The 58,216-nt window shown below is 40.1% G+C and overlaps 2 protein-coding genes across 4 annotated transcripts; one reads left to right on the forward strand and one right to left on the reverse strand.

Annotated features, from left to right (window-relative positions):
* Positions 1-10,025: 10,025 nt before the first annotated feature.
* LOC140731810 (uncharacterized) lies at positions 10,026-11,329 on the reverse strand. The gene has a single exon (XM_073053639.1). It carries the CDS (start codon positions 11,325-11,327, stop codon positions 10,053-10,055), a length of 1,275 nt encoding a protein of 424 aa, XP_072909740.1. The 5' UTR covers positions 11,328-11,329; the 3' UTR covers positions 10,026-10,052.
* Positions 11,330-15,428: 4,099 nt separating this feature from the next.
* LOC140731811 (B-cell CLL/lymphoma 7 protein family member B-like) lies at positions 15,429-57,728 on the forward strand. Of its 3 annotated transcripts, XM_073053641.1 has the most exons (8): positions 15,429-15,614; positions 36,902-36,977; positions 37,333-37,362; positions 44,791-44,905; positions 50,240-50,410; positions 52,301-52,380; positions 53,890-54,015; positions 54,136-57,728. In XM_073053641.1, the coding sequence occupies exons 1-7, from the start codon at positions 15,523-15,525 to the stop codon at positions 53,986-53,988; spliced, it is 663 nt and encodes a 220-aa protein (XP_072909742.1). In that variant the 5' UTR covers positions 15,429-15,522; the 3' UTR covers positions 53,989-54,015; positions 54,136-57,728. The 3 variants fall into 3 exon arrangements, with proteins under 3 accessions (XP_072909742.1, XP_072909741.1, XP_072909744.1); XM_073053640.1 differs by having other exon boundaries at positions 53,890-57,728; XM_073053643.1 differs by having other exon boundaries at positions 52,322-52,380; positions 53,890-57,728.
* The last annotated feature ends 488 nt before the right edge of the window (positions 57,729-58,216 follow it).

The following is a 58,216-nucleotide window of genomic DNA, read 5'->3' on the forward strand; positions in this document are numbered from 1 at the left end:
ACCAGTTCTATGCACTTTGGCCAACGTGCATAGGATCCTCCCAGTCCATCATTTGAGTGCACCGGAACTTCTCAGCAAACCTCTATTGGGCAGCACTGCACCTGAAGCTGCCAAGCTGAAAGCTGGCAGCACATCAATTTGCATTAATAAAAGACAGGTTAACTTTTCAGGTTTCACATGTAATTCTGCCATTTTATATTATATGAAAGGTTTGCACTCTCAATGTAGGTATGTGCTGTCTGTAAGGTATAATGAATTAAATACACATCCTCATAGTTCAAAACGTTCTACTCTTAAAGAGATTTTTTTAAGCTTCTCAGAAATAAATCAGTCAAGTATAGTTTGAATAGTGGTGTTCACTTCTGTTCAATAGTGCTGAATGCAGTTGAGCTTGTAAGAACTTCTGGGAGATGCACCAAGAGCTGAGACCAAGGCACCAGGATTCACTCTGATGTACAGGGATAAGGAGGAGTGTCTACCAAAAGTAACCAAAGATTCCATAGTGAGGATGGAAGTAGGAGAAATAAGAGTTTCATTTGTGATTTGAGGATGATATGCTGTAGTCATGATAGTAGGTGTTGAGCAACTCCAAAACATTTGAGGAAGCAGCAAAAGTCATAGTTCAAAGGGATTCTATTAATGTAGACAGAAAGAGGGAAGGAATCTTGCAAACGGATTACATGGGCAAAAGAACTAGGTAAAGGAATTGATCATATAGTCCTCAAGCTGACACCGCTATTGAATAAGATCATGGTTGATTTGATCTTTAGCCTTTATTCCATTTTGTTCTTTGATCCCAACAAATCTCAATTGCCCTACATCAAAAATTCTTTCAATCTCAATCTTTAAAAAACTAAATGAGAGCAGAAATTTCATGTTCAGTTTTAAGAGTTTGAGTGTCTGTCCTGAGAATATACTCCCCATTTTTCTACTCCTTCATCAGGAGAAACATTGACTTTGTCAAGTCCCTTCAGCGCTTATGTTTCAATGAGATCAGCTCTCATTCTTTCCTAACAAGATAAGCCCCTTATCCCCAGGGCAAAGAATTAATATACACTTGTAAAGGCAGGGATAGAACAAGGAGTCAACACCACTTTACTGCTGGAAAATACCATCAAACATTTTTTGAGTATTTTGAATCAGTAACAAAATATCTTGATGTGGGCCATGCAGTCAATGTGATCTGAATGGACTTAACAAAAGCTTTTGAAAAAGTTCCAGATGGAAAGCTAGTCCAAAAGGTTTCGTACCTATGAGATCCAAAGCAAGTTGTCAAATTGGATCTAAAATCGTATTGATAATAAGAAATAGAAGGTGATGGTAGAGTGCTGCTTTTCTAATTGGAAGCCTGCAACCAGTGACGTATCACAGGAAATGGTATTGGGACTATATTATTTCCCACATGCTTGATGACTTGGATGTGAATCTAGGTGCGCCTAGTAAGTTTGCAAATACTACAAAAACATTAGCATCATTGATACTGACGAGTATAGCATTGGACTATATGATTAGCTGTTAAATTGTGTACAGCAAATGACAATGAAATCTAATCTTGATAATAGCAGGATGTTGGGAAGTGTAAGACTAAGATGTATATCACAAATGGTGATGTTATAGGAAGTCTTGAGGAACAGTGGGACCTTGGTGTAAAAGTCCATAGATCTCTGAAGGTGACAGCACACAGGTTAAAAGATGGTGAAGAAGGCAGGTAAAATGCACATTTTCATTAGCCAGGGCATTGAATTTAAAAGCCTGGAAGGCTTGAATACAACTTTGTAAACCATTGGTTAGGCCATGGCATGAGTACTGTGTGCAGTTCGAGTCATTACACTATAGTAAAGACATGAATGCATTGAAGAAGGTGCTGAGGAGATTCATCTCAGCAGATTGTTTGGGATGGAATATTTATGTTTAAAGAGGAATCTGGGGAGGCTGGAATTGTTTATGAGGAGGAGGATAAGGGGGAACTTGACAACAATATACAAAATTAAGAAGTGAGTAGATAGTAGGAAAGTGGAGACATAAAATACTGCAGATGCTGGAATCAGGAGCAAAGAAACAAACTGTTGGTAGAACTCAGCAGATCAGACATCATCTGTGAAGGGAAATGTTTCAAGTCAAGATCCTGAAAAATTGAGGGGAGAAAGAGGAGAAGGGAAAAGTATGAAACAAGAGCCAGCATGTGATAAGTGGATCCAAATGAGGAGGAAAGAGTGGGAGCAGTGACAGAAGCTGAGGGTTGTTAGGCAGAGGCACGAAAGGGACCACAAATGTTGGAATCTGATAGGAAGTGAAGGTTTTTGGAACCAAGTAAGGGAGGTGGGATGGGCCAATGGGAACAGTACAGGGTGGGGCCCAGTGGGACGGATATTTAGATGATGGGTAGATGGAGTGGGTGAAAGTGAAACAGGATAACAGGGAGCTGGGTAGATCAGGAGAGAGACTAGGGACAGAGGGGGAGCAGGTTACCAGACAATGGAGATTTCAATTTTCATGCCATCGAGTTGCAGAATATCAGGTGTTTTTTCCTCTTTCTATTGAGTCTTATCCTGCCAGTGGAGGATGCTGAAGACAGCTGATGTAGGAATGTGGAAGGGAATTAAGATGATCAGACAACAGAAGCATCAGAAAGCGATGGTGGATGGAGGGCATGTGCTCAATAAAGGGGTTGCCTCATTTGTGCTTGGTCTCACTGAGATAGTAAGGGCCATATCAGGGGCAGTGAATGCAAAAAAATATTGGAGGAGATGCACGTGATTCTCTGTCCCATATGGAAAGATTATAGAGTAGCAAACAATTCTTTGCAGCAAGAATTTCAAACATGAATTTCTAAACATTCATGTTTAGAAATGGACAGCATAGGTTTAAAGTGAAGACTAAGAGGGTTAGAGGGATTATAAGGACATCCCACCCTCCACCTCACCACCACATTAAAGGGTGGTTACAATCTGTAACAAACTGCCTGCCTGAGAAAATAATAAAGCCAGATATTCTTCTTCTTTTGAGGTTTAATGGAGGTTGGCAAATAGCTTCAAGGTGTTTTACCACCACCTTCTGAACTGGAGTGTGGCTCAAGATATCCGAGTCCTATATAGAAGTCAGATATTCTTTCTCAACATTTACAAAGTATTTCAATGAGCACAAATTTCTGAGAACTGTCACAGCAATTGACTTGTAAACAAATCTGGCATTCACTAGGAAGCAAGTAGTGGCTGGAATTTTACAGTCCACAATGATCTGTTGGTCTGTGGTGCTAATATCCCAAGGTCACATTTACATTTTGAGTATTGCAGAGGGAATATTCTGAATGGCTGGGGTTTCTGTATTTTAAATTCCCTGTGTTGGGTAGGGGATACTGTGATATGATATATCCTACCATGTGAAACAACCTGATCAACTTTGATCTCCCTCAGCTGTTGAAATCGCTGGAGATGTATTCTCATAATTTCAGAGCTGCTCTGTCACAGGTTGTCTGAGCAGACTGCCCACCATTGATAATGGCAAATTGCTACAAGTTTGCACTCTGCTGCAAGACTCCATGAAACAAGCAAATTTGAAATGCAGCCTAGAAAATGGAAGGTAACAAACACCAGCAAATTTACAAAAACCATTATCACATACATATTTGCAGAAATCCCAAACTTACACAATACCCTTGCACAGTCCTGTCCAATGTAAAAGATTTGTAAGGCTCTGAATTTGTAAAGAGAACTTTTTACATCCGTACGTAGCAAGCCTAACAAGTGAGGTCTTGGATTTTAGAGACTGAAACTGAGCTTGTGGAAGTAGAGTCAATGAAGGATCAAGGCTGATCAAGCAGTATGGCGCTTTTCTGTCTCCAAGGAGGTTCCATAAGGTTTTGAGCGATGTGTGCGGCCTGGAGACAGGGTGAGAGCCCATGATGGACTCCATTTCTCATTAATCTCACTGATTAAGGTATCGAGGAAGTCACGGAAATTATTGAGGCAAGTGAGTGTTTGGCGCTGTCTACCAGGCCCTCGTGCACTCCTGCCGGAGGAAGGAGTCTGTCTGTTTCAGTTTCTCTCTCCTTTTCATTTGCTGCTCATAAAGGAAGGTCCCTGCTTCTGAATGGTCTTTTTCTCCCTCTCATGCAATACTGCCAGAGTCCTGGGTCTTGGGCAAGGTTAAATCAACGTGGTTTGTGGATTGGACTCTGTAGTTCACGTTATGATGTTTCTGGTCATTCCTTTCTTGTTACTATTTTGTGTGATTTTGATCGGGGCGGACTGGCTGTGCAGCCTGAAGTTACTGAACTAACTGAACTGAATATGCCTGGACTGTTTGATGATTTGTGGCTTGGCGTTTATATTCTGTGTTTCTTGCTCATTTTGTTGCCATTTGCTCAATTTGGGGGGTTTTTCGTGTGCTGGGGGTTTGATTTTCTTCTTTGAACGGGTTCCCTAGTTTTATTTCTTTGTTTTGTGGCTGTCTGTGAGAAAACAAATCACAGAGTTGTATACTACATACATGTTTTGATAATAAATGTACTTTGAATCATGGAGTTAGTGATCATCCATAGAGCAGTTAAGGGAAAGGATAAAGTTAGAGCAATATTAAATGTAATAAATTGGAAATGCCTGATTTATTTGATTGAAGTATGATTTTATATTAATTCATTGGTCAGAGCAGTGAAAGATATTCAAGACAAAGACAGTGGGCATTCAGGGATATCTAAACCTAGATACCCCTGGATATTAAGAAATTTACAGCATGTGAGAAGTCAAAACTAGAAGCTTATGTTAGGCAGAATCAAAGGTGCTGATGAATCAGTATATAGGAGGGATATTGAAAGTCTGGCTGAGTGGTGCTACCCTCTTACTCAAGGTCAGCGAGATCAAGGCTATGATTATTGACTTCTGGAGATGGAAACTAGAGGTCCATGAGCCAGTCCTCACCAGGGATTAGAGGTGGAGAGAGTCAATAACTTTAAACTATTTGGTGTTATCATTTCAAAGGATCTGTCCTGGATCCAAAACACAAGTTTACATTATGAAGAAAGTATGGCATCACCTCTACTTTCTTTTAAGTTCGCAAAGATTCAGCATGTCATCTAAATCTTTGATAAATTTCTATAGACGTGTGGTGGAGAGTATATTAACTGGTTGCATCAAAACCTGGTATGGAAACACCAATGCCCTTGAACTGAAAATCCAACAAAAATACAGCCCAGTGCATCTTCGGTAAAGCCCCTCCCACCATTGAGAACATGTATACAGAGCATCGTCACAGGAAAGCAGCATCCATCACCAAGGACCCCCACCACCCAGGTTATGCACTCTTCTCACTGCTGCCATCAGGAAGGTGGTACGGGAGCCTCAGAACTTACACCTCCAGGAACCTCTCAACCATCAGGCTCCTGAACCAGAGGGCATAAACTACTCACTCAACTTCACTTGACCCACCACTGAGCTTTTCTGACAATGTATGGACTAACTTTCAATGACTCTTCACCTCATGTTCTCAATAGTTATTGCTTATTTATATATTATTTTTTGTATTTGCACATTGGTTGTTGTCTGTTGTTGGGTGTAGTGTTTTATTGTGTTTCTTGTATTTACAGTGATTATCCATAATCGCAGGGTTGTATAAGGTGACATCTATGTACTTTGATGTTCTCTGTGGATTGTCACCTTGTCGTGGTGGAGCTTTGTGGTCCTGAGATCCCGAGAGCGATAGTGTTTGGAGCTATACCACCCATGGTGGTAAGGTCGAGGGTGAGGTCCCTGACAAAGAACAATCCAACCAAGACCTCAACGGTGGAACAGGCGGATGAAGTTACTTCAAACTCAAGGGCTGTGAAGGCAGATGAAGGCTGCAACAAATCCATCAGCTCCAATCGTCATGGTTTCCATGCCATTGGAATCAGTTGGTTGATTCGTGAAGTATCGTGTGCTTCTTGGAGTGCAACATCAAGTACACGTTAAACAAATACACGCACAGGTGTCTTCACTCTGTGGGCTACATCTTCAAGTAATCAACGGAACAAAGACCATCATCCTCGACCTTGAGGGATAGCCACCACGATGTACTTTGATAACAAATTTGCTTTGAAAAGAACTTGGAACATTGTATGACCAAGCATAAAAAAGTTGAAAACCAACGATAATTTGTAACAAATCATTAAAAATGTTAAAATTAAGCTGGCTTTACAACTGGACCTCAATCTGTGTGTGGGGGGGGGGGGGGGAGCGAAGGAGGGAAGATGTTACTTGACACCATTTCCAACAGGTTAAACAGACACACGACATTGTGTTTCCACAGTATGAACAACATCATAGTGGTATAACCTAGTAATATGACCAACCACATGGCACCAATTTTCAGCAATGCCACATATAGAACCTTATACCCTAAAGACTCCCATCAGATAATTTTAAACTATCAGCATGTTAAACAAATAAAATTTATTTTATAATTTCATATCTTCAAGTACTCCTATCAGCAATGTAAGGATGCATATAAATAGAAAGTCATAGTAAAGACTTCCACACTCACGCAAGGCATATTCTTACATAGGAATTTGAATCAAATTGCATAACATCCTAGATATAGTATAAATATATACTGTTGTATAATGTATAGATTATTGTAATTGTATTAATAATATTTAAAGCACAGAATATTCTGTTCCACAACTTAATGGCTGCACATTTGTAGCTCCACTTACTTAGGTGATAGAACACATTCTAATTGGTTAGTAAAAGTCAAGAGGCTACTTTCTAAAGAATATAACTTGCAGCAATTAATTTATGTAGTGTCTCTCATAACTAATTACGTTTGGTCATAAAGTTTCTATAAACCATTGCTCATGAGAAAAAGCTGCAACTATTGCATGTGATAGACCTTTTGTTCAATGCTGCTTTCAGAAGTACCAGCTTAACTTTGGTGGGGAATAAGTGGTGCTAGCAAATTCCACATAGAGTTTTAGGATTAATAATAACAATTACAAAAATGTTCTTTGTAGGAAAAATTGCTAACCATGTCCCAGAAGCATGCTCTCCCACCTTCAACTTTACATTGTAATGCAAATTAACTATACCCCGGGCGAAGAGTATAATTTCTTTTATATCAATGTCTGAGCTTTAAGCTGGATAGATGAAAACATATAGTTAAAGATTGCATGCAAGAGATAAATCCATATTTCCATTAATCTGATAAAAATTCATTTTGCCGACACAATGAATCATAATTCTGATTTGGGATTTATCCATTAATTAGGTAACAGCCTCAAGAAAATAAAATTTTCTGGCAAGCGGGACTCCAAAGTACAAGTATACAACTTGTACTTCACTAAGGCAACTTTACATAGCAAAACCTCCCAGGGTACTTCACAGCAATCTTGTTAAATAAAATATGACAATGAATTATGAGAAAATGTTAAGACAGATGACCACAGGAAGATCACACAGGTAAAATTTGAGTATGTTAAAAGTGGATAGGTTCAGGAATAAACTTTAAATAGTGAATTCTAGACTCTTCGGTTGGTAGCTGAAGGTGCACTCATCAACTGTGGATTAATTAAATTCAAGAGTGATGAAGGGCTAGAATTGGAGCACCGCAAAAAGTGCAGAAAATTACAATGGCAAGGAAGGATTGGCAAAAGAGATGCCTGAGAATAAGAATGACATTTTTAATTTAGGGTTAACAATGATGACCAGCAAGCACAAAGGTGATGAATGAAAAAGGAGGTTGAGACCTTAGAGTTGAGGAGCAGAATTTTGGATGACTTCAGATTTACAGAGAATTAAGGTTTATATGTGTATATATAGTAACAACTATCTTATTCTTACAGGGCAAATTATCTGGAAACCACATCCTTGACAGGAAAGAATAGCTGGATGGATCATCTTAGAATGCAGATCCTGTGGGTAGACTAGTGATAGAATACATCAGGGATGAAACAATGTAAGAAGCTAAAAACAGTGGTAGGACCCAATGATAAAACCAACAATAGTTTCTAACATAAATTTTAGCATTTTTCTGACCAAAACAAAATCCAGTCACCTGTAGGATCTTCCTCATTTCTGTTTCACCCATCGCTACCACTCCAAAATTTCCTTCTCATAGCCAATCTGACCCTGCATTCTACAGCAAATAGTTAAACATTGCTTTTTTACCATCCAATAGGCTTTCCTCCTCTCCCAAACACATTAATTCTAACTAGTGTGGATTTCATCTGGACTTGAAGTCATTTGGGTGTACTACATTAGAACTCAGGTAATGAATTTGAGAGGATTTCAAGCTGAAAAGTGAGAATCTTCATGCATAAATCCACTTTTTGTCTTTCTAACTGTAAATATATATTTTAAACTTAACACAGAACTACTACTAGTGTAGTGAAGCATTCTATGACAGTTAACAAAAGGATTACCCAATAAAAGTATGCTATCCTAATGCAGTATATCCTAACAGAAGTTTGAAATGTACAGTAACTACATCAGGAAAAATGCAAATATATACTCGGAACCTCAGTTAATGTTTCATCGACAAACCACACCTATGATATAGTGAAAGGTCCCAAGGGGGTCAAATAAAATTAAGACATCAAATCACACTTCAGGTAGGCAAATAAGATCTTGGTGAGGAAGGTTTTGAAGATCAGATTTGGGAGGGGATCTCAGATCTTAGAGCCCAGTGAACTGAAGGTAAGGGCATCTAACTGAGAATGCATATGGGTAAATAAGGGAGAGTGCAGACACTTCTGGGTATTAAGGCTGGAATAGATGAAAGCTTTGGGAAAGTGTAAGACTCCGAAGATTTCTTCATGATTTCAAGGAACCAATTGCCAAACTGGAAGCCAATGTTAGCCAGTGCAGGGATTGTTGCTGATTTGGTGTATTTGGATTTCAGACATTCTGTAAGGGGAGACTGTTAACTGAAACTCAACCACATTGTATTTGTAATGGTGTTAAAATCCAGAATCAGGATCCTAACTGGCTCCTGAGAGAAGTGAGTAAATAGCTCTATATAAATGATCTTATTGCAAATTTCCATAAAAAGAACCAATTGCTTTGCACTGTTCTATTAGATGCAGTGTAAGATACATCCTAAGCCTGATCTTTTTAAGCAATGAACTGAATGATACAAAATGTTGTTTTAAGTCTTTTTGGATTCCATTGTTATGTGTTGCTATAATGCAGACATATCCATTTTAAAACAGCATCTAAATGAAACAAACACATAAAAACCCCATATTAAAAGAAACAAGGTGGAAATGTTTATAAATTATCTAAGATATCATGGCCTTGTATGGATACACCAATACCCCTAAATGGAAAATCCTACAAAAAGTAGTGAACATAGCCCAATCCATCATGGGTAAAGCCTTCCCACCATTGAGCACATCTACATGGAGCAATGTCATCAGGGAACCCCACCACCCAAGCCATGCTCACTTATTGCTGCTGCTATCAGAAGGTGCAGGAGTCTCAAGACCCACACCACCAGGTTCAGCAACTGTTATTACCCCTCAACCATCTGATTCTTCAACTAGGGGATAGCTTCACTCGGCCCAACACTGAACTGCTCCCACAAACTACGGGCTCACTTTCAAAGACTCTTCATCTTATGTTCTCGATATTTATTGCATTTTTTTGTATTTGCAGTTTATTGTCATTTGCACACTGGTTGCTTGCCCGTCCTGTTGGATACAATCTTTCATTGATTCTATTATGTGATTATGCCAGCAAGAAAACAAATCTCAGGGTTGTATATGGTGACTTGTAGCAACTTTGATAATAACCTTGTAAGTACAGGGAGGGTTGTCTGAATCTATAAAGAGAACAGTAGATGAAAGAGTTCAGGACAGTTCCTTTCCATTTTACAGACATTGCCCAGCTCGCTCTGTACACTAGCTTTTCAGCATTTGCAGTTGTTTTGACCCCAAGACATAGGATTGCAGCAGTAAAACATCTTGCTGTTATAATAAAAATGCAGCAATTACTGCAACCATGCACCTTACAAGTTGTGGCTATCGTGACAATACACGTTCCCTGAATGTCAAATTCCTGAAGAAGCTTGATAATTTACTTTTATTTTAAATTGCATAAGATGACAAGTCCTGCAATAAGCATAGCAATCATTGACATCTCTACTAGCCTTTGAAGATTCAGTCTTTCCTCAAGGCTGCCCTTGCTTTTGAGATGCTGCATCCTTCGCCGCCGCATCAACTGCTCCATCTCCAGTTGTTTTCCATAGTGAGCCCGGTAGAACTCATCAAAATCGAACTTTGATTTCCCATCATTTAAATTACCTTCTGAACTTCCAGACTGAGTTTGTTTTATTGTTGAGCCATGAACTTTGCTTGAAGGTTTCTTGCCAACATGCAAATCTGCAGGAGTCAGAATTCCTCGGTCATACTTTTTCCTTAGACCCACACTGCCCAGCACAGAATACGCCTCATTGATTTGAGTAAACCTCAGTGCTGCCTCCTCACTACCTGCATTTCGGTCTGGGTGATAAATGAATGATTGCTTGTAGTAAGCAGACTTGATCTGATTATGTGTGGCATTGGGAGAGACTTTCAAAATATCATAGTATACTGTCTTGCTCCCTCCTGGAAATAGGGCAGCATTCTCATCACCTTTATAGTTGCCATACATTCTGCATTGTTGTAATGCTTTCATGCTAGAATAAAAATGACTATATCTGCTACTGTTCTGAAGCAATGCATAGGTCTTTGAGCTGATTAACCGTTGAAATGTCCGAATCCAAAGCCCACTGTGGTAGTTCTCATTCACCCCTTGAAAAAACAAAGGATGCCAGCACCAACCATTTCCACGGCTGGGAAACCCTTTAAACGTGTATGTGTCACTGAGGGTCCAAGCACAAGGGGCACAGTCACCACCCATTTCACTAGGCTTCAACGATAGGTGCTTTTTGCCGGGTGTCTCTGCTGGGGAAGGACTCACAGGTTTTACCACCGGGCTGTCGAAGGGCAACACAGCAAGGATTTGGGAGAAGCGTCCCACCACACGGCCTCCAAACTTGGCTGCTCGCCACCTAGCATTGCCTCTCACAGGGAGCAGTGGCAGCCGCGGCTCCGACTCTACGGCAACGGCTCGGTTCGAGGCATCGCGCCCCAGTGTCGGTGGGCAGGGCCGAGGCGCGCCCCCCACACCGCGCACACCCGGCGGCCCTCTCCGGCCGCAGGTCTCCGAAAGGACAACCAGCCCCTGCCGACCGTCAGCCTTCGTGGAACCCGAGTTGTTTCTTCGGCCGCCGCCAACCATAAATCTCCCTGTCCGGTCTCCAGCATTGCGGCCACGGTGCAGCACCACACTTCCACCGGCACATATAAACGCCATCTTCCCACACCGGGAAGGCGGGGCCTAATGGTGATTGTCATCCGTTTCACCAATCACCGAGTAGCGATCCGGAGTTACGTATTAACGCTGTGGACCAATGAGAATGCAAATTATGGTGTCAGTGCCGCCCAAACGTCCTGATTAACAACTCAACTTCAATGGACAATTCTCAAGTCGGATGTTGGGTCAATTTGAAACGTTAAGTTCGTTTCACTTCTCACAGACACTGCCTGGCATTTTCTGTTGTCGTTTAAGAGTTGCAGCACCTGCAGTTTTTTTTAACTTTCACTTAATATTGTGAGGTGCAGTACCACAATCAGAAAAATTAAGATTTATTTGGCACATGGATATTGAAACCTTCAAGTACACAATGAATGCGTCGTTTTGCATCAGTAATTGTGCTGGGGAGCAGCCCGCCCGTGTCGTCACACTCTTGCTACCAACGTAGTATATATAGCTTCCACTCACTAACCTTACCATGTGCATCTTTGGAATGCGGGGAGGGGGGAACCAGAGTTAACCCAGCCAGTATAAACCCCTTACAGACAGTGGTGGGAATCAAACCCCCATCAGTAATCACGAGTGCCTGCGCTAACCGCTATGCTACCACACCACCCCCTTAAAATGTACTGAAGCAGGGGATTGTGTCTGGTCTAGTGTAGAGGCCTTGTTGTTTTGCACTGCTTTATCCTCCCGAATTGTTAGGGTTTTGGTCAATATGGCATCAAGTTGCATTCTCCATCGAGGTCGTGCCAAAGACTTAGTTTATTAAATTTGTAGCAATGGTTTTGAGTAGAGAGGAGGGCTAGGGGTCAGGATGGGGTTTAACGTCAGGGATTTGGAAGAGTTATAGATTAGATTAGGGTTTAGGAACAGGGATGTGGAGGAGTTTGAGGTCAGACCAGAGTCTAGGCCTCTGTTTACGTTTGCAATGGATGGACATCTGGTGTTTAGACCTCCACTCCATGCTTGACGACCAGCGATCTGGACATGGGATGAAGGATGATAAGACTATAAGATCATAAGACATAGGAGCAAATTTAGGGCATTCGGTCTATCAAGTTCGGCAGCTTTATTATCCCCCTCAACACCATTCCCCTGCCTTGTTCCCATAACCTTTGACACCCTTAAATTAGTCAAGAACCCATCAACCTCAGCTTTAAATATACCCAATGACTTGACCTCCACAGCTGCCTGTGGCAATGAATCTCATAGATTCACCACCATCTGGCTAAAAAAAAATTCCTCTTCATCTCTGTTCTAAAGGGATGTCCTTGTATTCTGAAGCTGTGCCCTCTGATCTGAGACTCCCCCACTATAGAATCATCTTATCTATGTCTGCTGTATCTAGGCCTTTCCAATAGGTTTCAGTGAGATCCTCCCCTTATTCTTCTAAACACCAGTGAATACAGGACTAGGGCCATCAAACACTCTTCATACATTAACCACTTCATTCCCGGGATAATTCTCGTGAAGCTTCTCTGGACCCTTCCCGAAAGACGTCTGGAATCCAGGCTTCTACTCCATACTCGAAAGCCAACGACGTGGATGAGTGACGAAGGACATCCGTGGATCTCAGGCTGTCCCAGGTCGGTGGTCCTTGATGTCTACTTGAGCTGGAAGCATGGGGGCAGTGAGTCAGTGACCCTGACATTCAGAGTCCCATCATTGGCTAGTCTGGATATCCATCGGAAGCTTGGAAGTCAAAGCCAAAGTCTTTCCTGGGGTGGGAGAACAATCTGTGTGTGGGGGAGGGTGTGGGAGGGAGGAAAGGGGCTTTTTTGCTGTTGTTGCTTTGTTGCTTGTAGGTTTCTGTTTTGTTGTGCTCTGCTGAGCATTGTAGGAACACTACGTTGGTGCCAGAATTTGTGGCGACACTTACAGGCTGCCCCCAGCACATGCTGAGGTTGTGATGGTTGTTAGCGCAAATGGCACATTTCACTCTACATTTTGATGTGCGTGATAAATAAATGAATAGGATCTGATCTGAATCTGAAGACTGCAGCAAGTAGCATGATCTGGGTAGAGGGCTAGGACACTGGCGTGAAGTCTCAGTCGTGAAGATCTTTGATGTTCTTCTTCACTTCTGCTCCATTATGGAAAAGCTCTCCTCCATTCACCAGAGAGGATATTAAGGCTCTTGAGCCTTAAATAATTTTCACAGTGATAAGAAATCCAGGTATGTGCTGGTTATCATTTTGTGCTTATACAACTGTCATCTAGAGTTTTATTGGGATTTTGCCCTTCAGATACTTATGTAGTTTTCAGCTTGAAAGCTGATATTTCCAGTCTAGGATGTACCTGAGATTAAAATAATCAAACTCCTTGTTTTCTCATCAATTCATCCTCGGTGTTTTGTAGTGGAGAAGCGATAATCTCTTTATAGGTGCCAATTGTAGAAGGCTATAAGTGTCCAATGCCCAGGTCACTCTCTCATTGACTAGGAATGGTTGGGTTGTTTTGAGTGGCTGACTCAGTATATCTTTCCTTGAAGAGACTTGGAGTTCTTTGACATCAATTTGCACGTCACCGATTCCTAGCATTCTGCTCCCCCATCAAACCTCTCATGCCTAGCAATCCCTGGCCGTTTCCCAGGGCAACTGCCCCATTACCTCCTTTTCTTGCATCCCTACGTCTCATTCTCTCACATGTCCATCAACTCCTCGTTAATTATTTTTGCCATTAACCTGCACTAAGGGATAATTCAGAATAAAGACACAGATTTGTCTTTTTTGGTCACATGTACATCAAAGCGTGCAATGGAATGCATCGTTTGCATCAGATTGAATCACTGAGGATTGAGGTGGGGGCAGCCGCAGGTGTGCCACGCTTCGGGCACCAACATGGCATGCCCACAACTCACTAACCCTTACCGACTCATCTTCGGAATATGGCAGGAGGAAGGTACAAACTCCTTACAGGCAGCAGCGGGAATCGAACCCCCATCAGCAATCATTGGCACTGCAAACTATTGTGTTAACTGCTATGCTACAGCGCAGCTCTACAATAGCTAATTAAACTAAGGCAGGTATTTCAGATGTGTGAGGAATTCCATAAGACCTTAAGATATAGGAGCAGAAGTAGGCCATTCAGCCTATCGAGTCTGCTCCGCCATTCAATTATGGGCTAATTCAATTCTTCCAGTCATCCACCCACTCCCCTGCCTTCTCCACTTGGTTACCAGGAGAACATGCAAACTCCACATAGTTAGCATCTAAGGTCACTGGAGTTACTAAAATGTAGTGCTAATTGATGCACTACTGTTATCACCCTCTGCCCCATCTATGATATTCTGAGGGTCCCACATGTTTCATCAGTCACCTCAGAACCCAGTACACTATGTTAATTTTTTCAAGTTATAACGACATTACTTTTCAAAAATGATTATGGTCAATCAACTGACCATTGAAGCATCAGGATTCTTTTCTTTTACATTAAGGAATATTTCACTTTGAAATCCAAACCAATCGCAAGATTAACCATGATTTTGTTATGAAAGAACCATCTTTACAACTTGTAACACATACAAAATGCTGAGGAACTCAGCAGGCCAGGCAGCATCCTATGGAAAAAGAGTACAGTCACGGTTTCAGGCCGTTATTTTGCTGAGTTCCTCCAGCATTGTGTGTGTGTGTTGCTTGGATTTCCAGCATCTGCAGATTTTCTCATTTGTGATTGGTTTACAACTTGTAACTAATGCAAGTTTTTATGCGGTAGTTATAACAAACAGGTTAAAATATTTGGATAATTATCTTAAGGTGTATCATTTATTGGGCAGAGATGTTATTTTTTTAAATACTCATCATCACATTTTCTGGCGTATATTAACAAGTTTCAGGAAGATGGTAAGAGTTAAAGAAAAAGTTTCGGACCAAGTTTTCCATCACTTTCCGAATACCTCCACTTTCTAGTCATCACCTATTTCTCATGCTAGGTACGTATTAGCCATGTAATACAGGCCCTATAAACGTAACCAGTTATTGTATAAGGAGAAATCCAGGGTTTACGCCTTTCAAAGCTCATAATATTTAAATAACCTTGCGGGAAGGTCGTGATGACGTCCGCCAGCCACGTGCCCGATCTGCGTCAGGCTGTCGCCGGGCGCATGCGCATGGATGTGCCGTGGGTGGGATTGGACCGCGCTTGTCGGGAACCCGAATAAAGTTTTTTTACGAAGAAGATAACGGATGAAAAGATGTCGGGCCGGTCGGTCAGAGCGGAGACTCGCAGCCGAGCCAAGGATGACATCAAAAAGGTTATGGCAGCGATAGAGAAAGTCCGAAAATGGTGAGCAGGTTTCCTGATAAGTACTTTTCTTATTCAGGCAAGAGATGAGCATGGGCGGGAGCAACGAGAAGTGACAGCGGATGTGACGTCTCAGATGGCTGTTGCTGACGTTTAATCTGGCCAATAAACAGGGGCATTGCGTTGCAGGTTCCGTGGTAACCGCGTCTCTGGGCCGACAAAAAAAATCGGAGGTGGGACTTCCTGCAGCTCAGCGGGGGCGCGGTTAGGGGGAGGGTTTGATTTATCGGGCAGAGTCCCGACACACAGACTTTCGCTGTGGGGTCGGTCGCCGTCACACAGGCCTGAATTATGAAGCAGTCTCCTTCAGACCGTTGGCATTACTATGCATTCTATAGACATGTTCTTCGTGACCACGCATAGGAGAGAGATTTGGCTTCTTGAGCCTGTCCCATCGTTACCTGAAGGCAGCACACACCTCTTTTCCAATAAATGAAACTTTAAAAATATGTAAATAATGAAAATTGGAAAGTATCTCAAGCAATCTCTATTATAATGAACAAGTAAACTGTAATCATTGTGTGTTTCCAGCATTCTCTGTTTTTATAATTGTATGTCTGAAACTTTTGGGTATCTTAATCGGTTAACTAGTACCATTGCTACGTAAGAGAGTTTCAGCTTGAGCCATCTTCTCCGTGTGGAATAGTTTTCCTACTTCATTCTTGAAAGGCCAACTCTAATCAGACCATGCTTTAGAACTTAACCTCTCTGTTGAGGTGAAGTTACATCTCTCTGAGAAGCTAGCATCAGATGATGTATTAGTATTACAGTGGAATAAAAGGAATGACAGAGGCATGAGAGAGGAGCTGGCCAAAGCTGAGTAGAAATGGACACTGGCAGGATGACGGTAGAATGACAAGGCTGGAGCTTGCAGGTGCAGTATAGATACATCCCAAAGAAGAAATATTTGAAAGGGACAATGAGACAACTATGCCTAAAAGGGAAATCAGACAGCATAAAAGCAAAAGAGAGGTCATACAGCAAACATTTGTGGGAGGTTAGTGGATTGGGAAGCTTTGTTGAAAAAAACAGAAGGCAGCTAAAAAAAAAATGAAGGTAAGCAAGGCAATGATATAAAAGAGGTACTAAAAGTTTTTTCAGCTATTAGAAAAGTGGGTGCTGGACTGCTGATTGAAGACAGCATTATGCCATAAGTTTGAGGGTATAAAGGGATAGAAGTTTGTGCAGTTGCAAGGTGCTTGGGAAGCTGAAAGGTTGGAAGATGTATACGTCACCTGAACCAGCTGATCTAAACATAAAAACATAGAAAACCTACAGCACAATACAGGCCCTTTGGCCTGCAATGCTGTACTGAACATGTACTTGCCTTAGAAATTACTTAGAATTACCCATAGTCCTCTATTTTTCTAAGCTCCATGTACCTATCCAAGAGTCTCTTAAAATACCCTATTGTATCCGCCTCCACCACCGTCTCTGACAGTCCATTCCATGTACTCACCACTCTCTGCGTAATAAAAAAAAACAACTTACCCTTGACATCTCTACCTTCTTCCAAGCACCTTAAAACTGTGCCCTCTCATGTTAGCCATTTCAGACCTGGGGAAAAAGCCTCTGTCTATCCTCACGATCAATGCCTCTCATCATCTTGTACACCTCAATCAGGTCACCTCTAATTCTCCATTGCTCCAAGGAGAAAAGGCCAAGTTCACTCAATCTGTTCTCATAAGGCATGCTCCCCAATCCAGGCAACATCCCTGTAAATCTCCTCTGCACCCTTTCTATAGTTTCCACATCCTTTCTGTAGTGAGGCGACCAGAACTGAGTGCAGTACTCAAAGTACTGACCAGGGACCAGGGTCCTATATAGCTGTAACATTACCTCTCTGCTCTTAAACTCAATCCCATGGTTGATTAAGACAGGTAAACCATATGCCTTCTTAACCACACGGTCAACTTGCACAGCGGCTTTGAGTGTCCTATGGACTCAGACCCCAAGATTCTTCTGATCCTCCAGGGATCTACACCCCAGGGTTCTGATAGAGGTAGCTGAAGAGATTTTAGAGGTATTAGTAGTGATCTTTCAAGTATCGCTAGATTCTAGAATAGTTCCTGAAGAGTGGAAGATCGTAAATGTCACTCCACTCTTTAAAAAGGGAGGCAAAAGACAGGAAATTATAGCCCAGTTTGTCGGACTTCAGTGGTTGGGAAGATGTTGGAGTCTGTTATTAAAGATGAGCTTTTGGAGTACTTGGAGGCATATGATAAAATTGGATGAAGTCAACATGGTTTCTTTAAGGGTAAAACCTGCCTGACAAATCTGTTGGAATTCTTTGCGATAGACATAGGAGAGTCAGTGGATTTTCAGAAGGCATTTGACAAAGTGCTGCACATGAGGCTACTAAACAAGATGAGAACCCATGGTATTACTGCAACAATACTAGCATGGATAGAAGAATGGCTGACTGGCAGGAGGTAAATAGTAGCGATAAAGGGAGCTTTTCTAGTTGGCCTCTGGTGACTAGTGGTGTTCTGCAGGGATCACTATTGGGATTGTTTCTTTTCATGTTATATGTCAATAATTTGGATGGTAAAATTCATGGTTTTGTGGCCAGGTTTGCAGGTGGTATGAAGATAGGTGAGGGACAGGTGGTAAGGAAGGCAATTGCTATTTTTGCATTTATTTCAAGAGGACCAGAATATAAAAGCAAGGATGTAATGCTGAGACTTTATAAGGCATCGATCAGACCATACTTGGCATATTGTGAGCAGTTTTGGGCTTGTTATCCAGAAAGGATGTGCTGCCATTGGAGCGGGTTCAGAGGATGTCCAAGAGAATGATCCCAGGAATGAAAGGGTTAATGTAAAGGAGCGTTTGATAGCTCTGGATCGCTGCTCAGAGTTTAGATGAATGAGAGGGAATCTCAATGAAACCTTTTGAATGTTGAAAGGCATAGGCAGAGAGGATGTATTCTGTATTTCAACTTTAATTGTCATTCAACCACACATGAATATCTATGAATATAGCAAAACGAAACAGCTTTACTCCAGGGCCAGGGTGCAAAACACAGCACCAACAGTCACACAGCAGAAGGCACATATCAGATAGCAAGCACATAAAAGATACCAGTAAAGTAAAGATATAGTCCAAAACCCTGAGACCATGAATAATGCAGGAGTCTGCAGTTGAACACAATACAGCTTGTCTTCTGCTGAGCAAACACTAGGGGGCAGCATCGACTCCTGCTTTGATGCTGTGCCACACTGCCCCCGGTGGAGTGCACTGACTTTGACGCCTCTCTCCTGGGCGGTTGTAAACAGGCAACGCTGTGGCTTGAGGCCTATTCCTCGCTACGACCAAGACCACACAGCTCCCCCACCTACCGCTGATAAATTAGTGTCTCGGACTTGCAGCATTCCATGTTAACAATGTCTTAACAGGGTCTTGCGATCACAAGAAAAGCGATCAAGACAATCACTTGCTGTCATACTGCACACCTCCTTCGTACACCAACTCGTCTGTTGCCTCTCTGCCGCAACCAGCAGCAGCATGATCCGCACCGAGTCCAGCTCCTTCAGTTTCTCTGCCAACGAGCTGTTCACTGATGAGGTAGACCTGCAGTACCTTAAGTACTTAATGTACAGCAGGTTCTTTTGATCGTTTAAAAAAAATGTAAAAACAACCCATCACCTTTGGTTGATCCCGTAGAAGCCACTGCAATTGAACATGCCATCGTCTTATCTTCTTAGAGTGGGGAAAGTCTAGGGCCAGAGGTCACAGCCTCAGAATAGAAGGACTTCCCTGTAGAACAGAGATTAGGAGGAATTTCTCTATCCAGAGTGTGGTGCATCTGTGAAATTCCTTGCCACAACTAACTGTGGAGCAATTCATTAGGATACTTAAAGTAGAGGTTAATAGGCTTTTGCTTCGTAAGACCACAAGGTGTAGGAGCAGTGTTAGGCCATTTGGGCCATCGAGTCTGCTCTGCCATTCCATCATGGCTAATCCAAATTTCCTCTCAGCTCCAATTTCCTGCCTTCTCCCGTATCCCTTCATATCCTGACCCATCAAGAATCTCTCGACCTCTGCCTTAAATTAACATAAAGACTCGGCCTCCACAGTTGCCTGTGGCAAAGAATTCCGCAGGTTCACCATTCTCTGCCTAAAGAAATTCCTCATCATCTCCATTCTAAGAGGATACCCTTCTGTTCTGAGGCTGTGTCCTCTGGTCTTAGACTCTCCCACCATAGGAAACATCACCCATTTGTTGGGTTTCAGTTAAATCACCTCTCATTCTTCTGAATTCCACTGATTTCAGGCCCAGAGCCATCAAACCCTCTTCATATGACAAGCCATTTAATCTTGGAATCATTTTTGTGAACCTCCTTTGAACCCGCTCCAGTTTCAGCACATCCTTCCTTAGATAAGGGGCCCAAAACAACTCACAATACTCCAACTGAGGCCTCACCAGTGCTTTATGAAGACTCAACATTACATCCTTGCTTTTTATTTTAGTCCCCTTGAAATGATGCTAACATTTCATTTGCCTTCCTCACCACAGACTCAACCTGCAAAGTAACTTTTAGGGAATCCTGCATAAGGACTCCCAACTCCCTTTGCACTTCAGTTTTTGTATTTTCTCTCCATTTGGAAAACAGTCAACCCTTTCATTTCTTCTACCAAAATGCATGACCATACACTTCCCAACACTGTTTTCCATCTGCCACTTTGTCCATTTCCCTAATCTGTTGGAAATCCTTCTGTAGCCTCTCTACCTCCTCAAAACTACTTGCCCCTCTACCTATCTTCATATCATCTGCAAAGTTTGCAACAAAGCCATCAATTCCATCATCCAAAACAAATACGTATAGTGCAGAAAGAATCGGTCTCAACACAAACCCATGTGGAACACCACTAGTCACCGGCAAGCAGTCAGAAAAGGCTCCTTTTACTCCTACTCTTTGCTCCCTGCCAATCAGCCACTGCTTTAATTATGCTAAAGTCTTTCCTGTAATACCATGGGCTCATAGCTTGTGAAGCAGCCTCATGTATGGCACCTTGTCAAAGACCTTCCAAAAATCCAACTACACAACATGAACTGATCGTCCTTTGTCTATCCTGCTTGTTATTTCTTCAAAGAATTTCATCAGATTTGTCAGGCAAGAATTTCCCTAATTTATCATGTGCCTCCAAGTACCCTGAGACCTCATTCTTGATAATCGGTTTCACCATCTTCTGTAGTTTCCTTTCTTCTCCCTCTCTCCCTTCTTGAAGAATGGATTGACATTTGCAATTTTCCAGTAATCCGGAACCATTCCAGAATCTGGTAATTCTTAGAAGATCATTACTAATGCCTCCACAATCTCTTCAGCTAACTCTTTCAGAACCCTGGGGTGTACACTATCTGGTTTACCTTCAGACCTTTATTTCCCAAAAAAGTATAACTTCACACACTTCTTGACTCCTGGAACTTCCACCATACTGCTTGTGTCTTCCACAGTGAAAATTGATGCAAAGTACTTATTCAGTTGGTCCGCCATTTCCTTGTCCCCCATTACTACCTCTTTAGCATCATTTTCCAGCGGTCCAATATCCACTCTCACCTCTCTTTTACACTTTATGTATCTGAAGAAATTTCTGGTATCCTCTTTAATATTATTGGCTAGTTTACTTTCGTATTCCATCTTTACCTGCTTTATGTCTTTTGTAGTTGCCTTCTGTTGATTTGTAATAAAGCTTTCCAATCCTCTAGCTTTCCATTAATTTTTGCTTTAATTTACTGTGACATCTTGCCTTTAGAATATTTCTTCCTCTTTGGGATGTATATATCCTGCACCTTTCAAATTGCTTCCAGAAATTCCAGCTATTACTGCTCTGCTGTCATCCCTGCCAGTGTTCTTTTCCAATTAATTCTGGAAAAACTCCTTTCACATGCCTCTGTAATTCCCTTTACTCCACTGTAATACTGATACTCTGACTTGAACTTCTCCTTCTCAAATTTCAGGGTGAATTTGATTATTTTATGATCACTTTCACCTTGGAGTTCTTCTACCTGGAGTTCTCTAATCAATTCTGAAAGTTGAATACAGGACTGAAGGTCTTGTATTTGAAAGCGTGTAGTATACAGAATAAGTTAGATGAGCATGTAGCACAGTTACAGAGTGACATGTAGGCTGAAAGAAGATTACAGCTGGGAGATTAATGTCCAAGGATACACATTGTATTGAAAAGACAGGCAGGAAGGTAGAGGGTTGGTGTTGCTCTTTGTAAAAAATGAAATCAAATTATTGGAAAGAGGTGACGTGGTGTCAGAAGGTGTTGAATTATTGCGGATAGAGTTAAGGGACCGTAAGGGTAAAAAGACCCTGAAGGGTGTCAAAGGTCACAGGGAGAAGTCAGGAAAATGAGGTTGAGGAGGATAATAAATCAGCCATGATGGAATTGTGGAGCAGACTCGATAGGCCAAACGGTTCTCGATTTGAGAGAACTTTGGAAAATTACAGTTAGTAACTGTATTGTTCTTTCCTTCCCTTGAAAGTTCTGTGAAGGGAACCATCTGGTTCTGTGGCCCCAATTGCCATTGTTTTCTTCATTCTTGTTTCGTGATTTAATCCTGCTGAATTAGTATTCTTTTTATTTTTCCCAGGTTAACCGGAATACTATTTTATATTATAAGTACGGGAGCAAAATACTTACATAACTTAATTCAACAAATTAATTATCTTCTTTTTATTTGCAATTTCACTGACCACCTCTTTTTATGAAAATTTAGAAAATTCCTTTTTAAACATCTCCTTCAGCTTTACTATTAATCGTCTATTAGTATATTTACACTGTGGGCAGTTACCCAAATAAAGAATCTCAGTGGAAATTTCAAATGTACAATTTCAGGTGTATAAATATTAAATTTCATCCTTGCTCACCAATTCTTTTTCTGCATTTTCCATACTCATTAAACCCAAGGTATTTGAGCTGAGGTTAGTGGCAGAAAGTAGGGCTTGAATTACAAGCATGACTTAAAATTTAAAAGGAAAAAATGCTTTCATAAGCAAATAGATTTAGAGTAGTATTTATAATTATGGTCGCAAATTTGGGTGTTAGAAAAGAAAGCTTTGAAGAAAGATTTTTTTCTTGTGATATTTAGGTCCCAGCCATTGCAGTCAATCTCATTAAAGGTTCCTTGCGTGACACTCTATTCCTGCAGTCTGGCCATGTAATGCACTCTGGAATAATGCCAATACTTATATTTTAGTTTTTGATCTGGAAAAGAAGGCCCATAGCATACTGATGCATTTCAGATGGTTAAGTACTCATGGAAATGTTTGCAGGTTGCGTAAGATCTTAAGGCACATGATCAGAAGCTAATGAAATATGGTGTTCCTTTAAGAAAAGTGATTAAACAAAATGCAAGAAGCCATCCCCTTAGCTACCTTTCTATTTTAATTATATGCGTGGAGCATATATGAATAGGTTGAATGGCCTAATTCTGTTCCTATGTCAAATGGTCATTTTATTTAGATTAATTGAAGAACCCCTCTTCTAAACTTCCTGATATATCCAATATGGTCTTACTCTTTCACTTGTGTTTTGTTAAAATATTGAGCTATTTGTAATACAGAGTGCAAACCCTGGTAGGTATTTGAGTTTGTGACTGCTGTTGTAGCTGAGCATCCTGACTGTGGTGCCCCAAATGCAGGACTGAAGTTCTTGAGATGCTTCTAAGATCTTTGATAGCTCTGTGTTATGATATAACAATTCAAACACTTTTGGGATGGCATGATAGCAGAAAAATGTACAAATATAAATTCAACTGGACGCAGATTGGGGTCTGCTTTGTCGAGCATCTTTGTTCTGTTTGTCACAAAAGGCCAATTCAGATTTATTGATCACGTGTATATCAAAACAGTGAAATGTCATTTACGTCAACAACCAACACACAGAAGGGTGTTGAAGGAGCAGCTGTAAGTGTTGCCATACACTCTGGTGCCAATGTAGCATGACCACAATGCTCAGCAGAACAAAGCAAGACGACAACAGCAAAACATCTCCTTTCCTAACCTCACTGCCACACCCTTAAACACATACACGCAGACATACCTCTAACCCAGTTTGCCACTGGGCAGAATTTCCTGGTGGCTACCAATTTCATTTCGACTTCCCATTCCCATGCTGACATGTCTGTCTATGGCTTCTACTGCCATGATGACGGCAATCTCAGGTATTTAGGAGTAACACCTCATGTATTGCCTGTGACCTCCAACCTGATGGAAGGAATATTGATTTATCTAACTTCCAGCAATTTCTCTCCCTCCTTGTTCCTAACTGTACATTCAGCTTTCTTTTGATGTGATAGCTATCCATACAGACCACCAAACACCAAGACCATAAGATATAGAAACAGGATTAGGCCATTTGGCACATTGAGTCTGCTCCACTGTTTCATCATGACTGATCCATTTTTCTCTCAGCCCCAATCTCATGCCTTCTCCTCGTATCCCTTCATGCCCTGACTAATCAAGAATCTGTCAACCTCGCCCTTAAATATTCCCAATGACTTGGCTTCCAAAGTCAAGTCAAGTCACTTTTTATTGTCATTTTGACCATAACTGCTGGTACAGTACACAGTAAAAATGAGACAACGTTTTTCAGGACCATGGTGCTACATGAAACAGTACAAAAACTACACTGAACTACATAAAAACAACATAGACAAAAAAAAACTACACTGGACTACAGACCTACCTAGGACTGCATAAAGTGCACAAAACAGCAGGCATTACAATAAATAATAAGCAAGACAATAGGGCAGTAAAGGGCAGTAAGTCAGTGTCAGTCCAAGTTCTGGGTATTGAGGAATCTGATGACCTGGGGGAAGAAACTGTTACATAGTCTGGTCGTAACAGCCCAAATGTTTCAGTGCCTTTTCCCAGATGGCAGGAGGGAGAAGAGTTTGTATGAGGGGTGTGTGGGGTCCTTCATAATGCTGTTTGTTTTGTGGATGCAGCGTGTAGTGTAAATGTCCGTGATGGCAGGAAGAGAGACCCCGATGATCTTCTCAGCTGACCTCACTATCCACTGCAGGGTCTTGTGATCCGAGATGGTGCAATTTCCGAACCAGGCAGTGATGCAGTTGCTCAGGATGCTCTCAATACAACCCCTGTAGAATGTGATGAGGATGGGGGGTGTGGGAGATGGACTTTCTTCAGCCTTCTCAGAAAGTAGAGACGCTGCTGGGCTTTCTTTGCTATGGAGCTGGTGTTGAGGGACCAGGTGAGATTCTCCATCAGGTAAACACCAAGAAATTTGGTGCTCTTGACAATCTCTAACGAGGAGCCATCAATGTTCAGTGGTGAGTAGTCGCTCCATGCCCTCCTGAAGTCAACAACCATCTCTTTGTTTTGTTCACATTCGGAGACAGGTTGTTGGCTCTGCACCAGTCCGTTAGCCACTGCACCTCCTCTCTGTAAGCTGACTCGTCATTCTTGCAGATGAGACCCACCACGGTCGTGTCATCGGCAAACTTGATGATGTGGTTTGAACTGTGTGTTGCAGCACAGTCATGGGTCAGCAGAGTGAACAGCAGTGGACTGAGCACACAGCCCTGGGGGGCCCCATGCTCAGTGTGATGGTGTTGGAGATGCTGCTCCCGATCCGGACTGACTGAGGTCTCCCAGTCAGGAAGTCTAGGATCCAGTTGCAGAGGGAGGTGTTCAGGCCTGGTAGGCTCAGCTTTCCAGTCAGTTTCTGAGGAATGATTGTGTTGAATGCTGAACTGAAGTCTATGAACAGCATTCGAACGTTCGTGTCTTTTTTGTCCAGGTGGGTTAGGGTCAATGGTGTCGTCTGTTGAACGGTTGGGACGGTACACAAACTGCAGGGGATCCAGTGAGGGAGCAGCAGGGTCTTGATGTGTCTCATGACGAGCCTCTCGAAACACTTCATGATGATGGATGGGAGTGCAACGGGATGGTAGTCATTGAGGCAGGACACTGAAGACTTCTTCGGCTGTGGTAATGAATTACACAGATTCACCACTCTTTGGCTAAAGAAATTTTTCCACATCACCTTTCTAAATGGATGCCCCTCTATTTGAGGTTGTGACCTCTGGTCTCAGACTCCCCCACCATAGGAAACGTACTCTTCATATTCACTCTATCAAGGCTTTTCAACATTTGATAGGTTTCAATGAAATCACCACTCATTTTTCTGAAGTTCTGTGAGTGGAAGCCCAGAGCCATCAAATGCTGCTCATATGACAAGCCTTTCAATCCTGGAATCATTTTCATGAACTTCCTTTGAACCCTCTCCAATGTCAACGCATCCTTTCTTAGATAAGGGGCCCAAAACTGCTCACAATACTTCAAGTGAAGCCTCACCTATGCTTTATAAACACTCAACATTACATCCCTGTTTTTATATTCTAGTCCTCTTGAAATGAAAGCTAACACTCCAGGTTGAGTCTGTGGTGAGGAAGGCAAATGTAAATTAACCTTTAGGGAATCCTGCACAAGGATTCCCAAGTCCCTTTGCACCTCAGATTCTTGAACTTTCTCTCCATTTAAAAAGCAATCTGTGCTTTTATTCCTTCCACCAAAGTGCATGACCGTACATTTTCCAACACTGTATTCCATCTGCCACTTCTTTGCTCATTCTCCTAATCTAAGTCCTCTGTAGCCTTTCTACTTCCTCAAAGCTACCTGCCCTTCCACTTATCTTCGTATTGTTTGCAAACTTGGCCACAAAGCCCTTAATTCGGTCATCCAAGTCCTTGACATATAATGTAAAAAGGAGAGGTCCCAACACAGACCTCTGTGGAGTGCTACTAATTACCGGCAGTCAACCAGAAAAGGCTCTGTTTATTCCTATTCTTTGCCTCCTGCCAATTAGCCAATGCTTTTTCCTGTAATACCGTGATTTTTAACTTGTTCAGCAGCCTCATGTGGTAGCTTGTTAAAGGCCTTCAGAAAATCCTATTACACAATATATAACATCATGGTAGCATGCAGTTAATTGCAGCTCTTTACAGTTACCTCAAAAATGAAGTATTCTAACAGATGTTTGTGAAACTTTCTGGCTATGTGGGTCCTATTGAGTTTCATCAGGCTAGTTATTCTTCTATTTTCCTGTACTTTTTAACACTCAGATGAGGCATTGATTTGGCTTAAACACTTTGCACGTATATTCTATTCTTCTCTCAACTTCTGTGAGGCAGCTTTAAAGGTGTTTTACTTTTGTTAAAATTTTGGAGAGATTGTGAAGTAATTTTCAGTAGATTCTAATGCTTGAAAGACTTTATTCGGTGTAGTTCTGAGTTAGAGGATTATAGATGCCTCTACAAGTAATCCTCCGTCATCAGCCGAAATTATTTTGGTTTAAGCCGTATTGAAGTTGTCACTCACATTAAAATGTGAATCAACCATGAGAAATCCCTGTGGGAATTCATCGTTAATAAGGTGGTCGCGTGTCAACAGAACTATCAATTAGAAATCATTGCTGAGGCATTAGCTGAGAAGTAAACATTCTTCAAAATGGAACTGGCTATCGTCACCACACAGCATACAAGATGTAGAGAAAGAGGTGATTGAAGTGTCTTTAGCCTTCCTCCAATGCTGAAAATAATCTTTGACAATCCTGAAGGATAAGCCAGTTAGCATCAAAAACTAGAAACACAAGAAATCACAGATGTTGGAATCTGGAACCCACTGGATTCCTGCAGCAGTTTGATTTTAGTCTTAATTTGCTTTATTGTTAGGAGGCTTCTTTGATGGTGGAAGCGAGGCAAAGTAGGTTTCAACATGGTATTTCTTTCTTTCCTTCAGCATTTTTCCATGGGTGTATTGTGGCGAAATGCTTGAGAAACAGAACATGTCCTCTGAAATTCAGATAGGTACCATCTGGTATGATAACTATTTTAAAAATCAGGACATCAGGTACAATGTCTTCCTTCCTCACTATTTATGAGGAAGGAAGGATTTAGTTGCCCCTGACAATTCTAGAGTTTGTGGTAATGTTCACTGGTCACCCCATTCATAACTTATTGTTCTTCAACATTTTTTATTCTGAATGGAGATGGATTTTTATTGACTCTGTGCTGAGTGGTAGGGACTTTTTTTGCTTACTTTCAGTACACACAGGGTGCTGGTAAAGTGGCCAAGCTTGCATTGAAATTGGAGAAGTCTGAGTTTCCCATCTTCTCATGTGCAGCTTTAGGCAAATGGCATTTAGGTATTCTGTCAAACCTGCTTCTTTATTTGTGCCTCTATCCTCTATCCTAGAGGATAGTTTTGAAAGCCACTGACCAGCAAGCAATGTTGCAGCCATGGTGTACATGCTACGTGCTGTTAAGTGTAAGATTCTAATATATTTTGTGAAATTTCTCTGAGATGTGGAGTTCAGCTGCTTCTTCTGGCAGTCTATTCCATAGACACACTGCCTTTTCTGTATGGTTGCCCCCTTCATGATTCTATTAATTATTTCCCTTCTCGTTTTAAATGTGTGTTCTTTAGATCTTGGTTCCCAATTCAGGGGAGGGGGGGAGAAGACTATTTGAATTCAACTTTTCTATGCCTCTCATGATTTTTATACACCTCTATAAGGTCAGGTCTCAGTATTCAGCACTTCACGGAATAAAGTCTGAGCTGGTTATTTCTATAACAAAAGTGTATAAGAAATCTGGCTATACTTCTCACTGCCCCAGTATAATCAGCATAACCCAAGACCCCACCCACCCCAGACATTCTCCGTTCTCCCCCCTCCCACTGGGCTGAGTTACAAAAGTCTGAGGGCATGTATCACTAGGCTCAAGGATGGCTTGTACTCTGCTGTTACCAAACTCTTGAACAGATTTCTTGTACTATAAGATGGACTCTTTACCTCACAATCTACCTTATGATCTTGCACTTTATTGCTTGCTTGCACTGCGTTGTTGCTGTTATATTTCGTATTCTGTTATTGATTTACCTTGTTCTACAGTGCACTGTGTAATGATTTGATCTTTATCAACGCTATGCAGTACGAGCTTCTCACTGTGCTTTGATAGTGTCAATAATAAACCAATTTCCAATTCTAATCAGTAAGCAGTGTTGTCAGTGGGAAAATGGTTTCTAACAGACCAGCTTGCTGGTAATGGATTTTTTTGTGTTCTTGCATAATGAAATGTAGGTCCCTGGCTTGTTTTTAAAGTCAGAGTTATACAACATGGGAAAAAGGCCCTTTGGCTCAACTAGTTCATGCCAACCTTCCTGCTATCCCCAGTTGCTTGCATTTGGCTCACGTACCTATCCAACTGCCTCTTTGTTGCAATTTTACCCACTCCGGCCATTTCCTCTGGCAGCTCATTCCAGGTTCAATGTAAAGAAGTTGCCTTTCGGATCTTCCTAAAATCTGTCTTCCCATCTTGTATCTGTGCCTTTTAGTTCTGGCCTTTCAAAACTTGGAAGAACGAATATTATTCATAACCCTCATGCTTTTGTAAATTTCTGAGGTTAACCTTCATTCTGCTACGTTCTAAGGAATAAATGTTCAGCATGGCCAAACTCTCCGTGTAATTCAGATCCTCTGTCCAGGCAGCATCCTTGTAAGTCACTACTGCACCCTTTCCAATGTCTTTGCTGTAGCATGATGAACAAAACAGTATACAATACTCCAAGGACAGCCTCACAGTGACTGCGGCACTATATCCCTACTGCAACACAACTCTGTGCCCTGACTGATGAAGGTCAGCAAGCTAAGTACCTTTCTCGTCGTGTGGCTGATCTCAGTGCACTTGTACTCCCAGGTCCCTCTGTTTCACAACACTTGTTGGTGCCCTGTCATTCACTGTGCACGTCCTACTGCTGGATCTCGATGTTTTTGATCCAAGGTTCTTTGGAAGTTAAGAACGCGACACAAAACTTGTTGCTTATGGCTGTACTTACTAAGTGCTTTTTAAAAAATCAACGAATGATGAAGGGGCGATAGTGAGAAGCAAGAGCCTAGTAGCAAGGGGGAAGAGAAGTTACAAAAATATTAAAGGGTATTCATAGGATTATGTCATGATGGGTAGATCGGTTTTGTAAGTAGACATCCTTGTGTGGGTTTGAACTACTCTCTTAATGATTGTGTTTATACAAGTAAAAAAGATGGAATTTATGATCAGGCTTATCAGAACAAATATGACTTCGAGCATTGAAGTAACCCCAGCTTTGCAGAGTTAATTGAATCCAATCAAAGAAATCCTATTAATCAGATTGAAGTATTTTAGTTGTTTCTTTACAAATATGATCAGCCAAATCAGTTATGACTTCGGGCATTTCAGATATGTAAGTACACCACTTCAGGGCTACAACTGCACATGTTCTCCCTGTCCCTAACTGCTAAGAGAAGATCTAATGCCATACAATTTTGAAGAACCATCCTATGCATAGCAACTACTTTGTTGTTACTTTACCCAAGGTGCCAGCAGTGTCATTGCTTGCTCTTTTTAAAGCTGCAGCAACATTTTTAATCTTTCTTCAACTTCTTGCAACACCATAAAATGGGGATAAAATTGAAGCAAGACTAACTCCTGAAATGTCCTGTTTACTTCGCGACTAGGGATGTAATAATAAAGTCTGTGTATGTCTCATAGCAGGAAAGACATAACCCAAATAATAAAATCCTGACCAATTGCGTGGAAAGACATATACAGTCGGCCCTCCTTGTCTGCGAGGGATTGGTTCTGGGACCCCTCGGGGATACCAAAAAACGTGGATGCTCAAGTCCCTTATTCAACTGTCTTGGACCCAGCGGAACCCCAGACCTTATTTAACCTGTCTCACTGCAGTGGATGTTAGGACCCGGCAGTCGATCTTTGAATGCACAGTGTTTCTGTTCACGAAAATAATCACGATTACAAGTGGAAATAAAGTGATTGGAAAGAGGTGAAATGCCATTGGTCATTGGAAAAAGGATAAAGTGACAAAGGCCCTGCCCCGATGAAAGCTACAATTATTACTAAGCAACGCAGTGGTTTAATTATTGGGTTTTGGGTCTTTGATCCTCCACATCAACCAGGCATGAAAGGAGAGCGCGCTCGTAAGTGGTCTGTCATTGGATTGAGCTCGGGAACTTCCCGAGCCCAGCGCTGAAACATACGTTCTTAAGTGTTTTATATGCACAGAAAGGTAAAATATATACTAAGACAAATGTTTGACTACCTGATGCTAAATAATACCGGATGTATCTGTTCCAACTTATATCGTAAGAGAGCTTCCGAATTTTTTTTGATCCCAATCCACGTTAACCTACGCACATCCTCTCGTATACTTTAAATCATCTCTAGATTACTTATAATACCTAATACAATGTAAATGCTACATAAACTAGTTGTTATACTGCATTGTTTCGGGAATAATGACAAGAAAAAGTCTCTGCATGCTCGAACAACAAGTGCTGGAAGAGCACTTCCGGGCTTGTTGAATTCGCACATGTGGAACTCGGGATAAGGAGGGCTGACCGTAACCACATAAAGTACATATTATTCCATAAACTTAGACTATTTATTATTTCTTGACAAGAACCTGGCTGAACCATAATATTTTCTGATGCACATTGTCATTGAAAATTCAAGTATCATAACTCCATTTAGGACAAAGTAAAGTATAATTACATAAAATTTGCTCTACTGGAATGGTACCCTCTGAACTCAAGCAAAAGGTAGCTTTTATAGTAAACACATGAAAGATTTAGTGGCTTTGTCATGAACATTAGATGCAGATACCCCAGGATAAGACATGAGTGGGGTCATCTATAGTGCCTATAAAAAGTATTCACACCTCCCCCCACCCTTGGTAATATATGTTTTATTGTTTTACAACATTGAATCACAATGGATTTAATTTGGCTTTTTTTACACAGATCAACAGAAAGGGTCTTTCGTGTCAAAGTGAAAGCAACTTTCTGCAAATTGATCTAAATTTATTACAGTTATTATACAAGTAATTGTTTACATAATTACTCACCCCCTTCAAGTCATTATTTAGTAAATGTGCCTTTGGCAACAATTATAGCCTTGAGTCTATGTAGACAGGTCTCTGTCAGCTTTGCACATTTGGACACTGCAATTTTTATCCCATTCTTCTCTATAAAACTGCTCAAGCTCTGTCTGATTGCATGGGGATTGTGAGTGAACAATCTTGTGAGGAGGCTCATGGGGGCCTGTAAGGAGAAGGCTGGCGAGAGGTTTCTGGGAACATTGTTCGTGCACCCAGTGTTTCGAGCTGCTTTTGAGGAAGTGCATGGCTGCATTGGGCCAGATACCGAATTTAGATGAGGAACTGTGTAGTTCACTCAGTCAAAGCCAATGGTGGTACAGCCCGGGGAAGTAGCCAGTGATGGGTACCCCCAAATTTCCCAGAGTGCCTGAGGGTGAGGTCCTCTTAGTGGACGCTCCGGAAGACCACGAGGGGGAGTTGGGATTTCCTGCTAGGGTACTGGTGAGGCCCTGGGTTGTACAGGCAAGCAGGATGCAGTGATTGCCCCTGGCACATCTGTTCCTGTTGATGGTAATGTCTAGTGACCTTTCATTTTCCCAGCATCACCTCCATAGTAATAGCAACTGCACTCACTTCTGCCCCTTGACACTCTGGAACTTCTGGTATGTTAGTAGTGTATTCCACATTGAAGACTGATGCAAAATACTTATTCAGTTCTTTCACCATTTCCTTGTCCCTTGTTACTATCTCTCCAGTGTCATTTTCCAGCAGTCCAATATATATTCTTGCCTCTCTTTTACTCTTTTATATGTCAGAAAAAACTTCTTGGTATCATTTTTGATATTATTAGCTAGCTTACCTTCATATTTCATCTTCCCCTCTCCATGGCTTTTTTTAGTTGCCTTCTGTTGGTTTTCAACCATTTTCTAATACTTTAAACTTTGCTCTAATTTTTGCTCTATTATATGCCCTCCCTTTTACTTTTATGCTGCCTTGACTTTCCTTCTCAACCATGATTACATCATCCTGCATTTAGAATACTACTTCTTTGGGATATATTTATCCTTTGCCTTCTGAATTACTCCCAAAAAATCCAGCCATTGCTGCTCAGTCGTCATCTCTGCTAGTGTCCCCTTCCAATCAACACTGGCCTGCTCCTCTCTCATGCCTCTGTAATTCCCTTTACTTCATCGTAATACTGCTGATACATCTGACTTTAGCTTCTCTCTCTCAAATTGCATGGTGAATTCCAGCATATTATGACCACTGCCTTCTAAGGATTCCTTTACCTTCAGCTCCCTAATCAAATCTACACGGCTCCAAATCCAGAATTGCAGAAAGCTCTCATGGGCTCAACCACAAGCTCCTCCAAAAAGCCATTATGTGATTGTGATATGGATTATTTTAGGATTGCAATCAGAATATTGCTGGGTTGCAAATGACGACAGTTATTTTTGACATTGGATTGAATTCTAAATGTTTTTTTTAAAACACTAGATTACGTTGGAGGATTTCTTAGGTCCTCAAACATATAGTATGAATTTAATTTTAGTGCTGATCGTACATTTCCAGTATAACAAAGTCTAATAGAGTTTTCCTTCACTCTTATATTTCTACTAGATGGTGCATTGAAGCAAGACTGGGTGATTTCTCAGACAATTTAGAAAATAAGGAGGCAGGTCATGCCTCATATTAAATGTGCACTAAAACTTTTCACTTCATCTGGGATTCTTCCAAGTCCTTAAGTCTTTGCAGCCATCCCACGACTGTGTCAAAATTGTTGGATCCTGATGCTTTTAATCCAAGGTTCTTTTGAAGTCAAGAATGGGGCATAAAACTTATTACTTAAGGCAGTTTCTATTAACCGCTAAAGAACAAAGGAATGAGGAAAAGGTGAATAGCGAGGAGAAGAGCCTAGTAGCAAGGGGGAAAATGAAGACAAAAGAGCCTGATCCAATGTGGTTTGGCCCTCTTGTACCAGTTTGTAAATTCCATTCAAATTCTTTTGCTTGAATTAGCCATTAAGTTAGCTCCCATTCAATTAATGAGATACCCACTACTAAAACCGTTTCTAGAATGATACAAAGCAACTGCAACCTCTAAAAAACACACTGAACAATGACATGTGCATAGATAATAGTATAAAATACAAATAAACATAGGAAAGTTAAACTAAAGGAAAATAACAATTATACAGGCCAATCCAACACGACCCTGGTTTAAGTACATCTCCTCACACTACGTTGAAATTCATTTGCCATTCCTCAACCCATCTCCCGATCTGATGAAGATCTCTTTGCAATTTATTGTAACCTGTTTCACTATTAACAAGACCTCCTTATTTAGTTTCACCAGCAGACTTGCTAATTGTGACATGTAAATTCATATTCAAGTCATTTACATAAATGAGGAATAATGGAGGTCCCATCAGGCTTCCAGTCATAGAATCAATCTTCAGTCTTCACCATCTGCTCCCTATCATTGAGCCAATTCTGAATCCACTTTGATAGATCCCCCTGCATTCCATGCAACCCAACCTTCTATATCAGCTTGCCATGCAGACTCTTGTCAAAGACCTTACTGACTCCCTTCACCTATTCCCTCAGTTACCTCTTCAAAGAAAAACTCCAAAAGATTTGTCAGGCATGAACTCTCATTCACAGAATCATGCTGATTATTTCTGATCAGGCCTTGGCTATCTAAGCAATGGTAGATGTTTTCCCTCAGAATTCCCTTCAGTAACTTCCCTACAACTGAAGTCAGTCTCACCAACCTGACATTCCTTGTCCTGTCCTTGCTACTCTTGAGCAATGGCACAACATTAGTCACCCTTAGTTTTTCTTTTAAACTTATCCAGTGGTTAGTGATGAAGCGAGTATCCTTACAAGGGCCTCTGCGATTTCTTCTCTGGGCTCCTGTAAAGTCCAGGGGTGCATTTGGTCAGACCCTGGAAATTTGTCCACCTTAACATTCTTCAAGGCTGCAGGTACCTCCTTGTAATATGAATATGATCCAAGACCTCACCACTGATCACCCTCATTCCTTTAGTATGCATGTTATTCTTAGAAAACACTGAGGAGAAATAGACATTAAAATCTCAAGCATCTCTTGTTTTTCCACACATAGGTAGTCCTGATCCTCTTTAAGAGGACTAGTCTCTTCCTAGTCACCCATTTACTGTAAATATAACTGAAAAACTTCTTGGGATTATTTTTAAACCTGAATGTCAAATTTTTATACCCCTTTTTGCTATCCTGATTTACCTCTTAAGCCTGATCTTAAACTTTTTATATTCAGGAAGGGTTTCTTCCCTCTTCAAGAGACAGGTTGCTTCATTTTGTTACATATTCCTTTTGCCAAATTTTTGCCCACTCACTCAGCTTGCCTGCATCTCCTTGAAGCTTTCTTTCATTTTCTTCCATATTCTTAATCCCACCTAGTTTTATATTATTAACAATCTTAGTAAATTGACTTCGGTCCCCTCTCCCAAACTATGAAAGCTGAGTTCTGAGGATCAAACCCTGTAGTACCCCAATAGTCAAGAGTCTACAGAATAGCAACGGCCCTTGGGCCTAACTCATCCATGTTGACTGTGTTCCTAGTGTGCTAGTCCCTGCATTAGTTTGCCAACCTGAGAAAAATCTATTTATTCCCAAATGTCTGCTAACTAGTTCTCAAACCAGGTCATTATTGCTTGTGGTTCTGGTACAGGTACATGTTTGCATCTGATGACTATTCTGAATAGTTGTTCAATTTCCTATCAAGGCTGTTGGGTGAGAAAGAATGAAGAGCACTGGATCGCTACACGAGATGTTTGGTTGCTAAATTCTCTCCAACTTTAACCGCCAAGATGCATGCTGCAGTGTTGTCATAATTTCTTGAGCCATATTGTTCTTGCTTAACCTACTTGGTATCCAGGATGTGGGCCATGAGATTATATCAATTGTTTTTGTTTTTGAGTCATATATTGCACAGCACGGAAGTGGGTGCTTTTGGCCCACAAACTCTGCTAACCATAAAGCACCTGTGTATCATAAATATAGCATCAATCTCTGTTTTGTTCTCCCCACGTTTCCATCAGCTTCCCTCTGATTCTACTACTCACCTACACACCAGGAGCATTAACAGTGGCCACTTAACCTCCCAAAGGGATATGAGCAAAAACTGAAGCATTCAGAGGAAATCCACACCATCGAGGGAGACCATGTGAAGGTCAAATTGAAATAGATAACAAAAATAATAAAGCAGAAGCTCTACACCTGCAGGATTGTTCCTGATAATTGTTTTTGTCAGTTTTGTTAGTTCTTTCATAATATTTGGAACATAATAGTCCTTTTGTATGAATCTGATATATGCGTAGAACCAGTTCCACAAGATATTACTATTGAAACATATAAGATTATTAAGGGATTGGACACTCTAGAGGCAGGAAACATGTTCCTGATGTTGGGGGAGTCCAGAACCAGAGACTACAATTTAAGAATAAGGGGTAGGCCATTTAGAGTAGAGTTCAGGAAAAACTTTTTCACCCAGAGAGTTGTGGACCTATGGAATGCTCGCCTCAGAAGGCAGTGGAGGCCAATTCTCTGGATGCTTTCAAGAAAAAGTTAGATAGAGCTCCTAAAGATAGCGGAGTCAAGGGATATGGGGAGAAGGCAGGACCAGGTTACTGATTGTGGATGATCAGCCATGATCACTTAGAAATAGCAGTGCTGGCTCGAAGGGCCGAGTGGCCTACTGCTGCACCTATTGTCTATTGTTGAGGCTCTGGTAGGACATTTTAAAAATCGGAGTCTTCAAAACGTCTTATGGCCTGATAATGGCATCTGTCACTTTCTTAATTGCCTTCTTACTCCTGACTGATGAGATGATACATTAAGGGTAATATTTCTGCTCTTTCAAAAATGGGTGACGTGGTAAGCATAGGTAAATGTTTTATTTGAAAGAGTACACATTTAGTGTACTCAGTATGCATTGAAACACATGACTGCTAGATTATAAACCATGCTAAAGATGTATGTGGAGTATTTTAGAATCCAGACATAGACAACTATTGGTTACTGTTTAAGCTTCCTACAGTAATTCTAGTATCAGTATCAAATGAGTGGAATTTTGTTTTACTTTTCATTTTTTGATATAGTCATTTGATGCTTTAAATATAGCAGATCTGGTAGTTCTGTATTGGAAGTTTATGTTGGGAATTTTGATTTGTTGACATTATTTTGTATGGTTTCTTGGGTTGGCTTCCTACAGCTGCTGAATGCTATTTGGAGCTTCTTGCCGATTGGAACCTTGTTTAAACTTTTAGAAGTCCTGTACCCTTTATAAATTGAGCTCATTTACTTTGAACTTCTACAGGGAGAAGAAGTGGGTAACCGTGGGTGACACATCGCTGCGGATATTTAAATGGGTACCTGTGACTGACCCCAAAGAGGTAGGTAGATATGAAGAAATATTTATTTATATCTTATAATCATAAATTTTTATTGTTGCAAAAATTGAAATATAAAGACCTCATAATAAGGAGGTCCTTGATTAATTTTCTGTTGGATTAGATCTAAATTACTATCCACACTTGTACAACATGTATGGTGTGTATTTTCAGTAAAGTCAGCACAAAACTTGGTATAGATGAGAGTTTCTCTGATGCTCTCCATCTCCAACTTTGCCTTTGTTTTTTCCTCATGACGTTGAGTTTAATAACTCCTCAAAGTTAGTCATTAAAGAAGCATTTGCTCTACAGTTACCACCATCCATGACTCCTGTTTTTTCCTTTTTCTTTTCTAAAGGACATACGAGCTCCTCGAATGACTCACTTGGTAAGTTGGTGTGGATCCAATGCTGTAAAGTTATGACTCTGTGAACTATTTTGACTGATGTTAGCCAAGATTACTTCAGTTATACTACAACTGGTTTCCTTGTGGGTATGAATAGTAATTTTTTTTGTAAAACTTCATTATGATTGCTGCCCAGTAACTGCTCTTTTTTGTATAAATTTGTAGGAGCAGAATCTCACTAGTTTGAGTGGCTCCTTCCTCATTCCTGGCACAAACCTGTACATGTGGAGTTGCTGTTATAAAGTATAATTCTATGTGTAAATTCCATTACACCAGTAAGTCCTGTCCTCTTGAAATGTAATCTATTTCCTTCACTGTGAATGCAGTTTTTTTTGTCATTAGTAGGTTTTGAAATTTTCTGATTTTAACATGTATCAGAAATACATCAACTACTGGGGTCCCTGCAGTTTGAGAAACACCAATTCACAATGACTGTTTTCTTTCTCAATTCACTGCTTGTGAACTATAAGCTTTAGCCTTGGCAGCAAGCCTCTTATGTGGCACTTTAAAGAGGTGCTTTTTAAAGTCCATATACACTCACTGGCCATTTTATTAGGTACAGTTGTACACCTCATTAATGGAAATATCTAATCAGCTAATCATGTGACAGTAACTCGATGCATAAAAGCATACAGACATGGTCAGATGGTTCAGATGTTGTTAAAACCAAATATCAGAATGGGGAAAAATGTGAGCTAAGTAGCTTTGATTGTCAAATTATTGTTGGTGCTAGGTAGGGTGGTTTGAGTATTTTAGAAATCCTTGATCTCCTGGGATTTTCACACACAAAAGCCTCCAGAGAATAGAGCACAAATGAAAAAAAATCTAGTGAGCTGTAGTTCTATGGACAAAAGTGTGTTATTAATGAGGGAGGTCAGAAGAGAATGGCCAGATTGGTTCAAGCTGACAGGAGGATGACAGTTACAACAGAGGTGTGCAGAAGAGCATCTCTGAATATTCAACACGTCAAACCCTGAAGTGGAACGACTATAGCGGCAGAAGATCACACTGGGTTCCACTCCTGTACCGGATAAAGTGACCTCTGAGTGTAGATAGATTGTCATCTTATCAAAGTTGAACTTTGTTTTAATAAATCTATAAACCCCATTTCCAGTAAAGTTGGGATATTTTCCAAAATGCAATAAAAATAAAAATCTGTGATATGTTAATTCACGTGAACCCTTATTTAACTGACAAAAGTACGAAGAAAAGATTTTCAATAGTTTTACTGACCAACTTAATTGTATTTTGTAAATATACACAAATTTAGAATTTGATGGCTGCAACACACTCAACAAAAGTTGGGACAGAGTTAAAATAAGATTTAAAAGTGCACAGAATATTCAAGTAACACCAGTTTGGAAGATTCCACATTAAGCAGGCTAATTGGTAGCAGGTGAGGTATCATGACTGGGTATAAAAGTAGTGTTCATCAAAGGCTCAGTCTTTGCAAGCAAGGATGGGTCGTGGCTCACCCCTTTGTGCCAAAATTCGTGAGAGAATTGTTAGTCAGTTCAAAAGGAACATTAGAATTTAAGTCTTTCAACATCTACAGTACATAATATTGTGAAAAGATTCAGAGAATTCAGAGACATCTCAGTGCGTAAAGGGCAAGGTCAGAAACCACTGTTGAATGCGCGTGATCTTCAAGCCCTCAGGTGTCACTGCCTAAGAAACCATCATGCTACTGTGACAATTATAGCCACCTGGGCTTGGGAGTACTTCAGAAAACCATTTTCACTTAACACAGTCCGTTGCTGCATCCAGAAATGCAACTTGAAACTGTATCATGCAAGGAGGAAGCCATGCATCAACTCTATGCAGAAACGCCGGCAAGTTCTCTGGGCCTGAGCTCATCTCAGATGGACCAAAAGACTGTGGATCCGTGTGCTGTGGTCAGATGAGTCCATATTTCAGCTAGTTTTTGGAAAAAACAGGCATCGAGTTCTCCGTGCCAAAGATGAAAACGACCATCCTGATTGTTATCAGCGAAAGGTGCAAAAGCCAGCATCTGTGATGGTATGGGGGTGAATCAATGCCCACTGCATGGGTGAGTTGCATGTATGTGAAGGTACCATTGACTCTGAGGCGTATATTAGGATTTTAGAGAGACATATGTTGCCATCAAGGCGACGTCCCTTCCCGGGATATCCATGCGTATTTCAGCAGGACAATGCCAGACCACATTCTGCACGGGCTACAACAGCGTGGCTTTGTAGACACAGAGTGCGTGTGCTTGACTGGCCTGCTACCAGTCCAGATTTATCTCCTATTGAAAGTGTATGGCGCATCATGAAGAGGACAATCAAACAACGGAGACCACGGACTGTTGAGCAGCTGAAGTCTTATATCAAGCAAGAATGGACAAAATTTCCAATTGCAAATCTACTACAATTAGTATCCTCAGTTCCAAAACAATTAAAAAGTGTTATTAAAAGGAAAGGTGATGTAACACAATGGTAAACATGCCTCTGTCCCAACTTTTGTTGAGTGTGTTGCAGCCATCAAATTCTAAATTTGTGTATATTTACAAAATACAATTAAGTTGGTCAGTAAAACTATTGCAAATCTTTTCTTTGTACTTTTGTCAGTTAAATAAAGGTTCACGTGAATTAACATATCACAGATTTTTGTTTTTATTGCATTTTGGAAAATATCCCAACTTTTCTGGAAATGGGGTTTGTATGTCATCTTCCATTAAAACATACTTATCAAGTGCCTATTAATTTTCTTTCCCAGATTATCAATTTTGAAAGCTTTCCCACCACAGATTGAACTGACTGTCATGAAGAATTGGTTTATTTTCAAATTTCCATTATTCTGGCATCATCTTAGAAACATAGAAAATAGGTGCAGGAGTAGGCCATTCGGCCCTTTGAGCCTGCACCGCCATTCAGTATGATCATGGCTGATCATCCAACTCAGAACCCTGTACCTGAAATCTTGCATTTAAGGATCTGTGGAAATTCTAGCAATTTTCACTTGTTCCTTTCAGTGATCAAGAATGAACTTGATAATTTAACTGCGAACATAAATAGCATTTCCAAGCTTTCACCTTGGTCTCCTCCACCAAACCTCCTCTGCAATATTTAAAATTTCTAATATTTTAATGGTTTGGATGAAAGACCATTGAATTGCAACATTAACTCTTTACAGATGTTGCCTGACTTACCGAATATTTTTCAACATTTATTGTTTTTCAGCCCTTGTAGTAAATTTTTATCAACTGTTAGTCTCTGCAGCTATGACCTCTTTTACTGTGGTCAGGGTACTATCTTCTTTCTTGTAAAGACATATGCATGGTACTTAGTATCTCAGTCATGTCCTCTGCCTCCATTTTGATCCTTAATACTGCCCACCCTTTCAATTTATTCATTACATGTATGCTGATGGAAAGCAATTGCATTCTCTTTATGTTGGCTGCATTCAATCTAAACTCGATCTGTCTCTTTTCCCCTCTTGTGTTTTCGATATTTGGTATGATTCCCATTTGTATTGTCAACCTGACATCTATCCCCTGCCCTGATTTTCTGCTTCATCTTACTTTGATCACTTTCATCATATAGGGATCACTGACTTTAGTTTCTAAAGGAGAAATAACTTCAGACTGTATCCAAGCCACTTCTGCTTTATTTGCAGTTCAATTACTATTTTGTTTGCAATGTTTTAACTCCATTTGATCTGGAGTTCTATTTTATCATTCTCAACTCCATTCTCATTTTCTGAACATTATCTTCTGGGACTCAGTCCAAAATGTACACCCACTGACCATTGTTCTACTTGACCATTTTCATTTTGTCAGTCAAGTCCGGCAGGAGCTGAAAGGAGCATACTGATTAGAACAAAAATATTTTGGAAAACATTTAAGAAAGTTCTCATTTTCTATTACTTAGTTTTGTTGACCTTGAGGCAGTTGACATCTATTAGCCAAACTCTTTAGTTTTTACGTTGCAAATTCTCTAAATTTTCCTCATCCATATGCTTCCCCTTTTAAGTTCAAGTTGAGATTGAGAAAGTTATCTATGAAATCCATATCCTAAACTTAAATAAAGGCACTTATGGTGGTGGGAGAAAGAAATAGATTAAAGGTCCTGGCAGGGTATAAGCAGAGATGCGATCCAGCAGAGCCACACAGTCTCAAGCATGAAGAATAGCTACTTCTCTTTAACCATTCAGTTCTTGAATTAACCTGCACAAATTGAATCATCACCTCAGTACTGCACCATCTGAGACAGTTTTTAGGAACCAGCAAAGAATGATGTTTAAAGAAAGTAGAAAGCAGAAGAAGGTTGTTTATCCTCCTACATGAGCAAATAATATAAATGAGGGCAGCAGTGACTTTATAGAAATATAAAAAGAGTAGTTCCTTTTAATAATTTGAAATGCTGATATGATAATAAGATTTATAGAGCACTTTTTATACAGATGGTGTTGGCTGCTGCTGTAGTGACATCCACACCGGACTTTGGGGCAAGTGGTCTCGAGTTTGAATCCGAATATGTACATGCTTACAGATGAAGTAGTTCAAAGTGCTGTACAATGGGGTAAAGTGCAAATACAGAAATAATCATGAAAATAAAATACAAAAAGATGTTGGTTAAAAGCAATGTTAAATAGGTTTTGAGTTGGTGTTTAAAAGTGTCAACTGAGTCTGCATCCCTTATAGTTTTAAGTATTGATTTCTACAGTTCAGAAGTGTAGTTCAAAAAAAGCTGACTTGCCCAATATCTTTTGAGAGAAATTGTTTAAACTTAAGAGACCGGTGGAAGAAAACATGAGAGGTCAAGCAGAATTATAAAATGAAAATGATTCTGCGATGTGCTCTTGTCCCAAATCATTAAGAGCTTTAAAAACAAGTAAAGAACTTTTAAAATCAATTCTAAAAGATACAGTAAGCCAATGCAGAGAAGCTAGGATGGGAGTGATGTTCCCTCATCCTGGTTTTGGTTAAAAGTCTAGCAGTGACGTTCTGAATGAGTTGAAATTGATTTAGATTGCTTTAGAAGGCCAGTAAAAAGTGCATTGCAGAATTCAGGTTCATTTGTGAGTTTTTCAGCATTATTACATGACAGAAATGGATGTTCCTTTGCGATATTTATTAAATGTAGAAATGCTGCTCCGGTTACTTTCTTTATGTCAGAGGTGAACAAAGTGCAACTGGTGGGTCTGGATCTCCAGAGGACACTTGAAAGCCTACCACGTAAAGAATGGCTGCAAAGGAATACAAGAGTTTAAGGTTAATATGTGGATATCAGCATGGATAATATTGCTTAATGTCATTTCCTTTGCACAAGTGTAAAGGATAACAAAATAATTGTTAGAGATTAGCTAACTAACTGAAAATAGTGCCCAAGGTAAATGAACATTTTCAGATTGGCAGGTAGTAACAGGTGAGGTGCTATAGATGTCTGTGCTGTGGACTACATAAAAATACATTTATTGGTTACATAAAAGTACTGTAGGTAGGTTAGCATTTTGTGAAGTGGACAGAAAGAGCTTACAAAAGAGAAGTTGTATGAATGGCTAGGAAGCCAGCAGAAGGAATCTATACTGGGAAAACTTTGAAAATGAAAAAGCAAATTCCTATTCAAGTGGAATGAGAACAAAATAATTGATTGTAAAGTAATCTGAGGCACCTGGAGTGTGAAACAAGGGTTACAAGGTGGTACAGAAAATAATAGGAAGACTAATGGAAAGTTAGCCTACATTCCAAAGAGTGTGCATAAGAGTAAGGAAGATTCGATGAAACTTTGCAGAGCACCTGTTATAGTACTCTAGGTGTAATATGAACGGTTTTGCTGTTTTTAGAATGAAGCACGTGCATTAAAGCCCATGCAGTGGTTGCTTCCAAGATAAGGTGTTGATGTAATGATTAGCATATAGGAGGGAGATTGATAATCTGCCTGAGTGGTGCCACACCAACCTCTTACTCAGTGTCAGCAAGATCAAGGAGCTGATTATTGACTTCAGGAGGAGGAAACTGGAGGTCCATGAGCCAGACCTCACAGGGGATCAGAGATGGAGAGGGTCAGCAACTTTAAATTCCTCAGTGTTATCATTTCAGAGGGCCTGTCCTGGGTCCAGCATGTAAGTGCAATTATGAAGAAGGCATGGCAGTACCTCCAGTTAGGAGTTTGTGAAAATTCGGCATGACATCTACAAATTGGACAAACTTTTGTAGATGTGCAGTGGGGAGTATATTGACTGGTGGCATCACAGTCTGGTATGGGAACACCAATGCCCTTGAATGGAAAATCCCACAAAACACAGCCCAGTTCATCACGGGTAAAGCTCTCCCCACCATTGAGCACATCCACATGGAACATTGTTACAGAAAAGCAGCATCCATCATCAGGTACCCCCACCACCCATCCTTTCTTGTTCCATATCCTAATTCTCTATACCTTGCCAGATTAAACCTGCCAAGAGTACCAACAAGCTCCATGTGGGAATATTAGAAGACTGTTCAAGTGTAAACTCTCATATCATGTCCCTGAGATATGTCTTCCAATCTCCTCAATTCTTCAAGCATGTGTTTGTGTACACTATTCCTATAGTTTCAGGTGTGATACTTCTGGTAATCCAAAGATTGCTATCTTTTGAGGTTCTTAGTAAAATTTTTCACAGCATTCAAAAATCTTTCTTACAACTTGTGTATTTTGTATTACACAAAATCTGAATGCTCAGAATGTTCTGATGTCTCCCTGATGTAGGTATTATCTGTAAGGCTAAACTGTTGCACTGACAAAAAAAGCCTGTCTATTCCTAATGAGGCCCCAATAATTTGTTCCTTATTTTTTGCCCTGTACAATTGAGACGCTCTTCTCCTCAACTATTCTTGAATATCAATGATAGGAAATTACAAGTAGTGGTCCACTGCATTGTTAGGCTGGTCTTTCTTTTCTGTCAGTAGATCATCTACTCCATCTGTATATAGCCACTTAATTGTGTGACTTACTTGCAGTTTTTTTTATTGAGAAGGAACTGCAGAATTTATCTCAACTGTTTCTTATTTAAAGCAAGTCCAGAAAACAACTTTTTGTGCTAATTGTTTTGTCTCTATTACATTTTATCTGAGTGGACTTAGAGGTGATAGCCCAAAGTGGAGTCGATTAATACACATTAGCAAACATACTTCAGATTTGATAATACTTGTGCTCCAGGTCAAAGTCAGAGACATGGAATTGTAGATGATGAATGGGTTAAAACAATTCAATTATTTTAGTCAGGAGTTTTTTTTTATTAACCTTAAAAGCACATTCTTTTCACTGAGTGCAATTTAAAAAGTCCAAAAATCATTTCTCACTTTCTGGTGAAATGACTGTGATGACTTGAATGCAAAAAAGATGAGAGGAATGATAAAGTTCTTTGCAGTACAATCCTTCTTTGCACATTCTTTGTTTTATTAAGGAAAAGTCAAAATCGAAGAGCAATCTTGAATCAAAAGGTACAAAGGGGGATAAAGCTTTCCCACTGCTGCCTGTGTCTGACAACAGTTCTTCTCCCGTTCTCCTGGAGCTAAATGGTGAGTGTATGCTCAGACTCCTTTTATGTGAAGCTCTGAGGATCCTCTGAAGGTAATCTGTTTTATTTGCCTTTACATGCAATATTGATAATACTTGAAAGTTTAGATATAGTGTTGGTTGAAGATTTTTTTTTTATATAGTGATTCGTGCAGGGTCATTTCTGGGGGCTTTGAGAATGAGTGTGAGGCTCAACTTGGGATTTGATTTTGAGTTTCTTTCAGGTAAAGATACCGTTACGCCAGCTAAGATATTTTGTGCAAGTTTTTCCTCCAATATTAGTTCGAATAGAAAACGTATTTGTTTTTAAGTGTGTCACTTCAACTTTTATATAGTTAGTGCTAATTGGTGGAAAACTGTAAAACAGGTAATCATTTCATATTTTCATGAGTTTGAGGAATTTTTGTGCCCTTATTCCACATTCATAGCAACTACATTGTTCCAGCCCTTCTGTAAGGCAACACCAGATTACACAGGAAGCCCTGGTGTCAGCAGTCTACAAATTATGGAACTTGAACATGCCCTCTTGAAGAAAGAGGGCATGTCATTTCAAAAAAAAATGGAACCCTGAATTCTTTGAGTTTGGTAGTATATTGCTGTCTGTTCATAGAGCTGTCTGTTGATAGAAGAGCTTGGGAAATGTATTATTTATATAAATAGAAATGTAGGCTGTCTAACCTCTGAATCAACTGGTGCAATGATCTTTGTTATTCACTTATAACGAAATTGCAATATTTTGAAACTCTGTAAATCAACTCAGTGATGTTGACCTTGGATTAAACCCAAAGATATATTATTTTGCTCCTATTTAGATAGTGTAAATAAAGTGAAGGTGGACTTGTATTTGGCCATGTGGAGGGATAAAATTGATGTTTTGTCATCTACAGTTGACCAGAGGCATTTGTGCTATTCTCATTTCCATTATCTACCCCTTCCCAAAAACTTTTGAGAAAAATGACTTTGAAAATCAAGGTTGTCTATGTCACATCCTCTGAGCTGTCTACACAATGATCCATATTTGTGAAAGCAGCTCCAGAAATGAGTCCCTGTAGTGGACTCCTCCCTTAGTCCCGTTGGATAAAAACAGAATCAGAAACGGGTTTAATATCACTGGTATATGTTGTGAAGCTTGTTTTGCAGCAGAAGTAGAGTGCAATTTATAATAACAAACTGTAAATTACAATAAGAAATACAAGAATAACATTAAGTAGTGCAAAAAGAGAGCAAAAAATAGTGTAGTGTACATGAGTTCACTGCTGTGGGAACAAACTGAAAGATCTCATGGTGTTGGTCTTTGAAATAATGGACGATTTTATTAAAAACTGGTCCGCTCCAAAGGCCAGTCAAAGCTGATCTTCCTGAGCGTGAATTTGGTAGGGTTTTTACATTCTCAGTTGATGAGATTACCAGTAAAACCACACTTTGATAACAGAAAGAAGGCTTAATTAGGTAACATACTAGGTCCTGATTACAGAGCAGAATGATTGTCTACAGGTCCAATTTTCTATTAAAGTTCAAAGTACGTTTATTATCAAAGTATGTATACAACCTTGTGATTCATCTTGTAAGCAGCCACAAAACAAAGAAATGCAATTGAACCCATTTAAAGAAAAACCCTACACAACAAGACCATCAAATGCCCAATATGCAAAAAAAGAACAAATCGTGCAAACAATAAAACGTAAACCAATAACATTAACCACAGAGTCACAAAAGTGAGTCCTCAGCAATATTGCGATGGCTACAGCTACATAGTTCACGCTGAAAATGCTGTGATCAAATTGCTCAAATATTAAAACAGAAGTAAGCAAAAAGTACAAGGAGCATGACTGCAGAGTCCCCAAAGAGAATCTACAGCAGTGAAGTTTGTTCAGTGCTGACGTGAGCCTGTTCAGAAGCCCGATGGCTACTGAGTAACAACCACTCCCGAAACTGGTGCCAAGGGAGTCAAGACCCCTGCACATTCTGTCCACTGACAGCAGCAAGGGAGACCAGTCAAGCATGGACAGACGGCGCTGAACACCTGTTCATTTTCAGCTCATGTCCTTGACAGTTTTAATCTTGCTCGATGCTTTAATTGGCTCAAAGTAATGGAACTAGCCACTGGTCCATTACAACATTGGGTGCACACTATAACATAATTAACGAAACTCTTGAACCTTGGACATAATCACTGCTGCATTCCATGTCTCTTCTTCTAGACTTTGTCTGCAGTTCCCTGTTACCACATCAGCATAATTCACTCCTTTTTTATTAGTTACCAGCCTTCACAGTTCTTTCCCCTACAGTAATCGTCCATCCAGAAATCTGATGGCAAAGTTGAAGAAGCTATTCCTAAACTGCTGAGTGTGTGTCTTCAGGCACCTGTACCTCCTTGATGGTAGGAATGAGAAGAGGGCATGTCCTGGGTGATGGGGGTCCTTAATGATGGATGCTGCCTTTTTGAGGCATCGCCTTTTGAAGGTGTCCTTGATGCTGGGGAGGCTAGTGTCCATGATAGAGCTGACTGAGTTTGCAACTTTGCAGCTTTTTCCCATCCTATGCAGTGACCCCTTCATACCAGATAGTGTGCAGCCAGTTAAGAGTGCTCTCCACAATACACCTGTAACCATTTGCGAGTGTCTTTCTCGTATCAAGTCTCCTCAAACTCCTAATGAAATACTGTATAGTCACTGTTGTGCCTTCTTTGCTATTACATCAACATGTTGGGACCAGGATTGATCTTCAAAGATGTTGAGACCCAGGAACCTGTAATTACTCACCCTTTCCCTGCTGTACCCTCAAAGAGTACTGGTGTGTGTTCCCTCAACTTCCCCTTCTTGAAGTCCACGATCAGTTCCTTGGTCTTACTGCCATTGAGTGCGAGGCTTTTGTTGTGATGCCACTTAACCAGCTGATTGCTCTCACTTCTGTACACTTTCTTGTAACTATCTAGATTTGATGTGACACAACTATTGTTGTCAGAAGTTCATAGATGCTGCTTGAGCTGTGCCTAGTGATCTGTAATCAATAAACAACAGCCTGATGAGGGTATTGCTATTGTCCAGGTGATCCAAGGCCAAATGGAGAGCCAGTGAGACTGCATCCACTGTAGACCTATTCTGGCAATAAGCAAATTGCGGCAAGTCAGGGTTATTACTTAGGCATGAATTGATTCTGGCCAAGACCAACCTCTCAAAGCACTTCACCACAGTCGATGTGAGTGCAGCTGGACGATAGTTGTCGAGGAAGGTCACCCATTTCTTCTTGGGCTTCAGGTATGATTGTCGCCCTTTTGAAGCAGGTGGGAAGCTCTCAGACTGTAACAGTGAGAGATTGAAGATGTTTGTGAGCACTCCTGCTAGTTGGTTGGCACAGATTTTGACTGCTATACCAGGGCCTGATGCCTTGCAAGGGTTTATCCTCTTGAAAGCTGTTCTGATGTCGGCCTCTGAGACATAGATCATAGGGTCACTGGATGGTGCAGGAACTTGTATAGATGTAGTTTTAGGCACTCAAAGCGAGCATAAAAGATGTTGAACTCATCTGGGAAGTGAAGCAACACAGCCATTTATGATGTTAATGTTTACCTTGACTGAAAACCCTGGCAGAGCTGATGTGCATCCAATTCTGTCTCTTAACTTCAATCAGAATTGTTTTTTTTTGCTCTTAAAATAGCACTCATAGATCGTACCAGGAGTTGTATAGTTCTGGATCACTGGTGCTGAATACCACAGATCTAACACTCAGCAGATGACTAAAATCTTCTGGTTCATCCACTGCTTTTGGTTTGGATATGTCCAGAATGCTCATGAAGGCATACACTCATCCACACAAGTCTTGATGAATTTGATGTAGAGTGGTATATTTATTCAGATCCAAAGATGAATTCCTGAATATTGTCCAGTATACCAACTCAAAGCAGTCCTGTAAGTGCTCCTTCATCTCTCTTGACCATATCTTCTTGATCGTCACAACTGGTACTGCGGTCTTTAGTCTCTGCCTGTATGCAACAAGTAGAAGTACAGCCATGTGATTGGACTTTCCAAGGTGCGGCTGTGGGGTGGCACGGAAAGTGTTCTTCGTGGTGGTATAACAGTGGCCAAGTATGTTGGCTCCTCTGGTTCTATAGGTGATATATTGGTGATAGTTGTTTAAAGATTCCTTCAAGCTGGCCTGGAAAACTCCCCGCAGTGATAGGGACGGCATCAGGGAGCAGTGTTTCGTGACTGCTGACATGGTGCTCAGCTCCTCCAGTGCCTGCCTGACGTTGGCTAGAGGTGGAATGTACACCACTACCAGGATGATGCCAGAAAACTCCCTTACAGATAAAACCGACGACATTTGACCACTTGCTGTTCCAGGTTGGGTGAGCAGGATTGGGACTAAATCACTGTGTCTGTGCACCATGATGAGTTAATCATGAAGTATATTCCACCTTCTCTATCTTTGATAGACTCAACTGTCCTGTTTTTGCAGTGGAGGATGAAACCCTCGGGCTGCAGTGCTGCATCTGAAATGGCAGGCCTGAGCCATGTTTCCATGAAGCGAAGTACACAGCAGTCCCTCTGCTCCTGCAATCTTGCTCTGACACCTTCAGTTTTATTTTTCAGAGACTACATTTGCCAGCAGGATAGTCAAGTGGGGGTGGTGGTGGTGGGTGGGGGTGGAATGTGGCGAGAGTGAAGTGTGGTCTAAAGCCCTGTGTTTCAATTGTATCTGCATACAGACTTGGCATTCATGTTTCTGTTTTCTTAAAGGGAATTGTACAAGCGACTTGAGTCTGCTGACTGGGATCCACCCATTTTGAGGATTGATTGAATTTTTTTAAGTTTCTTAAAACAATGTTGCTTACCGAAGTGATTGTGGATTTCTCCTGTAGTAGTTCTAAATGGGAGTATTAGATTCCTATTGGAACTGCACTCAAAGAGCCACCATTTATCGGCACCATCTTGAAAAAGATCAACAAGATTCAACAAGAGCAAAGCAATCCAACGGGTCCCAAGTTTAATTTCCAATGTATCTTCAATGCCTAATCTGAAATTTCAACTTCTGGTCTATGGAAGGAAAAATAGTTTAGCTAAAAGAGAATAGAATTAGGATTTTTGTTTATACCTTATAAATTAAATTGCAGGCATATGCTATTTAAGTTTGTGTGCTAAATGGTCATTGCCATCAGTAGAGCACATTGGGCTCGTATACAGCAGATGTTAGTGCTTCTGTGGAGCAGGGAGAGAAGCTGGGGAAGGATAAAAATACTTGTTGATGGCACTAATTGGGAAATGTGGTACTTCTGGGCTGTTTTGCTAGCTTTGATCATTTTCACTTGGTTTTATGTCTTTTCCTACTTTTTCCAGATGAGACAAGTAATCAGAGTTCCCTGTCAGATGCTTACCCAGTAAAAGTGGACAGCAGTACAAACTCCAGCCCCAGCCCAGAGCAAAGTGAGCCTGTCAGCCCAACGCTTCTCTCTGACTTTAAAGCAGATGACTCTCAGCCTCCCATGCTTGGGCAGGAAATTATGGAAGGTATGAAGAGCTTTAGGAATTGTTCTTGTATGATAAGTCTGAAAAGGGGCTATGACAGTTGCCTGATTAAAAATTGTGTGATGCATTTTGATGTTAGACTTTATACAACCATGTTATTGATCATGCCATGGTGTCGAAGGGCTAAGTTGATATAAGTCTGTACAAGAATGGGGCTCCATGAAGGTTTAAAAGTGCCCTGCCAGAAACAAATGTGTAGGTCACTTAATGCTGTGGTGACCATTTAATCCTGTACCCATGTGGCACAAATGAGTTTTCTTTTATCTTACAAGCTGTTTGTAACAATGGTTGCCTAAAACGTGAAATCATGTGTAGTTCAGTCTTATTTCTAAGTTGGAGGCCTTGCTTAAGACAATATCTATTATCCTTCCTTCATTTATCCTTTTGATTACCTCTTCAAAGAACTCTAAAAGAATTGTCAAATACAATTTCCCATATGCAAAGCCATTCTGACTCCTCATAATAGGCTCTGTCTATTTAAATGCTAGTAGGTCCTGTCTCTCAAAATACCCCCCCCCCCCCCCCCACCATTGATGTTAGGTTAACCAGCCGCAGTTTCCACGCCTGTCATTGCTAAAGAATGATAGCCACCTCAGTCTTTGCAAACTTCACCAATGGCCAAAGATGTAGTAAATATCTCTGTAAGGTCCTCTGCATCTTCCAAGATGTATTCGGCCTGGCCCTAGGGTACTCATCCACCTTAATGTGCTGCAAGTCAGTAAATACCTCCTCCTTGGTAAAATAAATATTCTCCACTTGTTCCCTCATCTCTTGCATAGCTATAATTTTCTGCTCAGAAAACACTGAGGAGAAATATTCATCAAGTATCCATGCATCTCTTGCAGCCTGAGACATAAGTGTCCTTGCTGGTCTCCATGGAGACCTATTCCCTCCCTTTCTCACTATTTATTCTTGTATATCTATAGAATGTCTTGGGACTTTCCATAACTTTACATGTCAGATGCACCTCCTACTCTTTGTCGTCCTGATTTCATGTGATCCTCTTCTGCAATGCAAGGTTACGTAGTGCCATACAAACTAGAGCCTTGTCATTTTAGCTTCATATTATGTTTGCTGTTATCTTGCAGTTTCCCTGCGAAACACTTGCGCACTGGTATAGTAACGTTAATGGTGGGTGGTTTGCCGTTCCTCACATTTGAACAATGTCTGGAGCTAAAAGATGATGTAGTGATTTCTTGGGAGAGGTGCTGGGTATATTTGGTGTATGGAACTATTCTCTATTTCGTGTTGATATTTTAGTAGAAGAGAGTAATAATTGTTCTCAGATTCTCCATGTAGGTAATTGTTGTAGAGCTAATTTTAACACTACAGCTCTTTCACAGTTTGCAGTTTTAATTTCCACTGGAAAATACTACCTTTCAATGGAGTACAATTTCCATCAGTGAAGCAGGACTCCGTGAGAGGAACGTCTTAACAGTCACTCTGAATAAATATTATTTGTTCTGTTCCAATGAAGATCAGCTAATCTGGCATAGGCTGTGTTTGGAGTTATTTCACGGTGAATTAATTACTGTTTTGCAATTAGTGATGAGAGCTTTGGCTGACTATCCTTCCTTCCTTTCTATCTATTCCTTCAGTTGAAACTGGCAATTTCTGTCCAAACAAAGATAATGGTAATTTTCAAGCTAAGCATGGCTTCCATTTATTAAAATATTTAAATTTTTTAGTAGTCTTTAAATGTTTTGTATAATGCTGTTTTGAAGGCCATTGGCAGTTTTAATTTCCAAGTTATGTTGGTCAAGACTTGCACTGTTCCCTTGCTTCTATTAATGGCTCTACTATTTACTTCTGTTCTGCAGCAAGCAGACAGTGTGGTTAAAGCAGTTATAATTTCTTAATTCTCTCTCACAGAACCTTCCCTTCCTTCCTCAGAAGTAGGAGATGATCCCCCAATGCTCACAAAGGAAGAACTGGTTCCATTGCAGCCTCAGGTAAGCCAGGAAGACACTGGACACATTCAGGGAAGACTAAGCTTCTATGTTCACTTTTTAATTAAAATAAAATACTTGTTTAAATTGAGTACCAAATTGCATTTGAACCTTTGATTGAAGGTTGTCTGATAGGTTATTTGACTCAAGTTGGACACATTAAAGGTCAAAATACACAGAACTCTAGAGAAACACAGACTACTGGATGAAGGCAGGGCTTCAGTCTTTATGCATGCTTATCCCTGTTTAAGTAAGCCCTAATGGATAGAACTTAAGTATTGACAGAATTTGTCAATGAAATTATATTTCCTATATAATTTGTTCTGAGAGCTTTGGCTAGCATTAATTCTTTCACTGATTAAAAGAAGCAGCAAATTATAGGGTAGTTTTTAAATGGTTAGCTTCAAAGTTACTTCCTTGGGCATGGCCAGGGCGATAAAGAGCCACAGAGCAGAGATATGTTTGGCTTCGTTCTTCGCCTTGGATAGTTGGAGCTAATGTTGACCTCATCTTGGGAAGGCAGAGTTAAGTGTCTACAGCTTCTGCTGAAAGCAAACATTGACTTTTTGACTGCATATCCTGCACGTATTGTGTCTAGAATAATTTTTTTTTCCGGCAAGATGACAGTGTGCTTGGTTGCAGTGCCCTTTCCGGGTCTAACAAAAGGTGCAAATATTTATCTTAAATGGGTTTTTTTTGTGATCACAAGACCCTGGTAGACATTGGTAATACAAAATACTGCAAGTAAAGTTCATTGGCGAGACTGACAGCGGAGGAGGTGCATGGCCTTGGTTGCTGTGTGGTGCAGGCTCTCCTGTTGCAGCCACTCAAGGAAGGAGGCGCAAAGGCAGTTTGGGAGAAAACAGAGATGTGATGAGCAAGCTGGGTTGGGCGCTGGCCTTTCCATTGGTGGTGCTGCTGCTCTCCAGTGTTCGCTCCCTGAAAGACAAGCTGGATTACCTTCATCTGTGGCTGCAGGAGAAGAAGAACTCCTATGTGCTTATTCTCCAGGACAATATCCCAAGACAGTTATGCCACTCAGGGAAAGTTTCAGTTCTACAACCCCCATTGGAATTAGAAAGGCAGAAATCAAATTTAGTTTTGAAAAACAATCCCTTCAAAATGCTGAGATGGTATGGGAATGTGTCTGATGAATCCAAGACTAGAAACGTCCTGCAGATGCTGTCTTGCAAAGTGTTTCCAGCACTTTCCATTTTCATTTTAGATTCCTAGAGTCTGCTGCTTTCTGATTTTTCATTACAATTGTTGTTTTCAATTTTAATTATGCAGGAAGGCTAAAATACGGTTATGTTTTAATATTTTAAAAATCATTTAAATTGAAGGTTGAGCCAGTAACTTCCAGATTATGGAGAGGTAGAGTGTTGGAGGCTGCTTATGGATGAAATGTTAATTCTATTTGTATCTTAAATCCAAATATTGTTAATTGACTTAAGACAGGCTTTCCAAAAGTTCTTGTTGAATTTCCTCATCAACTTCTGTGCTTGATACTAGGTTGTGGAAGAGGAGGATGACGAATATTCAGGGGCACCACCACTGAAGAGGGTTTGCACCGGACAGAATGTTGTGACTCAACCAGTGACTGAGAGCTAACCCAGAATCAAGACTGGCATTCCCATGGTACCTGCTGACTTGCCATCACTGACTGACTTAAAAGAATGTGATATTTATTTTCTACTTTTGATGAATTGTGATGCTTGTGACTTAAGTGTCTGAATTGAAAATGTTTCTGTATTGCAGGGTGATGTCTCTTTTGTTAGCAGGAATGGGTGTGATCTGTGGCTCCACTGGGCCTTCCTAGTTGAAGAGACTTTTATATTGATAGTGTCAAAAGTAGCACTAATACAAAGGAAGTGTCTCATTCACCTCTTTAATGGGCCCAGCTCAGCCTTTTCCGTGGACAAGAGTACCCACTGGAAGAAAAGATGGGACTCTGTATTGACCCTCACCGGGAACCAGCTGCAGACTGGTACAGTACATAAAGATGGACTGAAGATCCCTCTCTCTGCTTGGGGGCTGCTTTTCTGGGGTCTCAGCATCAATATGAAAGTGCCTTGATACTGAAGTGCCTCTAAATCTTCGCCATTGTTTGTGAGATGACTGAAGATGGATTTGTGCGGTTGATTGTTAACTATAAATAAAAATGCAGTCTTCATCCTTGTTTTACCCATGGTATAAAATTGGACATGCATTTGCATTCAAGGAAGTACGACAGCATGCAGTTTCAAAAATAAATGCTATTGAATTTGTTACTGATTTTTTTAAATGTATTCCAGTGGCTCATGATTTTGCTGAATTTATATGATGGAAAATGCATTTCAAAATCTTTTAAGTTGGTGTGGGTACCTATTGGATTAGTTTCAATGATACTGAACTAATTTTAAGTACCCGTTAAACTGGACTTGCATTTCCTTTGGAGAGAGCCTACAGGTGATTTAGTTTATTTTCATGAAAGGAGAATTTAATCTTTTCTGTTTGTTCTTGTTAACATTTATTGCTACATGTACATTTGGGTCAGATAATGTATGGCATACCAGCTAGAGTTTTTGCTGATAACTGTGCATATGTGTGGATAGTTTAACAGGGTTGTGTTGGCAATTCAGATTCTCCATATTTGACTGATGTGTTGATACTGATCCGCTCAGGCTTGCATAGCCAGCGTTGACCAATTAAAGAGTTGGTACAAAATATTGGAATCCCAACCTCCCTCATCAATATAGATAATATCTGAATCAATCTGCAAGCTGGCTTTTGAAGCTGATTTTATTTAAAATGGAACAGTTCCTAATGGAATCAAAATTAGATTAAATCCTATATCAACCAGTTTAGGAAAAATGAACAACCTAGTAGCTGTGTGGAGATTTCATGGACATAGCCATGATTCCAGTATATTATGCTGGTAATCATATCTTGGCATTTAAGAATTTTAAAAATTCATTACTTATCCATTATTAGCGGGGTATGGCCAGTGCATGAGTATTTTGCTGAAGCACATCAAGTTCATAAACGTAGGATGATTACTTGACTGTGTAGCAGAGGAATATTTGAATTCTTGATCCTATCACAGATCCCTGGAGAGTTGATGTCTGGAATCAAGAAAGTTGCAAAATAAGACTTCATACTGTATTCAGCCCCATTATGAGTTCTTCACTGGATGATTTTCTATGTAGTTATTGATTCTTTTAACATGAGAGTAAGAAAGTCATTTCTAAAAACAAAATGCAGAAAATACTTGGCAAGTCAGGCAGTCATGCGAAAAGAGATACAGTTAACATTTCAGATTAATGACCATCCTGATGTTCATTGTAACATCTTTGTATTGCCTATTTTAATAACATGATATTGATTTCCCAAATTCCTGCCCTTTCTAATAGAGGCTTCTTCTTTGGGTAGTGGTCTTGTCAAAACAATGCAGTTGGGAAACTACATAAAAATGCATGTCTTCATGGTATTTCTCCTGTCATTTTCTGCATCAAGCCCCATATCTGGTACGTTCATTTAACCCAGGTAGCAGTATTTTAATTCTGAGTTGTTGTTGTACTTTCTATTTTAAACCATTTGTTTTGCATCAGATCTCTATTTTGATTGCTCAACCCGTCTGCAAAGATTTTCACATTGTCTCTCAACTGGGATACAATTTATCACTTTGAGAAAAGTGAATAATAATTCATTTCCATTTCTGCTCAATTAAAAAGAAAATCAGGTTAGATTATTATTTTCTTTTTGACTGATTGAAAGTTAAAATCACTCCATTGCCAGAAGCCTATCTGTTTTGTTTTTAAGGTCTTCTTTATTGTCTGCTTCAGTATCTTGTCCTTGTATTTAATTTCACATTTGCATAGCTTTGTGATGATGTTTCACCTGCCATTGCTTCTCATTTCTTACTTCCCATTTTTTTAAAGTTTGTGTTCACAGTGTGCTTCATTAGTTAATTATACCATCTCAACTTAAAGTATTAAATATTTAATATGAAAAATATGGATCTTTTAAATTTTTTTGGTGTTCGCCCCCGTGCAGTTTCAATATTACTTGCCACTCAGAATAGCAGATCTTTTAACCAATTGGTTATCTTTTAGAATCTATGAAGATGAGAGAGCTCCTAGTTACAGTATGAACACCTTCCTTATTTTTCATGGTAGTGTAGCCAGGACAATGTGAAAAATGTTCATATTTTGAATTTTCTGATGAAAATGCATAGATATATTTTTGAATATAAGATTAAATAGACTAATCAATTTGTATGTTGAGTTTCTTTCTTTGTAATTCCACTTAATTTGCTGAAATGCATAGAATATTATGCAATGGAGCAGAATCCAGTATTTCAGAGCATTCAGACATTGATCATAAAAATATTTGAAGGGCAACAGTTGATGTTTTTCAGAGAGCATAATGAGTCATTCTTTGTTTGGTGACGCAAATTTCTCAATTTGTAACTCAGTAATTTCTTTTAACTAATATCTGACAACATCTAAATAAGGAATTTTATGTGTGCGTACAAATCCTTGATCCTTATTAGAGCAGTGGAACAGTAAAGATTGCTTAAAATCTATACACGTGCATTGTTGTTGATTAATTCATGACTCTCTAAACAATAATTGTTTAAAGTCTTTTTTTTAAAGGCATTTATTTAGAAAATCTTCCATTAGCTTTAATACAAATATTATTTCTGATGTTTAGTACCTACTAAGTTTCACCATTCAATACAGATACTTTTTAATAAGTTATCCCATTTCAGTTGTGTGACATTCCAAAGAAGTATGATTTGAAGGGTGTGTATGGATCAGAACACTGTGGCTGCAGTCTTGGCATACAGCACTTCACACACAGGGAACACTGAACAAATGACAGCTTTGATTACATTGTGCAACCCCAAACCTGAACACTAGATATCATTTGTTTGCTTTAAGATAATGTTTTCATTTTTTTTTTCAATTCTTTAAATTTTTGAAAAGCTGAGCACCAACCTTGGTGATCGGTACAAACAGATAGCATATTTTTTTTTACATATTAATATATTGCCACTTTCGTACTTTGGGTTTTGGGGTAAGCACCATGAAATTTCAATTCTGATATTTACAGGGGCACTGCAGCATGGGTGCTGATCCTCTCTTGTTGGCTTTACTATGTTAATGATTGTAAAATCTGCCTTTTGTTCATGAAAATACACAAGCAAACAGTGAAAATCACTGGTATTTGCCTCAGTGATGAAGCAGTAATGTCAAAAAAATTTCATATTTCAAAGGTTAAGTGTTGCCTTTCAAATTGTAAAACAATTATTTAGAGGATTGTTATTCAAAATGCTTGTGAAAATAAAGTGGAATGAATTTAAAAAATTGTTGTCTTTTTATACTGTGGCAAATTCACAGCACCTCTTCCCTGTTTCCCTCCTCCAACTGTCAGAAGGTATAGACAAGGTTAATATAATGTGCTGCCATTTTAAATAAAATAGATTAATGATTAAGGGAGTTGTGGAATAAACAACAGCTAGCTACAAAACACACTAGATAGAGGATTAAAATAGCTATTTGAACTTGCGAAATGGCAATTTGTATTCCACAGGGACCTCTTATTTATAGGTTTACAGCTAATTGTGAAGATTATAATTAACACTGAAGATTGTGGCAATGTTTCAAAACATTTCCATTTTACTGGGTGTTGATGGTAAAGCCTTCTCTATTGTGAATTCTTAATTGCCATTCCATCCCTTCTGATATTAAGGTTATATGGAGTGAATTGTCTTTTATGTCTATCAGGTGAGAAAGTCAAAATGGATGAGCCATTTCTGGTTGAAGATATTTCTGAATGTTTCACGGATATTTTT

The sequence above is a fragment of the Hemitrygon akajei genome, chromosome 8, assembly GCF_048418815.1.
Source record: "Hemitrygon akajei chromosome 8, sHemAka1.3, whole genome shotgun sequence".
Taxonomy (NCBI): Eukaryota; Metazoa; Chordata; class Chondrichthyes; order Myliobatiformes; family Dasyatidae; genus Hemitrygon; species Hemitrygon akajei.

Excerpts from the sequence above, each read along its gene's own strand:
- LOC140731810 (XM_073053639.1), bottom strand. The coding sequence starts at position 11,327 with ATGGCGTTTATATGTGCCGGTGGAAGTGTGGTGCTGCACCGTGGCCGC.
- LOC140731811 (XM_073053640.1), top strand. The coding sequence starts at position 15,523 with ATGTCGGGCCGGTCGGTCAGAGCGGAGACTCGCAGCCGAGCCAAGGAT. Across the intron at positions 15,615-36,901 it reads ATAGAGAAAGTCCGAAAATG|GGAGAAGAAGTGGGTAACCG; the intron begins GTGAGCAGGTTT and ends GAACTTCTACAG. Across the intron at positions 52,381-53,889 it reads TGGTTCCATTGCAGCCTCAG|GTTGTGGAAGAGGAGGATGA; the intron begins GTAAGCCAGGAA and ends GCTTGATACTAG.